Source organism: Rattus norvegicus, chromosome Y (assembly GCF_021556685.1).
Source record: "Rattus norvegicus strain SHRSP/BbbUtx chromosome Y, alternate assembly SHRSP_T2T, whole genome shotgun sequence".
In the NCBI taxonomy this organism is placed as follows: Eukaryota; Metazoa; Chordata; class Mammalia; order Rodentia; family Muridae; genus Rattus; species Rattus norvegicus.
Window position 1 is genome coordinate 8,826,866 of NC_141555.1, and position 72,089 is coordinate 8,898,954.

The following is a 72,089-nucleotide window of genomic DNA, read 5'->3' on the forward strand; positions in this document are numbered from 1 at the left end:
TGATAGATGGCTAAAATCAATCTATACAAAGACTCAAGGAGTTAGACTCCAGAGAATCAAATAGTCCTAACAAAAATGGTGAATAGTGCTAAACAAAGAATTCTCTACTGAGGAATATCAACATCTTTAGTCATCAGGTAAATGCAAATCAAACAATTCTGAGGTTACACAACCCACCACTCAGAATGGCTAAGAAAATAATTTCACAACAGGTTCTGGCAAGGAGGTGGAGAAAGAGGAACTCTCCTCCATTGTTGGTCAGATGGCAAGCTGGTCATAATGCACTCTGGAAATCAGTCTGGAATTTTCTCACAAAATTGGATATAGTACTACCTGAGGATACCACAATCCCACTTCTTGAATATATACCAAAAAGATGGCCCTACATATAAGAAGGACACATGATGCTACAGTTTGAGAGCAACCTTTCTTTTTTATAATATCCAGAATCTGAAAAGAAACCAGATGTCCCTCAACATAGTAATGGATAAATGAAATGTGGTACATTTACACACCTGTGTTCTAATCTATCATAAACAATGTTTGCATAAAATTCTTCAGATGGACTAGAAATTATCCTTCTCTGTGAGGTAACCCAGAACACAAATGGTATACACTTATTGGAAGTGTATATCAGCCCAAAAGATAAGAATACAGAAGAAAGAATTCACAGGTCATATGAAGCCCAAGCTGAAAGACCAAAATGCAGATGTTACATTCCTTCTTAGAAGGGAGAACAAAATATTAATGGGAGGAACTACAAGGATAAAGAGTTAAGCAGGGACTAAAGAAAGGGTCAAGCAGAGACTGCCCCACATGGGGTTCTCTCCCTTATGTAGTCACACAAACCAGTCACTATTGCTGATGTCAACATGCCCTTGCTGAGAGGATTCAGATATGAATGTCTCCTGAGAGACTCTGACAAATCCCTACAGACACTTGTGAGGATAATTACGGCTAAACATTGGATTAAACAAGGGGTTTTCAATGGAGGGTTTAGAGCAAATACTTAATGAGCTGAAGGGATTTGCAAAACTGCAGGAAGAACAATAATATCCACCAACCGGACCCCACCAGAAATTCCAGGGATTAAACCACCCACGAGTGAGTACAGATTGACGGACCTATGATAACAGCCACATGTGTGGCAGAGGTTTGCTCTGTCTAACATCATTAAAAGGAAAAGCCCTTAATCCCGTGAAGGCTTGTGTCTCCGATGTAGGGTAATGCCAGGGCATTGAGGTTGAAGTGGGTTGGTGGAAGTGGGAACATCTTCAGAGAAGACGGGCAGGGATGTTATGGGAGATGGAGGAAAATAAATAACATTTGAAATGTAAATACATAAAATATTCAGGAAAAATAATTAAATAACAATGACATCTTGTCTCATTAAATTAATAATACAGTAATAATTATTTGCCGTTTCTGATATTGACACAGATATTAGAGTTTTGTATTAATTTCCTTTGTTCTCTTTTGCGGTCCATATACTATTTCCCTTTCTGTTATGACTTATTTAAATAAAAATGTATTTTACAATTTAAAGGAATATAGAATGAAAATATTATTGACATAATGTGTGACTTCCCTTTATTAAAAGTTGGACAACACCTTGAAGAAACTTTAATGGATAATATCAAAATAAGTTTATAGGAATTTTACATCAAATACTTTTTGTTAATAGCCACAGTTAGGAAATGCTTCCTATATGTATGCATTATGGTATTTGATTGCGGAAGAAACTCAATGATCTTAGATTTTATAACAATGTACATAAATCACTTATTCTTAAAATTGGTTGACAGAAGGAAGATATCAACGAATACATATGTACAATGTAGCACACATTTCTAATACAAATAGAGAAAATTAAAAAAAAAATATATATATATATATATGACCAAAGATGAGCAATCATGTTTAAAAGTAAGATGTATCATTGAGTGTACCTACATTTGAAGTTAAGAGATAATTCATGCTTCCATGTATTTCTGTCTAGACACCGAATAAGATAAAATTAGTGTTGGAAAAAGCTAAAACTCAAGAAAAAGGCTTAATATAGTATTCATACTTAAACAGTGCTTTAAAAAAATATACAGAACATATTTTCAAGTTTATATATAAAGTATATACAAAAATTCCCAGTGTCCATAAATTATCATTATCACTCAAACAATTTTTCTGGTCACATTAGAGTTTATGTATCAAACACACACACACACACACACACACACACACACACACACACACACACACACACATACAGAGTCGCCTAAAAATTTAAAACACATTAGCAAATAATATTCATTCAGATAAAACTAATGAAAATGGATGAATTAAATATCCAAAATAATGTTCTACCAAAAGAATACTTTTTAGCATATAAAATATTGCCTTATAATATGTGGTAAATATACACAAAGGAATATTACTCAGCTATTAAAAACAATGACTTTCTGCAATTCATAGGCAAACGGAGGGAGCTGGAAATATCATCCGAGGGAGGTAAAACAACCACAGAAAAACACACTTGGTATTCTCTCATTGATAAGTGGCTATTAGCCCAAATGCTTAAATTACCCTAGATCCCTAGAACAAACGAAACTCAAGACGGATGATCAAAATGTGAATGCTTCACTCCTTCTTTAAAAGGGGAACCAGAATACCCTTGGCAGGGAAGGGAGAGGCAAAGATTAAAACAGAGACTGAAAGAACACCCATTCAGAGCCTGCCCCACATGTGGCCCATACATATACAGCCACCCAATTAGACAAGATGGATGAAGCAAAGAAGTGCAGGTCGACAGGAACCGGATGTAGATATCGCCTGAGAGACACAGCCAGAATATAGCAAAAACAGAGGCGAATGCCAACAGCAAGCCACTGAAGTGAGAAGAGACCCCCGTTGAAGGAATCAGAGAGAGGAACAGAAGAGCTGAAGGGCCTTGAGACCCCATATGAACAACAATGCCAAACAACCAGAGCTTCCAGGGACTAAGCCAGTACCCAAAGACTTCATGGACGGACCCTGGGCTCCAACCTCATAGGTAGCAATGAATAGCATAGTAAGAGCACCAGTGGAAATGAAAGTCCTTGGAACTGCCAAGACTGAACCCCCAGTGAACGTAATTGTTGCAGGGAGGGCAGTAATGGGGCGAGGATGGGGAGGGGAACTCCCTTAGAGACGAGGAGTGGGGAAGGGTTAGGGGGATATTGTCTCGGTAACCAAGAAAGGGGATAAAAATGAAAATGTAAACAAGAAGTACTCTAGTTAGTAAAGATGAAAAAAAATACACAATTCAATTAAGATGGAGGGAAAAAGTGTAAGTAAATAAAATAACCAATAAAAAATGGAAAAATCATTAAAGAGAGAAAAAAAGTTTTTTATGGAACAACTTGGAAAAATTATCAGCAAAATTCTGCCTATGTAGTTTTAGTATTACATAAGTAGTATGTCATGTCAGTTATGATGCATTGTGTTAAAAAACCTACTTTAATCGAGTAATAACCAGTTAGATTTTGTTTCAATAAACTAAATGGGATGTTTCTTTCCTACATAAATCAGGGTCATTATAATTGACTGAGATGCTCTTCCATTTTAATGAAGATAGTCAAGTTATATTTATTGATGCATGGATATACAAGGGACATCACAGTGCCTTGCAAATATTTGTGCTTAATCAATGAGATCTCATATTTTTGTCATGGAAGAAGTAGCCTTTCCATCCCTGGAGAGAATTCAGTTCAGATACTCATAATTTTTTAAATTTTTTACTACCTCTTATATCAGTAATGTATCAAACTAAGTTTTAAGTGATGAAGAAACAAAAATCAGCATATGATTAATTGGCAACAAGCAGCAAAAGAATGTCTTTCTAATGAATTACATCAAACATGTAATGAAAGCACATCACCAATACTTGTAATATTATTCTATGAAATGAAATTTTGTAGAAGCTATCACATGTTCCACGAAGCATAAGAAGGAATCAGATATATAATTCCACAAGAAATAAAGGGACAACAAACTAGAGGGAGACAATGGAACATTCTCTCTTAAACATGAAAGAAAATTTTTATTTTATATACCAATCAAATATTATAGTGCAACTATTAAGATGGCCATCCAACAGAATAACTTAAAGGAAACAAATGAACCAAAGATTTCATTAATAATCAAGAGGGACACTGTAGTTTGTGAGTGCATTCTTTTCATCATATCAAGCCTATAACGTTTGATTTAGGCAAAAATAGAATGAGAGTTCTGAAGTACTATTTGTGTTCCAAATAATATAAAGATTGTCTCTTGTGAAAACAATGTGGAGCCTCACCTCTCAAACTTGACACAAGCAAATACGATATTACTAAAGAATTTGGATGTTTCACATCTATGCTTGATATAATGACTACAGTATGGATCTCAGTCCAATGCATATGAGCACCAAATAACTTCCAAAAGACTCACAAAGCTCAGGATGGCATTGTAATTGCATTCACAACAGAGTGAAAGAGTCACCCTCCATGCCTCTTCCCAAATAATTTGACATGGCATTACCATAGAATATAGAAAAGGATGGAAATTCGCATTAGGACACTGTATTTACACATTTTTAGGTGTGCAAAAGTACTGAAAAAAAAACTGTCCAAGACATAATTTAACCAAAATATGGTACAAATTCTAATCCATAGTAAGTAGAAAAGTTAATAAACCCCACAGCAATATTTTATTATAAGCCAGGGAATTACCAATAATCCTGAAAATAGAGTAAAATTTCCACTTCATTTCTATTGGAATAGAATTCAGTGTGGCTCTTATGGACATAAGAATAAGGTAGTTCAAAAATTATAAATCACATTCAATGCTCCAGCCGTGTCACTCATTGAAATGTAAACAAGTTACGTATATGAGCATAGCAGACATACGTCTGTGTTGTTGAAATATCAAATATGACAGTACTATATCAAAACAAATTCCAAATAGACAAAAATAAAAATATTTTAATGTATATATTAGCATGAGCAATAAAATTCTGTCTCATAAATGATACATAAATTGTTTCATTCCTTCAAATAAAACATATGCAATTGTTCTCATTCATCTTAATGAGGTATGAACAAACTCAACCAAAAAAATATTTTAACAAATGGCATTGACTGCCAAGGACTGATTATCAGGCAATTGATCAGGATTATAACTCATTAAATGTCTGCACTGGAACATATATCAGACAGCATGGGTACTGAATCTGTATAATTCCAGGCATTATTGGATTTAACATAATTACACCTTCTCCAGATTTAAGGAATCATAGGAAGATTGAGGAGATGTTGTAAACATGAATTTCATACAATAGGATATGAACAGAGAAAATCCTCTATTAATGACTCAATGTTGCCTGTGAGACTGTGCTTCCCTTCAATAGAAAATGGAAGAAAAATGTTCCATGATTCAATTCAAAGCCTTAATGATATGGAACATGTATAACTTCTCATTTCTAGTCTTACTATAGAAGTTCTGATGAAATCGATTGGGTTCACACATAGCGCTGTTTAAACGTGATCTGGTTCAAGTTGTCCAAAAGAAGATTTTCCCTTGGAAGATTTGTGTCACAGATATGAATGAAATCATGGCAGTTTTGATGGATCTTCAAAACATGTTTTTGGAAATGTTTTGATCAAAAGTTTTCAGACCTCAGATGTAGAGCTTGAGGCCAGAATTTTCCCATTGTATCCATGGAACAGAACATAGGGTGAATGGGAAGGAACTATTGAATACAATTAAGTGAATCTTCAGACAGCAGAAGTCTTAAAATATACACATAGGTGTTAATGTGTGTGTTATGCATGTATGCATAAAAAACAGGTTTCACAGCTGCTCCAGGCTAGATTCTTGCAGACATGAAGAAGCTGTGTGCGTTCACTGTTGACTTTTGGTTCCTGAAGTTTTCTCTCATCTTGTGCAGTGTGAGTGAACCCAATTGCTTTTGGAGGATAAAGAATAGTGAAAATAATGATGGAGATATGCAAAATGACTGTGGTTTTATCCTTTTTACATTCGAGGGACCTATTGAAAATTTTTATAATAAACTTCTTAATTACATTAACTTTAGGTAACTCATTAATATTATTCTCTTACAATGTTATGAATAGAAATATATAGCTCTGACAAAAATTGTCAGGTTCCATGTATTCATTATAATTAGATATATCAATATGCTCTCTCATGCACCTGAGAAGCTCACATATATTTTAGAGATTATTCTATTAGACTAAAGATCTCAACACTGCAAAACTCTCAAATGAATATTTTACATGTATATATATATATATATATATATATATATATATATATATATCTTGCAGAGGGATAACTTTTAATAGGAGACAATATATTTTTATGAATATCAGTTATTTTGTAAAAATGTGTTTGAACATTTTTCCACATGACGTCAAATTTAAAATAGGAGCTGAGTGAAAAATCTTAAGTATTGACTAGGACAGAAAATTTACTCGAATAGTTTCTCAAGAATCAGTACACGAGCTTTGATTAATAGTTATTTATTTAAAGTAATAATTATTTATGAAATCGCAAATGATTAAGAGTACACATTTATTAAGTTTATGTTTATTTCATATATGTGTACAGTATGCATATAAAATACCTACTACCATTGTTTATTTCCACATCTTCCAGAATTTTAGACTTCTACTTAATTCTTACATAGGTGGCTTCAGTTCTTAAATAATATTTTGACAAACATGCACACACACATAAACATACACACACACACACACAAAAAAAAAAACATGTTACTTGTTTTCTGGTAATTAATTTTTCTAGCATGTTTTAAAATCAAACATTAATAAGAAGGATATTAATTTTTAGTGATTCAGGAAGTATTATGTATTTTACTACATGTGATTAATTTCATACACATGGCTTGTTGGAAAGACATTAAAAATATGGTACATCCTCAATATAGCATTGCCTATCTTGATATGCATATGTAATCATCTAATGACGCATTTAATTTAGGTTACTTCCATGGTGAAGACCAGGGTATTTACTGACGCTGTTGGAGAACTGGTAAACATGAATCACAGGGAAAATCAGTGTGTAGAATATGACATTTTCGTCATTTGGAATTTTCCACAAGGTCTTGGATTAAAAGTCAAAATTAGATGTTATTTTCCTTATTTCACACAGAGTCAACAACTTCATATATCTGAAGACTTGGAATGGGCCACAGGAGGAACATTGGTAGGTATGCCACAGTGGTTATTTTTTCAATATATATAAATGTAAAACATGAGGCACTTAAATAATAACTATGAAATGAAGAACAAATGCTACTTTTAATTTATATATTTTTATATTTTATTATATTTTATTACATTTTAAATGTTACCCCCATTCCCAGTTTCCCCTCTTTTGCCCAAGGTTGCTGTTTCTGTAATCAGTGGGAGGGATCTTGTGGAATTTGGATGCCCTAGCATAGGGGAATATTAGAGTAGTAATGCCAAAGTGAGAAGGTTGGTGTGGAAGCTACCTCATAAAAACTGTGGAAGGGGAATTTGAAGGAGATTCAAGATTTTCTTTTAATCTTAGGAAATGTCCATTAATTGTATGAAAGTCATACATAACGTACTTTGTTCTTATTCATTTGAAAAACTCTTTCTTGATGTAGCCTAACTTCTCTCCATAGAACTCACTGTTCTAATTTTTTTTTACTTATAAATCTTGATAGAGAAACTGATGCCAAATAAACCTTCCATTTCTATTAATCAGTTTAAGAAGAAAAAAATGTAATTGCTATAACTGACATGCTACATATATAATATTACATGATATAGTAAATATTGTGTAAATTGCAGTGTACTGGAAAGTAATATATGATAATAAATTATCAGGGGAATATTTATAGCCAAGCCAGAAAATGTCATATCTATCAATCTATGGGTCATTGTATATATTATATATACATGAACTACACTGACACACACGTTTGTGTGTGTGTGTGTGTGTGTGTGTGTGTGTGTGTGTGTGTGTGTGTATGTGCATTGCCTCAGGTTCCCTGCTCCATGTGTAGTGTGACATGTACTGCTGGATTCAGGAAAATCCGTCAGAAAGAAACAGCACACTGCTGCTTTGATTGTGTCCAGTGCCCAGAAATCGACATTTCCAACGATACAGGTACATGCTTGCATGAAGGAGAAAATTGTTCAATAAAAGAATCTTCTTTTTCAAAATACACCCAAAACTTCAGGAAAGTAATTTTGACTAACCCAAAAGAAGATAGCCACAAAAACATAACTCCAGCTTTAACAACAAAAGTAATGAGAAACATAAATCATTGCTCCCTAACATCTCTCAACATTAATGGACTCAATTCCCCAATGAAAAGACATAGACTAACAGCAGAAAAGATACGGAAGGAGGACCCAACATTTTGCCAAATACAGGATATTCTTCTCGGTGGGAAAGACAGATACTACTTCAGAGTGTAAGGATGGAAAACAGCTTCCGTTGAAATGGTTCAAAGAAAGAGGCTGCAGTAGTTATTCTAATATCAAATAATATTATCTATCAACTAAAAGATATCAATAAAAATTAGGAAGGACACTTCATATTCATCAAAGGAAAAATCCACCACCATGAACTCTCAATCCTCAATATCTATGCTCTAGATGCAAGGGTTCCTATATTCATAAAAGAAGCCTTACTAAAGATGAAAGAACACATTGCATCGCAAACGATAATAGTAAGAGATTTCCACACCACACTCTCATTAAAGGACAAATCATGGAAACAAAAAACAAAAACAAAGACACATAGAGAAACTAACAGAAGGCATGCACCAAATGGATTTAATAAATAATTATAGAAAATTTCATCCTAAAACAAACATACACACACACACATACACACACACACACACACACACACACACACACACACACACACACACATTCTTCTTAGGACCTCATGGTAGCTTCTCCAAAATTCACCATATAGTCAGTCACAAAACAGGCCTCAACAGATAAAAGAAGACTGAAAAAATCCAATGCATCTTATCAGATCACCACAGACAAAGTTTGGTCCTCAATAAGAAAAATAATTACAGAAAACCCACACATAAATGGAAGTTGAACAAAATTTTGCACAATGATAACTTGGTCAGGGAAGAAATAATGAAACAAATTAAAGATTTTTTTAGAATTAAATAAAAATGAAGGCACAAAATTATGGTCCACAATCAAAGCAGTGCTAAGATGAAATCTCAAAGCTCAGAGTGCCTCCAAAAAAATCTGGAGAGAGCATATATTAGCAATTGGACAGTACACCTAAAATCTGTAGAACAGAACAAAAGCAAATACAATAGAAGACAGGAAATAATCAGAATCAGGGCTGAAATCAAACAAGTAGAAACAAAAAGGACCATACAAAGATTCATCAAAACCAAGATCTGGTTCTTTGAAAAAATCAACAAGATAGATAAACCCTTGGCCAGAATAAACAGAGGGCACAGAGAGTTTATCCAAAGTAACAAAATCAGAAATAAAAAGGAGACATAACCACTGATACTGAGGAAATTCAAAGAATTATCAGATCCTACTTCAAAACCCTATATTCAACAAAACTAGAAAATCTGGAGGAAATGGATAACTTTCTACACAAATACAAGATACCAAAGTTAAATCAGGATAATTTAACCTGTGTAAACAATCCCATAACTCCTAAAGAAATAGAGGCAGTTACTAAAAGTCTCCAAATGAAAAAAATCCCTGGACCAGATGGGTTTAGTGCAGAATAGTAAGAAACCTTCACAGAACCCTAACAGCATTACTGTATAAACTATTCCACAAAACAGACACAGAAACAGAAGGAACACTACCCAAATCCTTCTATGTAGCCACAATTATGATTATACATAAACCATACAAAAATTTCAACAAAGAAAGACAACTTCGAAAAAAAAATCCTTTATGAATATTGAGGAGAAAATACTCTACAAAGTTCTCACAAACTGAATCCAAGAACACATCAAAATAACCCTCATGGCATGATCCAGTATCTTCATCTCAGGAGAGCAAGGATGGCTAAATATATGCAAACCTAACAAAGAAATCCATTATATGAAACAAAACTCAAAAAATAAAACCATGTGATCATCTCATCAAATGCTGAGAACATTTGACAGTATTCTTCACCACATCATGCTAAAAGTCTAGGAAAAAACTGCAATTCAAGGCCTATATCCAGACAGGTTCTTCTCTGGCTTGCACTTGTTTCCTTAAATTTATATCTATGATAACTTTAAAAATAACCTTCCCCCAGGAAATAATAGGGGACAAGCAACTATCCCACATTTACACAGAGAATGACCCATGGCTCTTGCCACCTATGTAGCAAATGATGGACTTTTCAGGCATCAATGGGACGAGGGGGCCTTAGTCCTGTCAAGGCTTTATATCTCATAGTAGGAGAATGTCAGGGAATGGAGTGGGAGGGAGTGAGTGATAGGTGTATAAGGAGCTCCCTCATAGAAGCAGGGGAAGAGGGATAATATAGTTGTTTCCGGAAGGTGAAACAGGGAAAGAGATTAACAAAGAAAATGTAAATATAAATAAAGAAATTTTATCAATCTTGCAGTAACCATGCCTCAAGTGAAAAAACATTAAAAATTCTACACATCTATTATGATGAGGAAGAACTAACCTATCCTCCTTCTCTTTAGGATTGGTGACTTCATGCTGTGTGTCAGCCATACACAAGTACCCTTTCCTATTCTTCTCCTGAAGTGTCTCCTTACAAACCTACAGTTGATCCAACTATGCTCCTTGTGGCCTGAACACACGAATATGGCTTAAATCTGTGCAGTTTCTGTAATTATTTGCCTCCAGTTATTCTCTGATCTTTCTCATTTGGGAACAAAATATCTGAGTAAGGAGGCCCCATCCTTAGTTGTGATATGTATTTCCTTCAGGATAAGTGACCAATACTACTAGAGCACACAGAAAACCTCTTTCTCTGAGAAAACTCAGACACTCATCTCTATCTTAAAAAAATGTTTTTTATGTTCATGAGCACAATGACAATGAATGTCAACAGTAACTGGCTGCCCTTTTCATATCAGAAGAGAGGCACTGAAAAATGTTGGAAAGTAAAATGTGGTACTGCATCCATATATGGATCTCTGAATGATAACAATAATTTTATTGAGAGTCTGTTTCCAATCCACACATCTCCATTAGGATTCTGACCTTGACCAAGGTACTCTCGTGCTGGTCATCTATTTCCAGACTTTCTGGCTGGGCTTCACGCACCGGCTCAGAGGCCAGAAAACCTGTAAAAAGTAAGTGAGTTCACACAGGGTACCTCAGAACAACATTCTTTACTAATATAGTTTCTATGGTCCTATCACATAGCTACACCAATAGTCCCAGAGGTCCTGGACATAGACAGATGTTCAAAAGTGCTGTTGTCACTCAGTTGGCACCAGATATTTGATGTAAAAAGATTAGAGGGATGTGCAGGATGAATGAGTCCCAGTAGTTAGTGATAGCTTAAAATGAGTAGTAAAATAGAGACTTGATTGAGAGCCAGGAGGACAAGAGACTTACCAAGGCCAATAGTGGCAATCCTAACAGTATATCTGAAAGATAAACACGTTTTGTGAAACAAACAAGAAAAGTGCCAGGAGACTACCAAGCATTTATTGGAGAAAGACAAACATGCCTCCTGCAAATAAAGTGTACATGGAAAATATAAGTCCTGTAACTGGAAATAAAAGGTAAATTGAGTACTACAGTTAGAAGAGTAATGGGGCCCAGGCTCCTATACTCCAGTAGCCTGCGGTAAAACTTAAAATTGTCGAAAAGCAATTAAGTTCTTACTGGTCACTGGATTGACATATTCAGTCCTCAATAATGTACTATGACAATTACCAGATCAGAAGATAACATTCAAAGTAGCAAAAGGAAAACTTCCTTAATGTCTCTGAAGAAGCAAACATTCCATTAACATTGGAAAGGGTATAATAACTCACCTATTATTGATGATGTCAGATTGTCTCCACTTCTTCCTGTTCCCTTCTGGCATGAGACCTCTTGCATAAACTGAAAGCAACCATCATCTTTTCTAAGAATGAGACACAGTTAGACTTCCAGACACTAACAAAGAAAACAGTGTTTCTGTTTACCAAAAGAATATCTCCTTTGTGAAAATCCTGCTCCCTATACAAAAGATAGTTGGACTATCTTTCAGATTTGTAGGAAGGATCATAGGTGTACTGACAGAAACTATCCTCCCAGGTCAGGTCCTAAAACAAAATCCCATAACTGTTAAACTGACCCGTTCGTTTGTGCTTATGCAGATTTAATAATCTTCAGTCTGGAAGCAAAGCGAGAGTTACAGAGGTGGGTATCCTGATATCCTGCCAGTCTCACTGGAGGATGTTCTCATTACATGAGGAGAAACTGGGGCCATTAATTATAAAAAACATCTGAGATCTGAGGGGCTTGCATTAGAGGGAGAGGTTACTTAACCTATAGTTCCTATCTCCTATACACTCAGAAAACTGAATCCTCCAGGGAAAATATGTAGACTGTCTTGTACTTGAAAGATGTATTCTTCAGGTTCCATTTGGCAGAAGAGGTAAAATTCAATTCTGAATGACAGCTACAGAGGGATGTAAAAGTGGGCAAATAATTTAGACCCTATTCATTCAAGGATTTCAAAAAACTCCAATCGGGTCTGTGGCTGGCCTCAGAAATTTCCCAGGATGAAACTCTTACAAGATACAGATGATGTCCTCCTCTCTCCTGAAACTCAAAATAATTGAACAAGGGACATTGAGGCACTGGTCCAAGAATTATAATCACTGAGCTAGCAAGGGTGAGCTAGTAAAGTTCACCTTTTTATATTAAGAGGACACCAATCTTGTCAAAAATCTGGGAGAGGTAAAAGAAACCTGTATCAGAAATGGTTGCTGTAATCCTACTGGTCCCATCTCCAAAGTTTACGAGACAGGTTTGAGATTCTTGGTGTGGGTTGGTATTGCTCTGCCTGGATACAGGGTTTTGGAGAAATATCAAAGCCTCAATACCGCATAACACATGAGGGTACTAGGACGAATCTGCATGGAGACAGATGGTTTGGAGTTTGACACTTGATAGTTTGTTTTGGATACTGCCCAACATTTCAAGGTTCCTCAGAATGTTTTTATCTGTTTGTCCACAAAACAGATGAAAAGATACTGCATGAAGGATTTACAAAAACACTTTAGGGCTGTGAAAACACCTTGTAGTGCACCTGTCTACACAACTCAACCCTGTAGCCTCAGGATGGATCACTTGTCTAAAGGCTACATTAATTGCCTCTATTCTGTGAAAGAAGCAGAGAAGTTAATTCTTGGTCAGCATTTTATACTCCTATCATCCCAGAGAGTTGAAGCCTGTCTACAAGGAACACCACAACCTGGCTTCTATTTTTTTTCATCTTTATTTACTTGAGTATTTCTTATTTACATTTCAATTGTTATTCCTCTTCCTGGTTTCTGGGTGAACATCCTCCCAACCCTTCCCCCTCCCTTTCTATATTTGTGTTCCCTTCCCCATCCTACCCCAATTACCACCCTCCCCCCCAACAATCACCTTCACTGGGGGTGCAGTGTTGGCAGGACCAACTGCTTCCCCTTCCACTGGTGCACTTACTAGGCTATTCTTTGCTACCTATGAGGTTAGAGCCCACGGTCAGTCCATGTATAGACTTTGGGTAGTGACTTAGTTCCTGGAAGCTCTGGTTGGTTGTCATCGTTACTCATATGGGGTCTCGAGCCCCTTCAAGCTCTTTCAGTCCTTTCTCTGATTCCTTCATTGGGGGTCCTGTTCTCAGTACAGTGGTTTGCTGCTGGCATTCGCCTATGTATTTGAGGTATTCTGGCTGTGTCTCTCAGGAGAGATCTACATTCAGTTCCTGTTGACCAGCACTTCTTTGCCGCTCCATTCATCTTATATAGTTTGGTGGCTGTATGAGTATGGGCCACATGTGGGGCAGGCTCTGTATGGGTGTTCATTTTGCCTCTGTTCTAAACTTTGCCTCTCTATTCCCTCCCAAGTGTATTCTTGAGAGCCTGGCTTCTATATGTCCCTTTTGCACACTAACAGATACTATTACTGGACCATCCTGGAGTGTAGTTGGAACAACACACTTAACATAAACCCTGTTACCCTGTTGTGTGCTGTGGGCCATCACATGCTCTTCATTGACTGTCCTGAGGTAACAACAATTGTCCAATTTATGTGGACAGAACTAATGGACTACTGCCAAACCCCATTCTATGAAAGACACTAATGCAATAGTCAACACAGTTGGGCGTATTTTCATTAAACATGGAGCAAGTTACCAAGGACCTTGAAAAGTTACGGTAATAGAAATTATTTTCACGCAAGACTTAGAGCCAAGTATGTAGACCAGAGAACACAACTGATTTATCTGTCAGACTCAGGAGGTCAAATGGGGAAAGGGAAGCCTGTCATCTTGTACATGGGCAGACATTATGCTTTGGATACTCCAAATATCTATGTTATAATACGGAGACAAAATTGTCCTTGTTGCTGAGGAAAGGACATTAAGAATATAGAGCAAGTCTTGGCTCTCCAAGAGGATATTTGGATTCCACTATGATTTTCTAGGCTTCATTGTTATGGATAACAAAGAGATGCCTGCCGTGAGACTAAAGTTAACAAAATCACTGACCTAGATGCCCAACAAGTATCCCTAAGTCCCGTGATCCTACTGACCTCCTGGTGACATACCTAACCCACTGCTACCTGAGACCTCATGGTATAAATATGATGTGAGTATGCAAAAGCATCAGATGGATACCTTGAAGCCACAGTTTGATACTGAACAATAGAAGGAAAGAACATTTGTGAGGAGCTGTCAGAGGAGCTGTCCTCACATATGTGAGGAGCTGTACTCACATAGTCCATTACAAGATGGCACCGGCATCTGGCAGAACGCACCTAGTAAAAAGGGCAATACGCAGGCGCCTGGTAACTTCCCTACTCAAAGGGACACGTACGTTTTGGTAAGTCATCTGGCATAATTGGCAGCGACCAGTCAGAGAGTGACACGTCCTAGGCGAGGATAGTTTCCTATATAAGGGACGGTTATTCCTCACTCGGCGTCTCCACATATAAGCTTATGCTCTCCCTCTCAAGACGCATTAAATCTTTTCTGCAGTAGGATCCTGTGTGTGCCGCGTCGTTCCTGCTGGCGAGACGTAGCACGGGACATCTGGTGCCGAAACCCGGGAAAGAACTCGCCATCGTCAGCACCTTCGGAGATCCCTTGGCGACAAGGAGCATTCAGAACTGCAGCAGGTAGATATGTTCGGAGAGGCAGCCCTCACTTGGAATTTGGTCTGGGGTTGTCAACGCCTTGGAAAGGATTTGTTGAGGCTATAGTATTTGTCCTGGGAGCCACCTTACTCTTTATGTTCTGTTTTCAACGTTTTCGCTGTTAAAAGGACGATCACAGCAGCTGAAGGCGCGTCTCAGTCTCTCGTATATAAGTGAGCTTCGCGCAGCTCCCTTTTACCTTCGATTTTGACTGTTGAGGAGCAAGGACGCGATAAGGCCGATGTAGATAAGAGGCACCGTCCGGGGAGGCGCGTGTAAGACTTCCGTACTTAAGAGAGCAGCATGTCCGTCTCCACCCTTTCACCTCAGGCCTTGTCAGACGGACGTAGATAAGCCGCCAGCGTTCCTGGCCCATCATGGGATCCTCACAGTCTGTGGTCACGGCCTTGGAAACAGTGTTAAAGCAGAGGGAAATCAAAATTGGGGGAGGAACACTTAAAAACTTTGTGACGGAGGTGGAGAGGGTGGCGCCTTGGTTTGCCTGTTCAGGCTCGTTTACGATTGCCTCATGGAACAAACTTGGAAAAGACCTTGACAGAAAATTGGCGGAAGAGGATCTGCGCCTAGGGACCAAAGCTATATGGAAGCTTGTTAAGAATTGTTTAAAGGATGAAACGTGTAAGGCAGCAGTAGTAGAAGGACAGGTCACCCTCGAGGTAGTCCGGGAAAGTCTGTCAGAAACCGAACGTAGTGAGAGGTTGGGCGCGTGCAAGAAAAAGGACGTCCTAAGAAAAAAAAAGGGCCCTCCCGGTAAGTCCGCAGACAGGGGAGCGTTGAAATTTTCAGATTCCAGCACTTCCTCCTCTACACATAAACCAGGAGGGGGAGCCAGCCTATACACTGTGAAAGAGCTAGAAGCACTGAACCTCGACAGTTCTGAAAGCTCTGAAAATAAAACCTTAGACTCAGAGGAGGAGGCCGAGCTAGTGCTGTTAGTATTCTTGAAACCGCCAGTATAATTAAACCACTAGTAAGGTGACAGATATTTTCCAAAAAATCCAAATTATCCTATTAAATAGAAGATTCCCTGTATACATTACTCATATACGAGCCCATTCTGGACTCCCTGGCCCAATGAGTTCAGAGAATGATTTGGCTGACAAAGCCACAAAAATGATAGCTGTGGCCCTGGCCTCTCCTTTAGAGGCCGCTAAAGTCTTTCATGGCAATTTCCATGTCACCTCAGAAAATGTACGCCGCCGCTTCTCTATTACTAGAAAAGAGGCACGTGATATAGTCACCCAATGCCAACAGTGCTGCCAGTTCCTCCCAGTTCCTCACATCGGGGTCCACCTAAGAGGAATACAGCCATTGCAAATCTGGCAAATGGATGTTACTCATATTTCTACTTTTGGAAAATTACAGTATGTGCATGTATCTATAGACACATTTCCTGACATTCTACATGCCACCCCACTTACAGGAGAAAATACAACACATGTCATTCAGCACTGCCTTTAAGCATGGAGTGCTTGGGGAAAGCCAAAATGTGTAAAAACTGACAATGGCCCTGCCTACACATCTCAAAAATTCCGTCAGTTTTGTGCTCAGATGCAGGTTACCCACCTGACGGGCCTGCCCTACAACCCTCAAGGACAGGGAATCATAGAGCGTGCTCATCGGACGCTCAAATCATATTTAATAAATCAAAGAAGGGAAATTATGATAGAACTCCCCCCAACACCCCGAGTGGCCACTGCTCTGGCCCTTTTTACCTTAAATTTTTTTAAATCTTGATGAAGCTGGACAAACAGCGGCTGAGCAACATTGCTCAGAGCCCAAGAGGACAAAAGAATTAGTCAAATGGAAGCATGTATTGACAAATGAATGGAAAGGCCCGGATCCTGTTTTAATAAGGTCTAGGGGAGCTGTCTGTGTTTTTCCACAGGACAATGAAAATCCCATATGGATCCCAGGAGGACTTACTCAGAGCATCACAGCAAGTGATCAAGAAGAGACTGGGACTCCTGCACCTCCTCACTCTTCTGCCATGGATGCCAGCAACGGTGCATGGCGAGCTCGATGGGGAATAATGTCAACCTTTTCACTCCCGATGCCAGTGATGTACCACTAACAAGGATTTAGGGTTGGCCTATTTACCTAAGGATCCACAGGTTGAACGACTAAAAGAAAATAGGACTATTCCCCTTAAGGGCAGCCTTTCTTTTGGCGTATTCAACAAAACATCTTTTGATCTCCCTTGCATTATGTTATGTAATCAATCTTCTGCTTGGTTAAGGGAGGCCACATGGGGAACTGGTGAGGAGGACATTGTGGCTAATGCCACAGTTCTCTATGTTGGTGGCCTTACATTGCGTTAATGGTAGCTGCACTGATCTTACACCCATGGCGACGGGGAACATCAAACCTGCTGCCTCTGTCTGGACAGCTACTCATATAAAATATCGCAGTAGTTACCGCATGCCTCGCTTTATCCCGATCCTTGTTGATGCCCCCGGGGCCATGACCTTATTTAGACGAAAAAGAGATTTTGGTACTTCTGCAATTATTGCTGGCATTATTGCTATGACAGCAGTCGTTGCCCCGGTTACTGCCTCGGCATTGGCCTTGTCAAATTCAGTACAGACAACCCAAACGATCAATGATTTATCGGCCACCATCTCTGTGGCTCGGGACAGACAGGCCTCGGCCAATACTCAGACATACGGAGGCCTTATGCTTGTCAACCAACGTATAGATCTGGTCCGAGAGCAATTAGACATTCTATGGCAACTGGCCCAGCTTGGCTGTGAGCAAAAACTCCCAGGTCTTCGTGTCACCTCCATATAATATGACAAATTTACCCGAGCTGCTAATCTGTCTAAGAGTCTTTCACAGCATCTGTTACAGAATTGGACCTCGGAGTTGAACAGACACTTCGAGAGCTGAGAGCGACCATCATTCAAGTAAATTCTACCCGACTGGACCTGTCTTTGATGGAGGGATTGTCGTCCTGGATCACCTCAGCAGTCTCTCATTTCAAGGAATGGGTGGGAGTGGGACTTTTTGGAGTGATCCTCTGCTGTGGATTAGTATTACTCCTCTGGTTGCTTTGCAAATTGAGATCTCAAATAAGAAAGGACAAAGTAGTAATCGCACAGGCGCTTGTAGCCCTTGAACAAGGAGCGTCAGCCAATATCTGGTTGACCATGCTCAAGCAACAGGTCGCCGGCTGGACAGCTTTTGCACTCCTAGAACCTCGGTTCATTGCACAGGATTAGAGTGTCTGGGTTGAGCAGCCCATGAGGGGTGACGAGCTTAGCATCGCACAGGGAAGTTCTACCAAATTCGTTCCCTGGAAGGCATGTCATATTACATGAGGGTTTCTGCCCCAGTTTTCCCTCCCTCGAAAAATGGCAGTGCAACGGGTCTGGAGTGCCCTGGGTCCCAACAACAGCCTAAGGGTATCTCTCTTGTTCAGGTTCGCCAACTTTATACGAGGATATGACCGCTGTCTTCGCCCTCCTATATCTGGGTGTCCTGTTTGCTTAAAGAAACAGAAAAGGGGGAGATGTGAGGAGCTGTCCGAGGAGCTGTCCTCACAGATGTGAGGAGCTGTCTGAGGAGCTGTCCTCACATATGTGAGGAGCTATCCTCACATACTCCATTACAAGATGGCACCGGCATCCGGCAGAACGCACCTAGTAAAAAGGGCAATACGCAGGCGCATGGTAACTTCCCTACTCAAGGGACACGTACGTTTTGGTACGTCATCTGGCATAATTGGCAGCGACCAGTCAGAGAGTGACACGTCCTAGGCGAGGATAGTTTCCTATATAAGGGACGGTTATTCCTCACTCAGCGTCTCCGCATTGTAAGCTTATGCTCTCCCTCTCAAGACGCATTAAAGCTTTTCTGCAGTAGAATCCAGTGTGTGCCGCGTCGTTCCTGCTGGCGAGACGTAGCGCGAGACAATCATTCTTTCAGAAACAATTTACAGTTTTCGGGTAACTCAGCTTTACCTGGGTCCACAGAACTCTATGAATTGCCAGCACCAATGTATGTTATACCTACCTACATTGGACAACATGGCAGGATATGTCTAAGGCAGATGTCAGGTTTACACTTATATAAATACAAAACAGAGATCATTTGAAAGAAGAATTCCGTATGACTGGCCAACACTATGATGAATTATGGGAACTTGATTTACTGACATACAGACTGATAGGATAAAAGTACATGCTTGTTTTTAATCATACTTTTTCTGGGTGAGTAGATGCTTCTCCAAAAGAGAGAAACTGGTGAAAGAGAAACTAAAAAGCTCTGCTAGGAACTTTTTGCCCTTATTTTCCCTCTTACTCAGAATGCTGTCATAGAATAGTCCAGCTTTTAGAGCCAAAATCTCTGAATTAATAGTCAAAGTTTTATAAATAATGTGCAATCTTTGTGGTGCATATATAACTCAGAATTCTGGTCAGGTGGACACGATGAACAAGACATTAAAAAAAAAGAAACACTATGGAAACTCCCAATAGAGTTGAGGGAAGTATCAAAAGGCTGTTATTTTTTTATTGGGCCTGCTGCATTCCTTGAGGGAGGGATTTATCCATATAATAGTATGTTTAGAATACACCCCACATTGCTTCCAAAGTGCTGAGATTAGCAGTTGGAAGAACTGTTCAACCATTTCATCCTTCAAATCCTACACCTCCATTTTTCCATAAAATCTATTCTTTGTCCTACCAGAGAATGGAACTGAACCTCTAAATCCACTAACAATAACCCATTGTTTGGCCCAAGTGGTAGTGAAGCTGCATGAGTCAGGAAATATGTGATGATTTTTTCAGTCCTACAGATATAGGGTAGGTGGAATTCTAAATGGATTCTGTTCAACTAGGTCAAGCATTTAGAATCGACAAACAATGCCAAATAAATTCCCTCCTGTTCTTATGAACCTATTGGAGTTGAGTTTTCACTGGTCCTCATGCCATTCCTATCACTGCCCATCCTCCTGAATCTTATGTTTTGCCTGAAGAAAGAATAATGGTAAAACATCAAAAACTCTGAAGTCAGACCGTGGGTACACAGGAAGGTAAATATTAGAGAATTGATATCTAATAGGACTACAGAAATTCATTCTACAGTCCATGTTGTCCTTTGCTTTACTGATGTCTTTTTATTATTTGAAGTAGGTAGACAATATACATACTGTTGCATTAACTCTATAGCTTGGCCCACTTGTTGCCACAATCATTGAAAAAAAATGGAATTGGAAATCAGAATTTTTGAGTAAACATTCAGGAATATGTATAAAGTCCCCTATCAAGAAATGTAAAATAAGAAAATGAAATATAATATTGATTCAATTAAAGGTCTGTTTGGAATATAATGGACTTTGGGAAACAGAGAAAACCTAACACATTAACTGTATGTCACAGGATTATATCTGGGAAAAGAATTATTCTCCAGAAGAATTTTCTCCACAACATATTCCTAGATGTTTTCTACACATGACAAGCCCCTGACTAACTTTCTCTATTCAGAGCATGTAACCACTAGTGAAGTTTAACAGGAGACAGACCTGGTAAGGGCACCCTCAAATCTGGTCAGTGTAAGGAAAGAAGTTCAGCAGGTAGGCCAAGGCAGTTCTCAGTGACATCATCATTAGGTCCTCCCTGAAAAATCTATTTTAACCTGGAAAGCCCTAGATTCTGTGATGTCAGAAGTGTTGTAGTGACAGCAACTACCTCTTAAATATTCCATCAGTACCTCTAGGGTTTACTAAATGTCCCAAAATTCAGAGTAAACAGCCATTTTGAGTGATAATAAGAGGATAAAGACATCACAGATGTAGAGAAGGAAGCTGGCCTTCTGTCTTGGTATAAAAAAATGAAGAAATATGTCATCCATGGGAAAACTCAGTGAGTCCTGGATAGGAGTTGAGAGGGTTCCCTGAAAGCCTTGATCTGAGCCTTCCACATATGGGAATCAGGAGCTGTGAGCCTCTCAGAAGCATCTGGACTTCCCTGCTTGTTATGGTTTCTGGAAGTCAGAGAGTTCATATCATTAATGTATTTATTTCAAAAACCAGGTGTTGGGAATGGTAAAGTTGTTTTTCTGAAAGCGCATGGTTTTTACTTTTTTTGCCCACAAGAAAAAGGTCCTAAGGAAGTAGGGAAAGACAAATATTTTGTCCTCAGCTCAGAGTAAACTCCTCCATGCTTTGGATTCCTAAGGTGCAGTTTGTGTCTGACACTGATATCTGGGAGAGAGAAGTGCTACCAAGTTGAGATTTCATCATCTCACTTACTTTTCTGACTACGATTCCCTGACAGTGACCCTTTATATCTCTGAGTCAATAGGTGAGATTATCTGACAGTTTTCTTTTCTTTAATTTCTTTATATATTTTTTTTATTTTTCAGCAAATTTTATTTCTTTTACAAATGGATATTTCTATATTTACATTCCAAAAGTTATTTCCTTTCCCAGTTTTCTGTCCATAAGAGCCCTAACTGGTACACTTACCCTTTTTCTATAACCCCTCTTACTCTACCTTGATATTCCCTTGAACTGGTAGTCAAACCTAGGTGGGACCGGGAACTTCTCCTTCGATTTGTATTCAGCGAGGCCATCCTCTGCTTCATATGCAGTTGGAGCCATAGGTCTAACCATGAACAGTCCTTGAATATTGACTTAGTAACAGAAACCTCTGGTTCATTCCCATTGCTATTCTTATGGTGATGAAAGCCCCTTCAGATCTAGCAATTCTTTCTCAAAATCTAAAAACAAGAGATCTATTTTAAGTTCCCTGGTTTGCCACTAGCAGTCACTTCTGTTTTTGACATGCTGTAGCTGTGTCTCTCAGGAAATAGCTATATCCGGATATATTGGCAGCATCCTCTTCTTAGTTTCATCAATCTTATCTAGTTTTGGTGGCATATATATATATATATATATATATATATATATATATATATATATATATATATATATATATACCACCATATACAAATACACACATAGACATAGACATAGACATAGACATAGACATAGACATAGACATAGACATATATAGGAAATATATATATTTCCATGTGTACGGAATGCTCTGAATGGGATTCATTCAGTTTCTACTCTAAATTCATAGATATTTTTGTTCCTCCTTTTAAAAAGGAGCAAAACATACACATCTTGGGTGCCCTTCTTAGTCTTCCAGTTGTCTGTGGTCTGCATCTTGCGTATTTTGATCTTTTGTGCCAATATCCACTTTTGGTGATTTCATACCATGTATGTTCTTCTGTGATTGGGTTACCTCAATCAGTATTATATTTTCTAGTTCAATCCATTTGTTTATGAATTTCTTGATATCTTTGCTTTTGATAGCTGAATAGTACAACATTGAGCAGATGTGCCACATTTTCTGTATCCATTCCTCTGATGAATGCCATAAGATTTCCTTCAAACTCCTGGTATCATTATTAAGTCTGCTATTGAAGGATTTAAAATAAAAGCTTCATAAAAACTTCAAAAGAACAGAAGATAAGGGGTCAGGACAGAAAGTGACTGAGACATGCCCGGCCAAGCCTAAACACAAGGTCAAGAGATTGTTCCAGGGACTACCAGCCACCATCTCCGCTGAGTCATCGGCCATCCGGACCAGCAACTCCCTGTTTCTCTATAGTTAATATTTACCAAACTCCCTCCTCTGCAAATAAAGATAAGACGCTCTCCTACACTGTGAACACTGCAGCCTGCACGTACTGCTTGCTGGTGAGACCTTGTACCCATTTCCCTTGCTGATATATAAATCAACCAATCAAGTATAACCTCGCTGAATCCCCTTGCCTTCCCCTATAAAAAGCCTTAAATTTCGAGTCTTGTTGTCGACTCCTCTGTCTCCTGTGTTCGATATAAGCCATCTCAGAGCTCTGATAATAAACTGCCTCTTGTGCTTTACATCAAGAGCCTGTCTCTCATGTTTCTTGGTGGAGTACCATCTTGCAACTGGAGTGGGATCCATAAGGGCTCCTACACTATGGACATAGTTGAGCATGTTTCTTTATTGCATGTTGGAGCATCTTTTGGGTATAAGCCCAGGCTAGGTAAATCATGGTCCTCAGGAAGTGAAATTTACAATTTTCTGAGGAATCTCCAGACTGATTTCCAGAGTGATTGAACCAGTTTGTAATCCCACCAAGAAAGAAGGATCATTCCTCTTCCTTAACATTTTTATCAACATCTGCTGTCTCCTGAGTTTTTATTTCAGCCATTCTTACATGTGTGAAGTGGAATCTCAGGGTTGTTTTCATTTACATTTCCTTGATGACTAAGTATGTTAAACATTTCTTTAGATGCTTCTCAGATATATAATTTTCCTCAGTTGAGAAATCTTTGTTTAGTTCTGGAACATAATTTAAATAGGATTATTTGTCTCTCTGAAGTCTAACTTCTTAAGTTCTCTGTATGTACTGGATTATAGCACTCTATCAGGTGTAGGATTGGTATAGACCTTTTCCCAATCTGTTGGTTGCTGTTTTGTCCTAATGACAGGGTTTTTCAGCTGGCAGTTTTCTACTACAGTGGAGAACTCATAGTTAGTAAACTAGAATGGGGACTGACACTTCCTGACTTCCCTAATTTTCCTGACCAGTAATTGGGGACACTAAACAACCATGTTCTACTCCTACAAGTCATGTCTACTGACAATCATGGATCTAGAGAGATCTGTCATTGATTCTGGGCATCGCCCCAGTAAATGTATGCTGATGGAGTTTGAATTTTTCATCTTGCTTCTGTAACTACAGGATTTGGTGTTCTGAAGCCAAGATACACACTGTGCAGCTGTGAATATGCCTGAGAAGGCTGTCACCTTGGATTTCTGAAGCATTGTTAATGATCCAGAGGAAATCAGCACCCCTCAACAGAGCTCTGGGAATGCTCACATTCTTGCTTCATCTCTATATGAAGCTAGGTCAAAAGATCACCTGTCAGGTATGTTCTTGAATATCCTTCAATGTGCTAGCATTGGGGTGCAATGAAATACTATGCAGGAGAGGTGTGTGAAATACCTGACCTCTTCCATTACAGATCAGAGACATGAACTATTTGCATTCAATTAACTGTGTTTGTTCCTGGTCTTTGTCTTTGATCATGCAGATCTATTGTGTCATAGTTCATTGTTCATGTGGCCAAGTTGTGGGGAAAAGCATTACTTACAAATTTTTCCCACCCTCATTCATAAGGTAATAGATTTTAGTGCAACACTTCCTTCTAGATTAACTGACCTAACTTTCTTCAATAAGGACATCTCTATTATACCAAACCGTGTGTGTGTGTGTGTGTGTGTGTGTGTGTTTCTGTTTGTGTGCTTAAAGGGTTAGTTTGCATGCAAGATTACATAAACCTTGTCACGAAAAAGAATCTTTGTAAGAAATCTGCAAACTGTGGATGGTACAAAATCCAAATGTTCTACAACAATGTGGCCTTCTAGGAAGAGTAGCATAATCTGCTATAAGAGAATACTCTTGCCAGTAAAACTTGGAGGAAATACCCTGGCATGTCCACATTATCACTGTTAACTGTGACATTGTTCTCTTGGCTTCCATGGCCAGAAATGAGGGCTCTGAAGCCAAGTTGCATTCTGTGGTGCTGTGTATTGGCTTGAGGAGGCTGTCAACTCGGTCACATGACACATGTGAAAGGAGTGAGAAGGCAGTAGATGGATATTGTTGTTGGTAGGCACCCTTACCAGCTGCTGTCTGTTAGTACAGGGCACAACTGTTGTCCACCTCAAGGATGCAGTGAACATGCGGAAGAGTCTGTTTGCGCCAAGTCTTTGCCCACCCCAGGGCATGCCAATGAGATCACATCTGTACGGCCAATCAGGAAGGAACACGTTGCTTTGGGGTATATAAAGATAACAATGTCTGGGCCGTGGGCCGCTCCTCTTCAAGATACAATAAATGCTTTGCTGCAGAAGGATCCTGGTGTCTGCATGCATTCTTGCTGGCGAGATGATAGAGCAGGACACAATGTGACATTGCCTTCCCAATGCAAACATGGAAGTGTTGACAATCACAGAGTGGGAGTCTCATGTCTGAACTTTGACTCCCAGCTAAGCAAATTCTAACCTGTCTGTTCACTTACTGAGTACCATCCACAAGGAAGGGTAGGCTCATATGAAGCACTGTCCCTTGTGTGCTGGACCTTGTGGATATGTGGAAGACCATTCAGCCTCTTGAGACATGGGAGATCAGATTAATGAGAGCAGACAGAGGGGACAATCCTGTGTTTGATTTACTGGGCCACCATAGCTATATTTTCTATGTAAGGATTTTCTCATAGAAATCTAATGTCTCACACAGGTAAAGACCAAGCTGTATGAAGCCTCAATAACACAACTGTCTCTAGACTTCTTTCTTAGTTACTAGTATTTGCAGGCAGTCCTTCATGCCTTGCTTTTAGATTCAAAAATTATTTTTTAGCTTCATATACACAAGGCATTCTTTCATGCTCTCTCTGTGTATGTGTCTTTCTCTGTCTCTCTGTCTCATCTCTCTTTCTCTGTCTGTCTGCCTCTAAGTCCTATTTTTCCTATTTCCTACAACAGTCTTTACTAATGATAACATATCCCATGCCAGTTTATGCACTTTCTTATCTCATAAACCCCAGTGGGAGCTAAACTTGGTGTCCTCTGGAGAACCACAATTAGAAATAGAGTTGACATCCAACTGTACTAGACTATAACTTTAAGAACTAAGAAGATGTAAAATGTTCAACAATTCCCAACAAGACTAGGGCCCAATAAGCATGTATGGAAAGTAAATTTTCAGCGATCCAAGAAATGCATGGTAGGCTGACCATGGCCTGGCTTCTCTTTGCTGGGACTGTCAGCATCAGGAGAAAGGTAACATGGGGATTTAATAAACCTGTATAGCTTAAGAATACTTAGTCTCTACCCTTACTTTACCATTCCCTTTCTGTATTTTCCTAATGGATGTTGTCCAGAAATGTAGTAGAGACACACTTTCATGAGTATAGAAGTTGCCACATGTGGCACCCAACAGAAGAATTTGACTTTTTATCCCTGGTTGAAGCTCCTTACCAAAGATCTGCAACATCCTTTTCACTATGACTGCTGCTTTGGTGTGTGTGTGTGTGTGTGTGTGTGTGTGTGTGTGTGTGTGTGTGTCTGCCTGTCTGTCTGCCTGTCTGTCTGTCTTTGTCTTGCTCTGTCTGTTTCCTCCACATTATTCCTCTCTATAATACAGCTTGACTTGTTAATTATTCATTCCAAGATTGGCCCATCATGCCTTCTGTGATTGTTTGGTTTTGATGGCTCAAACTGTACCTGTAGCCAGAACTATGAATGGCTGATCACATCACTAACACCCTCATGAATAAAATAAGTTATTTTTGAGGCTCTGAGGGAAGTTTTTAATCAGCATTTATGTAAGTTTTCTTTATGTTTTACTCCCCAATACAAACTGTACTATTCTGAGGATCTTACACAAGTCTTAGCCTAATTTTTTTATTCTTGTACCTGGCCTACTGGGAAGGCAGCATCCCAATCCTCCAATATTAATTATCAGGACCAATAGATGAGGAATTTGAAGAAATTGTACATTTAGCTATAGAAGATGTCCCCTGAGATGGATTAACTGTGTGGAATCATTGCTTCACTGACAATCATCCTGACCTAAGTTGTCAGCTTCCTTTCTGCCTTGTCATTTTGTGTGTGCTACATAAGGTGGGGAGGAACCATCTCTGGACTGTGTTTGAAAATTGAGTCTTCAGTATTCATGCATGAAGGTGGGAAAAATTTCAATAAATCAGTGATATCTCTGGGTTAGAAGAGTGAGTGACTGAAAGTCTTCCCTTGTGTCTCAAGCAAAGCTACTGGAAAGGGCAACTTCGCTTGTTGATTTGGAGAAGATATAGCTAACGGGTAGTTATGTGCTGTTGAAGGGCAACCTCTTCTGGATACTCTAATGTATGCTGGAATTTCCATGGTATTCTCTGTGATGTCACTAATATTATGGAAACAGAAACTGTCCTTGTGGCATTTAGTTAGTGTTTAATCGTTTAGCCACAGACAATGTTTCAGGATGATCCAGCTATTAACAGAGAAAACAGAGAGCATGGAGAGAAGAGAGAGAGAGAGGAAGAAGAAATTGGGATTTCTTTCTTGTTAAAATGTGCAAAAAAATGATCTGGTGGAAATCAGAGGGAGTAAGCCCTGGGCTGGTACTGGGGAGTTTCCTGGAGGAGGTGGTCTTGGCTCAGGCCTTCTAGGAGTAGGATTTTTGATCTGAAGCCTCTGGATTCCTAAAGAAGAAATCCAAGGACAATAACATGTGATGAGTGCTTGGCCAAGAGCAGTTGGACTACTATGAACTAATTAATTTCATTCTGAATGGGAAAGAATACCAATAAGAATATTAACTTTCATCTTCAGAGTATTCCTGGACATGTCATTGGAATTTTTTGACAAGAACTGAGAGGGCTACTCCCCTGGACATGTATCAAGGTCTCTGACTCTTTGTCTTGAAAATACATGATTAAGGCTTGTGGTCCTGAGCACTATGGACCCCAGGACTGTTTGACATCACATCATATGCGAACTGAAAATGTCCTCCATTTCTTCATGTCTTGGCCATGTCTTGCTGTTTAGGGCCAGGGGGACTACAGAAGTGAGTGAGGCATATGTCTACCAATAATGGTTAGTAGCAGGAAAGTAGCTAATAGATCCAGATTGAATAGACCTTTCTTCCTCTTTCAGTGCTTCAAAGTGTCTGTAGATTTCCCCTTTCGTCATGCTTCATTGGGGGACTCAGCATGATCTCTCCTGTGCCTGGTCCATTACTATGCATGTTCCTTTATCTTTATCTACAGGATCTGGTGTGAAGGCATCATCCTAACCTTCCACCATCAGTGAGCTAGTACAGCCGATTTAGAAGTTGTAGAAACTGACTAATGAGTTCCAGAAATGACCTGTGTTTTGGGTAAACTCTCAGGAATACTGACCCATTGTACCAACAGGATTTGAACAAAAGATAGCCATTATGCCCAGTTCTTTGTTGACTCTCTTGACCCCGCTGTGTTAACCCCAGTTTTCTCACATGACAAGAAAGAGCATCTCCAATGTCCCCATGCATAATTTAATTTTATCACGTCCCTCTCAGTGGTAGAACATGAAGACAGGATAGGAGTGTGATGGGAAGCTATTTCATTTCTCAGAATAGCAGAAGCTGTGGTTTGAATAGCAGTCTTGAGATATGGCAAGTAGTTTGTGAACACTCGTCATGGATTTAAATAGACATAGAATGCATTTCCTGTCCTCAGAGGATCAAAGAAATCTTGTCAGCAACAGTACCACAGTAACTTAGACTTAGGAAGGGAACATTTTATTTACTTATTTTTTAATTCTTAATTTATTTTAAAGATTTATTTTATTTGCTTATTATGAGAATATTGTAGCTGTCAAACACACCAGAAGTGGTCGTCAGATGCCATTATAGATGGTTGTATGCCACGACGTTTTTGCTGGGAATTAAACACATGACCTATGAAAAAGCAGTCAGTGCTCTTAAATGCTGAATCATCTTACCAGCCTAAATTACTTTTGATGATAATGGTGATTGTATTGAGAATGATGATGATGATGATGATGATGATGATTATTATTATTATTATTATTATTATTATTATTATTATTATTATACTGCAACCCTAAAGAGATCAAGACTTATCCTCCTCCAATGCTCTTCCCCTCCCCTGTCTCAAGAACTACTTTCAATAAAGATGACACCATCACAGCTGCCCTTCCCTCAGCACTAAAAGAGAGAAAAGTTTTACTTTGTCTTTGTTATGGAGATTTTTCTTTTTGACTGGGCTCATAGCTTCAGACCTGAAGCCAGGTAGACTATGGAAATGGGAACCACTTTTGGAGGAATCTGCTTACCTTGGAGGAACTGGGAAACAGTGAACAAGGGTAAGTTGTGGGTTCACCACTTTATCCCTTTTTGAGAAAAAAGTCTCCTCTTCACATTCTGGGAACCAGGTAAGCAGGGTAAGCCATAATGGCTAACAAGTCAATCCAGGTGTGTAAACGTTAGTCCATTGGGTATACAAGGAGAGCATTTCATTGACTAAGCTGAATGTATATCCTGTCTACTATGTTCTAAACCCATGCAAGGAAAGTTTTGTGGATTTTCTGTATCCTGTGGCCCAACAAGTGTGTTTCACATTCTGTGTGCAGTTTCTTCACTGATATGAACCTGGAGAGAATGGAGGGAGCCATGGAAACCCTCAGACAGCATCATTCTACATTCTAGAAGATCAAGCCCTTCTCATTAAAAAAAAAATCTTTGTAGCTGTGAATTCAGCAGTGAGGTAAATTGCAACCTCTAGTCATGCAGCTGATATCTGGTACACAGGCCTTTTGACTGGAAAGAAAGCAACAAAAATTAGCATGAAATAAAAAATAACTTAAAAATAAGTAAGAACTCTGTCACATAGGAGTAAGTGGTCCCAGTGAGGGTCACAAATAACATGAAGGGTATTTTGTTGAGCAAGTATTATTCTGCTGGAGTACTCAGATGTACATATGTACTTGATAATCTGTCTCAGGAGACTGTATTGATATCATACTCTAGTCCAGAAAGACCATAACCAAAATTATATAATTCCTTCTGCAATACAGTGGTGAAATTACTTCACATCACACATTTTCATGAGAGGCTGAAATTAACGTTCTACATAGATGAAAGCATTGCCTCAATCCTTGTCTTAATAATTTTTTTTAATTTGGAAAATGATTCTTCAGTTCCACACCTGAACTGAAGTGACTGCTCCTCAGAATTTATACATAGAGGACTTCTGAGTAGAAGTTGACATTTCAGTCAGGGTGTTCTCCCCGTGGGTCTCTTTGGGCATGAATAAGCATGCATAGTCATATTTTAGCTAAGGGAATCATGTAGTACCCAAAACATTACAGAATCCATCTGTGTAAATATTTTTCTTTTACACAGACCAAGGACAGTGTATCAAAGTCTGTGTATAAAAGGTTGTAGATATTACACCATACATAGATGATAATATATAATGAAGATTCCCTTAGGGCTACACAGATTGATCAAGGAACTCCTACACAATTCTAAGCCACGAGGGACAAGGAATCACTTTGCTTGGAAACTTACAATAATATGATGCTCTGGAGCAATGTGGAGTGTTAGTAGATAATGGGAAACCACCTAAAAAGCACATGTATTTATACAAGATGCTATTCAAAAATTACCCAGTGGCAGTTTGGCAACCTACATTAAGCACAAAGAGATTGATTCCCCTCTTCACAGATTCTGATCAGTACCATTGGGTATTAAGAAAACTACATGAGAACTCACTTGTGTATCACATACTATAACTACGGAGTCACAGCATACATGACATTCAGGAAGCATAGCCTGAACTTGTCAACAGTGGAGGGAGTGCATATAGTGGATGAGGTTTGGGTATGAAACTCAAAATTCCAAAATACCAGTTAGATTTGAGTTTAGAGGAGAATAAATACTTAAGGAGTTTTGGGGTAAAAATATGAACCTAAAGACACTAAAAATTACGTATCACTCAGCTCTGAATACCTAAGGAGAAATTAATGGTTCATATTATGAGTTTATTCTGTGACCCAGAGGTATAAGTAAATGGTGCAAATTGAAGTGATTAGATATGTTAAAGAGGCATGCAAAACAAAGGAGGTCACGGAATCTTTTCTACGTGCTTCTCCAACACGTAGCATGAGGTACTGTGGAGTGACCTAGAAACACACGCACACACACATACACACACACACACACACACACACACACACACACACACACACACACACACATCCTACAAACAATTGACTTGTTCTGTGCTGTGTGTGTCATGCTGGATTTATCCAAAATATGAAGTGTATACTCCACAAGTAAGTTAAACCAAATGTCAATGAAAGAATTCAGAATTCCTCTTCTTTCTTGAGAAAGCATTCTGTGCATGATCAATGCTTACATTTTAAATTTAAGAGGGATGACTTGAAAAGAGTAGCAACTGAATCCTACTTTTAAAACAACATTTGCAAGATGTCTAGTGACTCAATTTTTATTTTATGGACCTGTAGGTGCTCAGTTCTCATTATTGTAGGATTGAACTAGGTCATTACTAGACATAACTGTGTAGGGACAGTAAGAACTTTCACAATTCTTCAAGTTGAAAACCTAAGAAACCATACTGGCAACAGTATTAATGCAAAATGGAGAAACTTGTGCTTTGGTAAAGTCCAGTACCTAAGACTGAGCAGCTGGTTCAAAGCCAAGGGGAAACATTGTATGTAAACAAGCACTACTTGGTGCAGAACATGTTAAGAAAATGAAGAAAGCTAAGGGCTTCAGGAAATATGCATGAGGAAAACTTTGAATGGTAGAAATTATATGCTATAAATTTAGTGGTACACATGAGAGGATTAATTTTCAAAATGATAATCTCCTTAGGCGTGTGAATACTTGAGCTGAGTAAATGCTGCAGCCCAGGTAGAAAAGTGAAGTGAGTTTCCATTCAGACACTGGAATTCCCTTCATGCTTAGCATGAACATGGTAGGGTTTCAAAGAAGTGTTGAAGGACACCAAGAGCTGCTGTCCATCCAGGAGGAGTCTCAGATGATTAATTCGTTCTTGTTATGAGGGATTTCCAAGTTTCTTATTGCAAATAACTCAAGAGAATTTTAAAGCCTTGAAACCAAATTCTGTACATGTCTCATCTTAGCTTTGGAAGACTTTGTAAAGGTCCCAAAGAGGCATAGCTTGATTCATCTTTAAATCTGTATTACATTTGGTGACTGACTACCTTCCTGCTGTTGCCAAAGCCAGCCACAGGATAAGACTGTGGTGCTAAACCTTCAGCAAGAGAACGCTGAATAGCTTAATTACTGTGTTTTGTTTCTGGTTTGAGTTTTGTTTTCTTCAGGTATTAGCTTTGTTCAGTTTGGTTGCAACTTTTCTTATGCATTCTTTATTAATTTTTGTTCTTGTGGTGGATTTTCAGTATGGTAAAGGTCATGCACTTTATATTATGATTGTATCATTTAATCACTTTTTCAAACAGTTAATATATATTTTTAAGAATAGATTGTGGTTTTCAACTCTTAAGAAACTTTTTTTATGTGTGCTGTAGCCATCCTGTAATCCCAGAAACCATATGCAGAGATAGATCACTGAAACTTGCAGGGGCCTTGGGATTGATAATTTGTTCACAGCAAGCTAGAGGTAAATATGTGGATTGGAGTTTCAATGTGCCTAATGTGGCCTATTCTGGATACCACGTTCATGATTGGAAAGGTATTCATGATACATCCTTGTGGTCATATATTTAGGTTCTCCTAAAATATAGTAATCTAGGGGTGATCATATAGAACTAACTAGTGAGAACCTCAATAGTTTTCCCCTAATGACTCTCAGGAAATGAAACCATTCACCAAAGGAGTAAAAATAAAAATCAGGAAAATCAGACATAATCTGTCTCTGGTTTCTTAAAATATAGTCTCAGTGGGAACCACACTGAAGAGATAACGTATTCCACATTTTAAAAAGCCTTTTTTTTAGACTCAGTTTTTATGTTTTATGTTGTTGTCCTTGAATATGTGTTTGGTGCCTATTTTGGATAGTTGTTTGGTTCAGTTTATTATCATTATCATTATTATTGCTATTATTTCTTTTATACATAAGTGTTTTGCTTGATGTAAGTGCTATGCACCACACACATATAATTCCCCCAGAATCCAGTCAAGGTCAGTGAATTAAACTTGGAACTGGGTTATCCTTTTTGTCCTATGTTAAAGAAATGCAAAAAAGTGGATGAGCTATCTCTCCAGCACCTGCCCATGACTTTTATCCTTCCTTTTATACTGTATGAGTTGAACTGGAACAAACTCAACCAAAGAAAGAAGTTTTGTGAGGACTAAGGGAAAACATATATGGGATAGGCATGCTTATTGTCTAAACTGCCAATCATCCATGAGGGCATTAGTAGATACAGCATCATACTTCAGCATCTCTTAATGCAAGGATTGGAGCAGAACTATCAAATCTCATCCTGTGTTATGATGTATATTATAATCATCAGATTAAATTAAGAATTGAAAAACTCTCCTGTGCATGAAAGTGGTAGGGAATCGTGTTGATGTATCATAAATGCACTGCTAAGAGCAGGATTCAAACTAGTCTGGGTGTATGCAGTCTGCAAAGGAGAGCACAGATCTTTGGTGGAGAATGATTCAGTTCAAAAATCATAAGGGAGAAGGATGGTTGATATTGTTCTAGTAGATCTCCCAACATTTAAAAAGTGTTTGTTTCAGATCAGTGAATGATTCTTGTAAAGAAACTTCTGGAATGAACTTCTGAAAGCAACCATCAGCTTGAGAATTAATGTGTGAATGAAGAAATTCTGTGTCTCTCCAGACTATTGATTTCAAAGCACCAGCCAAAAGTTTCCATCCTATGAATGATACATATACACATTATAACTGGATGGATTCAGAGTTTCTTCAGGTCCATGAATGAGGTATTCAGCAGTTGACCTGGCTCAGCAATTAAGGAAATTTGTGCCAACTCTTGAGACCTGAGCTCCTTCCCTATGAGCCCCATGATAGAAGTAAAGAACGAACATTAGACAACTTGTTTCCGATTTTTATGTAGTTGGGGTTTCCTGGCCTTGGGCCACAGAAGGAAGGAAATCAAGCTTTCCAATTCGTGTTTATCCTATAATACTTCTTCCTGATGCACTCATGCAAATATATTATTGTGCATTTCATTGATAGATTCCATTTGCTATTTGAATTCTGTTGCCAATAACTATAGGAAATAAGAAGCACTGTATCAAAGCATCATATGAAAATCATGCTAAGAGAATGGAGCCATTGGTAATTTGTAACTGAGCTGAAACACTTACTAGACACAAACTGCTGTAAAAGGTCTTCTCTAGATTCCTGGTGTAGAAGCCACTGTTACCTAACAGAGAGTAGAGGATGAATCTCTGTACAGAGAAAAGTGATTTATCATAATGATCACAGGCTGTGGACCACCTAATTTAACAATGGATGGATATTTGGAAAGTCCAAGAATGCAGGCTTATCAGTTCACAAGCCTAGATGTGTCATCTGGTAATTATTATATGGTTAAATCCTCAGTAAGCAGGTTCTATTGTCTGTGAGGGTTTGGTAGCAATGTGAGTGCAAGCTAGAAAAAGTAACAGCTTCTTTATTCCATGTTTTCTATGGTCTTCAAATAGAATGCATTGTTAAAAATACATCAAGATTGCCTTTTTTCAATAGACCAGTACCTGAAACTGAACGTTCTTTTCAGGGAAGCTGCAGCCTCACAGCATGGCTCAGGAGTATGAGAACTGCAAGATCCAGTCTAGGAAGATGTTCCTGTTCATCGAGCCCACCTTCCAGTATTGCAGAAATACCGAAGGTATCCTCAATCAACTCCCTTTTAAACATGGTCTTCTGGGATTTGTAGACATCACACCCACTAACAACAACAATTCAATTCAAGATTACTTACAACAGCCCACTGGAGAGAGAACAGTTCCTTGGGCCTTTATACATAATCAAAGTCTTCATAGGCAGACACAGTGCTCTATGCTCCATGCAACAGAATGGGGAGCTGAAGACATGGGTGAAGCAGACTGGAGCTCTGCTGTTATAAAAAGGGTGGCAGTAAATCCCATGCTTACAGCTGTCATCCAGGCATGACGAAGGCCAGAGCCCGTGAGAGTTGATGTGCGTCATGGAGGAGGACAGTATTTTCTTGTGACATGGATTTTCAAAAATTTGGCTTTTTTTCTATTCCTCAGTGATAAAATCTGATGCTGTTTGCCTGAAACCATGGGATTTGAAAGCTTAACAGATCACACAGAACTGATTATCCATACTTCATGTGCTGACATGTCTCTACCTCTAAGCCCATATTTAATAATCCAGTGCATCTAAATCTCCAGTGAATCAATAACTTTTTCTACCATGTTGTTCTGCTGAAATTATTTTGCAGAAGTCTACTTCCTAATGATTATTAAAACAATGGATATTGTGAAGTTGTTATGATGTACACACAGGCCTTTCCCACTTCTGCATTTACAGCTCTCAAATGGTGTTCTCAAACTTTCCCTCCCACAAGCACAGAAGTCCACAATGGTATGAGGATGCTGTTTGAAAAATCAGATGAAGTGTTTTAGCATAGTTGCTCCTCACTGTAGCAATTTTAACGTAGATGGCAAAGCATATGATGAATTCAGCTCTGTTCACAAACTGGCTAATAGCCAAGAAAATCCCAAGCAGTTGTGAGTTGATTCTAGTCAGAGTCCTAGAAAACTCTAATATGAAATGCAAAATTTCAGAGCTCTCCTACAAAGACTGTCTATGAAAGAAGTTGCTTTCACAACACTGTCCTAAATTATTTATTCCATTCACACATTTACATTTTACTTTGATGTCTTGCAATGACGTGTATTATCCATGGAACTGCAGGTCTCTTTTCTGGTCTCCAGTTGGAAGGAATCATTCCTAAAAAAGATGTATCTGCAGATGACTAAAAAAATAAAAATAAAGAATAGATATTGATTAAAGTTCCAGGTTAAAGATGCAACATCCTACAACAAAGATCAGAATAGAAATAGATTTGTCATATATGCATATATATATGCATGTGTGTGTGTGTTTGTGTGTGTGTGTGTTAAATATCAGACTTGTATGTCTGATATTTTAAGAAAGCTTACCTGGTTGAAGATTATTTCCAATGTCGTCTTGAATCTGCTCACAAGGATATTATTGTAAATATGTGTGTATAAATTAGTCTGTATTACTCAGTCTTCCTCTCTTTCTGTCAGTCATCTGTAATTCCTTCTCCCTTTCTCTGTACCATTCTGTTCATCTCATTTTCACCCTGCCTCACTCTCTCTCTTTTGTTCTGTCAATTGTTGGATAATACCAGATTCAAAATAGAATTTTAATATATTCATTCCTTTGGTCTATTTTATGGAATAGTTGAAGAAAATTTCAATGCTTTTTAAATGTATAATCAAAATTTTAAACTGAATATATATGGTCCTATGATATTTTATGAATGAGATATTAAATGCCAAACTCTGTGACATTGTTCAGCATAGTGATGTTTAAATTATGCATATTGAGGTGATTGAATATTGATTATATTCAATACATCTAGTAAATCATTACTAGATGAATTATTCTGTATTTGGGACTGTAAATATAAAAAGTGTTTTCTGGACCTCTCCTCTCTTCTCTTTAATTTTGTTAATTCTACCATTTCTTTAACTAACTTGGCCAGAGTTTTTGACAATCTTGTTAATACTTTCCTTGAATGAAATCTTCCTTTCATTCATTATATTGTTGTCCTCATTTTATTGCTTTCTGCCATGATGAGTTGGATATATATGTTACACCCTTCCACCAAGGTGCAAAGACTCAAAAACCACCATGAAACAAGGTGCAAAGAGACTGTAGGTACACAAAATGTGGGGGTGATCATAAGGAAATCCTGTCTTCTGGATATGCAGAGTGCTCACCTCATGATACATAGCAGCTATGGTTCCCTGCACAGCTTCAAGCCACTCAACAGTCCAGAATGCATTGGAAATGCCTGAAAACTGTTACTCCTAACTGACATACTTAGGACAGTTAGTGTCTTTTGTTGGAGGGTTGAATGATTTTTGTAAGGGGTTATCATGCGGTCATTAGACAGTATTTTAATGTAGAAGATATACAAAAGTAGGATTCAAAGAAATATAGTGATGTAGGTGAAATAAATTGGAAAATTATCATCAAAATATTTTGGTGAAAATTCTCAAAAAATAGAACAATTAACGTATATTCCTCAATATTATGTTCATAGAGAATGTTTCATTATATAGAGATGTTTCATAAAGTGACCTCTATGAGTTTAGTTTGTTACAACAGATCTGCCAATTCTGTGAGTTTAGTGAGAGCACATTATATGATTTGATCTTAGTAAATTTAAAGTGGCTATTTTCAAATATAATAACCGTTTTTCCATGGACACGTTCAACAATGGGCTTCTATAAATCATAATGAAAAGACAAAAAACACTATATGCAGAAAAAATAATTAATCGGTTACATATCTAAATAAAATCTTCACAATTGAAGAAACTTAAATGACTAAGAATCTAATACAAAATATATATCATCCTTATACATTACAGAAATGCAAAACAAAATTATTATGACAAATTTTCATCCCTTTCAGAAACCTTAGTTTAATAACACATGAGCCAACTTATCTTTACTGTGTTATGGAGAGAGGAGAATACTGCTATTCTCCTGGTGGTAATGCAAACTTCTATAGAAACTTTAGAAATCAGTGTGATATTTCTTCATGAATGTAGAAATTGATACACCTAAAGACATAACTCGAGGACATATATCCAAATGTTGAAATATTCTAGTAGAGAGACCCTTGATGATTTGGAAATATTCAAGTTGTTCTTTAGCAAATGAATGCATAAGGGAAATATGGTGCATTGACAGACTGGAATAGGAAAGCATGTAATTTTCAGGACAGTGAATGGATCTTGTGAAAGTCATCATAGATGACTTAACCCAGATCAAAAATTTAAAATGGGATACTTATTCACTTTAACCTGAATGTTAATTCAGAAAACTGTCCATTTTACTGATCAGTTTAGTGTGTGCTGTCCTCATTTTGGGAAGTACAAGTGTACTTATGAATTGCTGAGGGACGCAGTCAGGAACAGGAATGTCAAATGTGAAGAGACAGGGAAGAGGGCGACAATGGAGGGAAGAGAGAGATGTACAGCTAAAAGTGAGAGAAATTTGAGTCATAGAATGGAAACCTAATGGAGTAGAAACACTTTTTTTAATTTTTATCAAGGTTAATAACAATTTATTACAGGTACAAGGACAGAAGATAAAATAATAATTGGGTTTATCTATGTAAATTTTCAATAATAAGTACATCTCAAAATTATGGATTTCAGATTTCAGTAAACCTGTAGTACAGATAATGACTGTATAGTCCTTAAGGAGTGAGATGTGAATTCTCTCTTGGAAACATAAATGTATTATATTATAAATATTATATTTATACATTAATATATTTATTTGTTCACAATTCAAATGTCATTTCCCCAAATTGTCTTTTTTTCTTGAATCACCCAAGCCATTCTTATCCTCCTTGTTTCTAAGATGTTGCTCCCCCATCCACATGCCCACTTCCACTTTAGTCCTCTACCATCCCCCTTCTCTGGGATACGACGTCTCCACAGGACCAATTGACTCCCTTCCCAGAGGTGGAAGGTGAGGCAGTTGTCTTCTCCTTATGCTCTACGATCTATGTAGTAGAGGCCATGGACTGGCCCAAGTATACTCTTGTTTTTGGTAAATTTCCTGAGAAGGGTAAACTTAATTGAGAGTGTTGTTCTTCATATTGGACTCCAATCCCTTTCAGATCTTTCAGGCAATCCCCTAAACCGTCTTTTCTGGCTCTCAGTTTCTGTCAAATGGTTATCTGTATGTGAATCTGTCACCGTCAGGTGATGGAAGAGCCCCTCAGAGGACAGACGTATTAGGGTCTTATCTGCAAGCACATCTTGACATCAGGAATTGTCTGAGGATTTGGAGTCTGTGGATGAAATGGTTCTTCTGGTCTGGTGGTCTCTGGATTATCTTTCCTTCAGTCTATGCTCCATTTTTGTCTTTCTATTTTTTTAGACATTGGACATTTATAGGCTAAAGATTTTGAACTGTGTGGGCATCACCTGCTCTTCACAGGTGGGCAAATCTAGCTACAGGAGGTAAACTCTTGTGGTTCTATCTCTTTGCTGCTCAGTATTTCAACTACCATCATTACAGTAAATTTATGGGACCTCTTGCATCCTGGCATCTACGACTTTTCTGGGTATATCTAAGTTCACCATGCACCACTGATGCTTATTTTTATTTATTCCAATTTTCCTCTAGATTTCTCTCTTTTCCCTTTATCTTATTTCTACTCCCCTCATTTTGTCCATCCTTCCTTACTTCTAACAAGGTTCTTCCATCCCTCTCTCTTCCATTATAATTTTGTTCTCACTACTAAGTGGGTTGCAGGAATTTGCAGTTTTGACTTCTAACATTTTACCCTCCATGTGATAAATGATTTGTGTATAAGGTATACTGATATTTAGGGGCTAACATCCCCTTCTCACTAAGTACATTCCATGTTATGTCCTTTTCTATCTCTGTTACTTCACTAATTTCCAGGTCCATCCCTTTGCCTACAAAATTCTTGGCTTCCTCATTTTTAATACCTGAGTATTATTTCTTTGTTTAAATATAGCACACTTTCTGTATTTATTCCTCAGTTGAGTTGACATATATCACGATTGTTTCCAGCATTTGACTAATATAAGTAAGGCTGCCATAAACATGTTCAACCACATGACACTGTTATATGTAGATCAGTTTGAGTATTTTTGTTGAAGTGAGTGGTAAAGCCAGGTCTGCAGGCAATGCTATTTCAAAATTCTCTGAACCTCCACATTGGCTATACTGCTACTAATCCCACCAGCAGTGGAGGAGTGTTCCACTTTTTCTACATCCTAGCCTACTTTTCTACTGCATTAGTTTTTTGTCTTAGTCACACTGATTGGTGTAATGTAGACTCTCAAGTTTATTTCAATTTGCGTTTTTCTGATGACTAAGGATGTTGAACACTTCTTGATGTGTTTCTCAGCTACTGAGATACCTCAGTTGAGAATTTGTGGCTTAGCTCTCCAACCTAGTTTATAAGTTGGGTTAATTGGTTGTGTGGGAGTTTACCTTTCTGAATTATTTCTATATTTTTTATTGTGGCAATCTACCAGATATAGGGTTGGTTAAAATCTTCCTAATGTGTAGATTTCTCTTTTGTCCTATTGGCAGTGTACTTTGCTTTAAAGACAAATTTGAGATTGATGAGATTTCATATATTGACCGGTGATCTTATAGCCTGAACCTTTGGTATTTTGTTCTGAAAATTTTCTCCTGTGCAAATGTGATTTAGGCACTTTCTGACACTTTCCCTTCTGTTGGTTTCTCCATATATGTTTTTTATAGATTTCCTTGATGCACTTGGACTTGAACTTTTAAGAAAGAGATAGAAATGGATCAATTGGCACTCAGCTATATCCAGACCAACAGTTAAGTTCGCTAGTTTTCTTAAAATGCTTTCTGTAATGTAAACATACTTAGTCATCAGGTACATGCAAATCAAAACAACCCTGAGATTCCACTTCACATCAGTCAGAATGGCTAAGATCAAAAACTCCGGTGATAGCAGATGCAGGAGAGAATGTGGAGAAAGAGGACCATTCCTCCATTGTTGGTGGGATTGCAAACTGGTACAACCTCTCTGAAAATCTGTCCTGAGTTTCCTCAAAAATTGTACATGGCACTGGCTGAGAACCCAGCTATAACTCCCCTGAGTATATACCCAAAAGATGCTCCAAAATACAACAAACACACATGTTACACTATGTTCCTATCAGCCTTATTCATAATATTCAAAAGCTGGAATGAACACAGATGCCCTTCTCTAGAGGAATGGATACAGAAGAGGACATATATTTACATACAGTACTACTACTCAGCTATCAAAAACAATGAGTGCATGAAATTCATATTCAAATGGATGGACCTAGAAAATATCATCCTGATTGATGTTTCCCAATCACAGAAAAATACACAAAGTATGCAAACATTGATAGGTCTATATTACCCCAAATGCTCAAATTACGTAAAATACAATGCACAGACCATATGAAACTCAAGATGGAGGGCGAAAATGTAGATGATGCACTCCTTCCTTAAAATGGTAAATAAAATATCCATAATAGGTGTAGGGAGTTTTTAGGAACCAGAAGGAATGGCCATTCAGAGTCTGCTGGACATGTACACCCATATATATATATATATATATATATATATATATATATATATATATATATATATATATCCCATATGTATATATATCAAAACTTGATAAGATTGATGAAGCTAAGAAGTGCATGCTGGCAGGAACTGTATAAAGATAGCTCCTGAGAGACACAGCCTGAGCATGTGAACACAGAGACGAATGACAGCAGCAAATCACTGAACTAAGGATAGGACCCCCTTTGGAGGAATGAAAGGAAGGACTGAAGGAGCTGAAGGAACTTTAAAACTCAAAAAACAAAAACAAAAAAAAAAAAACTGCCAGCAAACCAGATCTTCTAGGTACTAAACCACAACCCAACGACTATACTTGATGTGACCCTGGGCTTCAACTCTATATGTAGCAATGAATAGCCTTCTTGGGGCACCATTGTGAAGCCCTTCGTCCTACTAAGGTTGAACGCTTCATATAGGGGAATGTACGGAGCGGTGCTTTAAGGAAGGGAATGAATGTGGAGGGGACAACCACATTATAGAAGGGGAGGGGGAGATGTTTGAGCTGATGAACTGGAAACCCAGAAAAGGAATAAAATTTGAAATGAAAATAGTAAATACACAATTTAGGAAAAATGGAAAAAAAGTGTAATCTTACACGTCAAAAATCTTACTCTTAAATAATATAGGTTTTTAGATTTTATGCATACACATAGAATACAAGTGCTCAGGACTATATTAGCTAGTTATATGGAGCCAGAGAATTGAACTCAGATGTTCTAGAAATATCTTTCAGAATAATTTTAAAAAGTTTTTGAATTATTTCTATATTAATCTGACACTTCTTTATTGACCATGTGCAATTGCTGTTAAAAATATACAGAAAAGTACTTATTCCTTTTACAAACATTGTTACACATATTCCAGCACTGACTCAATATGAATTAGGGTGGATAATATAAGGTATTATTAACCTATTTTCTTCCTATAAAAGTAAATTCAGTACCTATTTATTTATTGGATCTTTGATTTTTTTACTGTATAAAATATCAAAATCTACAATTATATTCCATTATCATTTACTTAAAATATTAACTTAATTGATTGTAATATGGCCCATTTGTAGTGAACCATGGGAGAAATGTAAGGATTGCTGAAAAGCGTACAGTCTCTTTTTTGTTAAGCTTGGTATGTATCAAAATCAGAAAGGTTTAGTGGCTGGTATATATATATATATATAGTTTGGTGCCTCCACAGCTATTTGGTTAGGTGGTTAGGTGGAATGTTAACATGGATTCTGTGCGTCTAGGTAAAGAATGTACAATTTACAAATGACAATTTCAAAGAGACTCCCTCCTGTACTTATGAAGGTATTGAAGTTGAGGGTTCACTGTTCCTCAAGTCTTTCTTCTCTCTGCCGATCCTCCTGTTCCTTATTCTTGGACATACAAAAGAATCATGGTAACACATTTGAAACCTTCAAGTTTGACCATGGGAACACAGAAAGGTAGATAGTATAGTACTGATATCAAATGTGACTAGCGATCCAAAATATAAAGCTTTATTGATGTCTGGTAATCTTTGGAAAAAAATAAGCTTTTGGGAGTTTATCATTTGAAGTAGATACACAGTATTTACACTGTTACACTCATTCTATAGCTGGGCCCTGCCTATTGCCAAAATCATAGCACAAAATGGAATTGGAAAACAGAATTTTTGAGTAAACATTCAGTAATATTTATAAAGTTTACAAATTGACCTCTGATCAGAAAAATCAGACATTTGGGAGGGAGAAGAAAGAAGGTAAAGAGTACAGAGATGGGGAGAAGGAAGCTGTCCTTCTGTATTTGTATAAAAAAATTAAGAAATACTTGGTAAATTGAAAAGCTCAGTGAATCCTGGTTAGGGGTTGAGTGGGTTTGCTGAAGAGATAACCTTTATCTGAGCCTTCAACGTATGGGAATCAGGAGCTGAGAGCCTCCCAGAAGCATCTGGACATCCCTGCTCATTACAGTTCTTGGAAGCCAGAGAGTTTATGTCATTAATTTCGTTATTCTAAAAGCCAACTCTTGGAAAGGACCCAGTTGTTTTCCTGAGAGATCATGACTTTGATTCTTTATCCCAGAAGTAAAAGGTCCTAAGGAACAAGTGAAAGAGAAATATTCTGTCCTCAGCTCAGTGTAAACTCAGCCATGATTTTGATTCCCATAGTGCAGTTTCTCTTGAGACTGATATCTGGGAAAGAGAAATGCTTCAAATTTGGACTTCATCTTCTCAGTCTTTCCACCAGTATTATTCTGACTACAATTCCCTGACAGGGACTCTTGAGGTTTCTGAGTCAATAAGTCTGGCTAGCTGCCAATTTTCTTTTCTTTATTTTCTTTTTTTATTTTTTCACAAAGTTTATAGCTTCTTTAATTGGATATTTCTATATTCACATTCCAAATGTTATTTCCTTTCCCAGTGTCCTGTCCATAAGATTCCGAAGCATCACCTTACCATTCTTCTCTAACCCCCCCTTACTGTGCCTGGACATTCCCTTGAACTAGCAGTAAAAACAAGGGGAACCAAGGGCTTCTCCTTCCACTGATGCCCAACAACGCCATACTCTGCCACATATGCAGTTGGAGCCATAGGTCCGCACTTAAACAGTCTTTGAATATTGGTTTAGTACCAGAAAGCTCTGGTTAGTTAAAATTGTAGTTCTTATGGGGTTGAAAACCCATTCAGCTCTTGTAATCCCTTCTCAACATCTACAAACAAGAGGTCCATTTTCGGTTCTCTGGTTTGCCACTAGCATTCACTTCTGTATTTGACATGCTCTAGCTGTGTCTCTCATGAAAGATCTATATCCAGTCCCTGGCAGCATGCTCTTCTTAGCTTCAACAATCTTATTTAGTTTTGGTGCCTGATATATATATATATATATATATATATATATATATATATATATATATATTATATATATATAATTAGGTGACTCCTACAACTGTGAATTTTGATGCAATATTTACATGGATTCTATGTAACTAAGTCAAGAATATAGGATCCACAAATGACAATTCCAAATAAACTTCTTTCTGTTCTTATAACCTACTGAAGTTGAGGTTTCACCGGACCTCAAGCCATTCCTCTCTATGTGCATCACCCAGAAAGTGATGTTTTGCCTGAAGAAAGAATCATGGTAAAACATCCAAAACCATCAACTCTTTCCCTGGAAATACAGAAAGGTAAATATTAGAGAACTGATATCTAATAGGACTTCAGAACCAAATTCTATAATCCATGTTGTCCTTTGCTTTACTGAGTCTGGTAATGTATGGATAAAATAAGGATTTGGGAGTTGATCATTTGAAGTAGGTACACAATATTTCCATTCTTATATTCACTCTATAGCTGGGCCCTGAATTTTTTGCAAATTCATTGCAAAAAATGGAATTGAAAAAATGAAATTTTGAGTACACATGCAGGAACATATGTAATGTCCCTTGTCAATGAATTTACAATCGGAAAATATAAAACAATATTCACTCAAAGGTCTGTAGGGAAAATACTGGCACCTGCGAAACAGAGAAAACCTAGGGAATTGAACATTAAGTCACAGGATTGGACCTGGGAATAAAATTAATCTCCATAAGAAACTCCTTCCTTCCCTGTTCCTAGATCTTTTCTACCCATGACAAGCCCCTGACTAACTTTCTTCATTCAGAGCATGTAACCACTAATGAAACAGAGAGAAGTCTCTAGCTTTAGAGAGATGTAACATGTAAAGATTTCTACTGTGTCACAGGAGACACTCTTGGAAAGGTCACCTCCAAATCTGGTCAATGTAAGGAAAGCAGTTCAGCAGGTAGGCCATGGCAGTTCTCAGTGACATCATCATTATGGCCTGCCTGAAAAATCCCTTGTATCCTGGAGATCCCTATCTTCTTCTGTGACGTCACAAGTGTTGTCCTGACTGCAACTGCATCGCAGATATTCCTTCACTACCTCTAGGGTTTACTAATTGGCTTCTAATTCAGAGTAAACAGCCATTTGGAGTGGTGAACCAATAGGATGAAGAGATCAGAGATGGGGAGAAGAAAGCTGGCCTTCTGTCTTGGTATAAAAGAAAAGAAGAGATATGTGGTTCTTCGGGAAATACCATGGGCAAATGGCTTTAGTTCTTTTGTTCTTTGGGTTAACCAAGCTCTTGGAGAAGTTTCTGAACATCCTAAAGACCTTTTGGTAGATGGTAAAGTTTCTAGATAACAATTTTTAGATTTCGATGGTCCTGGAGACTGTATGGCTGATGGTGAATATTTCCTAGGAAGAGGGCTAGAGCCAGATTGATTTTTAGATGCTTTAGAAAACATGGAATTTTTCTGATGTACTTGGGCTAATGGCACAAGGTCTGAATGATTTTTTTTAATATGGACTTTCCCTCAGTCCTTTGGAAATATAAAAACGTTTTCTATTTTTGAAGTCTAATTTTCACAATGACAAATCACTTTGAGCATGGAGAACACTTTCTGGAGCCCTAGAAGGGGTGAAGAAATTCCCTGAAATGCTAGGGCAGAGGGTGAACATGCCTTTTTGGTAGAAGGAGGAGTTACTTGAGCATCATGGGACAATATGTAATGTCCAGAATGACCTTGTAAGTATTGGCAACTTTCTACAATTCCTTCGTCATTTTTGGAAAATTCCAAGGACCTTTGGACAGATGGAGAAGGTATGGGACAAACCTAAGGACTAGTTGGAGCTTTTGGTCTCTCTTTGATAGCAGAAGACGGGAGAAGATCCCTTTTGTCAGAAGGGAGATGGTTGAAACTGTCTTCCTTTGAGGAGACATTTCTCAAGACTCCATCAGAAGGATCAAATCTTCACCCTATGTTTCTAGAAACTTGATGCCTGGGGTCCATTTGGTAGAGGGAGATGTCGACTATTTCTCCCCAGAGTGGATATGTGAAATAAATCTACTTGTGTCAATAGGGATAGTTGCAAAGCATGCTGTTCAGATGCAGTAGATCCTAAGACTTCCTTCTCAGATGAGGAAGGTCTTAATGTATCATGTATATGTGTAGAAATCCTGACTAATGTCAGAATGGGGGGAAGGTATTAGAGCTACCTCTGAAGATGTGATCTCTCCTAGAGCATCATGGACATATGTGAGAGGTCTGAGAGTCTCATGAGCAAATAAGGATGTTTCTAGTTATTGTTGTGTAATTGAGAAGTTCCAAGAAAAATTTCTTCTGCAGGAGAAGAGGAAACAGACTTTCTTATAAAAGTGTCAGGTTCCCTAGCCTGCTTGATAGGCAAAACAGGTTCCAAGGCCCCTTCAGGAGATAAGGTATAATCCAGAGCCTTTGAGGTATTTGGCAGATGTTCTGGGTCTCCTTGTGGGTATAACAAAGGACTGAAAACACTTTCTGCATATTTGGAAGAGTGTGTAGCATCTTCTGTAGTTGGGGAAGTTGGCTGATCATGAGGAGATGAGGATGTTCCAATAGCCTCCTTTGAAGCTTGCGGAGGTCGTATGCATTCTTTTGTACAAATGGAATCCAATGAATCTGTTTCCTCACATGTCGAGGATGCTATAGAAACTCGTGTTTGCATATCATGTTCCCCCACTCCTCGTTCACATATGGTTGGATCCATAACCTTCTCTACAGATGAAATATGTCCTAAAACATCTTTTGTACATGTGTCTCATCCACAAGCCATTTCTAAAGATGAGACTGTGGTTAGATCTTCTTTTGAAGATGTTTCTTGTCCCACATTATCTTTTTGAGATAGAGTACTATTCAGAGAATCCTGGTCAGTTTTGGGAAATTCTAGCATCTCTGATGTATATGTGGAAAATTTTGGAGTTTCTCCTTTCAGGACAGAGGTAGGGGATGTTTTATCTTCTCTGTACATTGTATAATTATGGAGTCTGCATGGCCCGTTGACTGTGTGGTGTGATTAACTAGGCTCTTTTGTGTCTGATGACAACTCAGGAGGGTCCTTTTCGGTGGTAGAGGATATTTGAATAATTCTCTGTTGTATAGGAACATTAGAAGTAATGGGGGTGATGGTGAGGGTGCTAGATCACATTTTTTATGTCCAGAAGGCACAAGAGTTCCATAGGTGGACTCAGAATTTTCTACCACATCTTGTGTGGGTGTGGAACTCTCAAGAGTCCCTTCTAAAATTGGCAATGGTCCTTGATATAAAGGTGTACATGCAGAAAGTTTTATCTTTGCTTGGTCTTGTATGTGTGTTATAAGGTTCACATGGGGATTTGTGACTGTATTTTGTCGCTCTTACACCATAAGTGATGAATTAAGCCCATTTTTAATAGTGGAGGATTTTGAAGGTCCTCTTGGTTTAATAGGGAAGTTCTGAAATCACCTTTGTCAGTAGAATCAGGTTTCAAACTCATTTTACCCAAAACAGATTGCATAAGGCACTTTGGTGGAGCTGGGGGACATCTTTGACTGCCTTTGTGAGTTGACATAGCTCTCTGCCCTGCTTTGGCTGCTAGCAAAGGTATTAAAGTCTCCTGTGGAGAGGGGGCATGACTTAAACCATTTGTGGAATGTGAGAAATCACTGAGATTACCTTTAAGAGAAGAAATTTGCAGCCCTCTTTGTCTTATGGGGCCTGTTGTACCTCCCCTCGATCAGAGGGGTCTTCTCCAAAACACTTTGGAGGAGAATGGAAAAAGTGGAGACCTGTGGGGTAGGGAATGAACATTTGAAACTCCTTTGGAAAATCTGTCCTTCAGAGAGCTTATCACCCAGAAGAGTGGGCAATACTGAGACATCAGGGATGTAGAGACTGCCACTTCTGCTCCCCTGTTCCCACATGCCTAGCCCAAGAGCAAACTGCATAGTGCCTCTGGACACATGAATATAGGAGCAGTCAAGCTGCATGAGCCCTGCAGTCCAAACTGCACCTAGATCTGAACTGGTCCAAACAGTATTCTACACCCAAATCTCATGAGGTGTGGGGAAGTCTTAGACGTCAGAGGGGCAGAAACCCCTGAAAACTCTGCTCACATTCCTGACTCAAGAAAAAAACACCTAGCTCCATCTGGGGCTCATGTGCATAGGGACCTAGGAGCAGTAGGGGTAGGACATTTCTGGTTGTGCCTCTCATAGAAAGGTGAAAATTCAGCCTGATTGTTCCAGATTGGCTATAAACAAATAATTTTCTGTGCCTTGGAAAGGGTTTAAAATATTTTTATTAACTTTTTTAATGAAATTAGTTAGCACATTGAGAAAAGGGGGCAGACAGGCCCTAGAAAATATGTTTTTAAAATTATTTTCTTTAAATTAGACTTTTTCATGCAATATATTTGAATTATGATTTCCCTTTCCTCTATTCCCCCCTTCTTCTATTCCTCTCCAGTCATCTGTATCTACATTCTTCTGACTCTCACTAGAAGACAAACAACCATCTAAAAGATAAAAATAAAATGAAAGTTAATGAACTGGAGTAGAACAAAACAAGAAGATAGAAAAGAGCCAATACTAGGTACAAGAATCAGATACAGACACAGAGACCCAGTCTTCCATTCACACACTCATCTATTCCATGGAAACATAAAACCAGGAAAAATATATACAAAAAACATACAGAGTAAAAATTAATAGATAAATAAACAAATAACAAAAGGAAAAAGACATTCTGAAGAAAAAGTCATGAGCCGTTATGAGACAAGGATCCTCCAAAGATGATGTTCAGTTCCGTTAGTTCTTTATATGCAGTCTACCCTTAAAATTAGTTTGTGTACCCAGTGAGATTCCCTTGGAGAAAACTAAGTTTTCATTTTCAAATGATTACCCATTGGAGATAACTTCCAGTTTAGAGATAAGGTGATATGCAGGGCTTGGCTTCTTTCAAGGTCTAATTAATAGGTAAGGAGATCTGTGAGATGCTGTCCTCTGAGCATGATACAGTTGTGGCACTCAGGAACTCACAGTAGTTACATCTATCTGTACAGACTCTATATAATATTGATCTTGCCTATTCAAAGGAACTAAGCGAAGTGCTTGAGAATAGAAAATGATGTAGCCACGGGTGCCTTACCAGTTGTTACGTGTACAGCTTCATGCCCATGTTCACAGAAGAGGCTCAGTTTAAATCCAGGGAGTCCATGAAGCAAAAAAATGAAAGACATGCACGTGCTATGGGGATTTGTTCTAAAAAGGTATGTTGGTTGGGGGCACATAGGAGTTTGGGAGTGTAGAGGGCTTCCATACATGTGTTGTGCATGTATGGAATTTTCAAAGAATAACTTGCTTTCTTAAAACTTCCAAATGTAACCACTAAGAACGGTATGGCAGACATTCTTTCAAATCTGATCTATTTGTTTTTAAAATTGGGTCTCATTGTGTAGTTCAAATTGATCTAGAACTCCCAGTGTTCTCTCTCCTGTCTCCCCTGCTGTTGTAGCAGGTTTACTCTACATTGACAAAAATATAGAATATGTTTAAGTCTTCTGTATATGAAGTTTGATTACATAATGCAATATTCGGTCATTTGTTTCTCATTTAACAATATATCTTGAATACATGTGCATGGGGACTTTCTTCATGGAATATCATGCATTTAATAAATGGTAGTATACTCATTTGTTTAAATAATAACCTAATTGTGGCATTCAGATTATTTTAATTTTCATTAATAAAGTTCACTATAGAAAATCAGCATAGATACTGATTAAGGCACTGTCCTCAACGGTGATTATTTACATTATTTTTTGTATAAATTACAAAACACATTGTAGGAATGATAGCAAGGCTGTTAAGTAATGGAATACTTGTATAAATACTGGCAAATTTCCATCTCAGAAGACTATAATAAATATATATTGCCATCAATTTTATATAAGAACCCATAGTATACCATTCAAAATTAAATAATACATATATTTTTAAAAGGTATCAGTCTCTGACTTCTGTCAGTTCTTTAATTAGGTGAAGGATTGTCGAAGTTGAAGGAGAGGGAAACCTCTATTGGAAGACCAGAAGTCACAACTAATCTTGACCGCTGAGATCTCCCAGACACTGAGCAACCAACCAGGCAGGATACACAAGGAGATCTGAGCCCCTGACACATGTAGAGCCCAGGACTGCCTAGTCTGGCCTAATCCTTGAGAGACTTGAGCCCACAGGGATTATGGTGCCTGGCAGGATATGGGGAACATCCTCTTGGAGTCAGGGAAGGAAGAGGTGGAATGGGATGAGGAACTGTGGGAGGGGATATGACACAAGGTAGGAATGTAAATAAATAAAATAATTTTAAAAATAGTTTCAATCATAAATACAAATACTAGTTTCTTTTTTAACATCTACATTGCAATTCAAACGTGAAGTTTAGCGGTTTTGCTTACTGAACTGTGTAAGCATTAATCCTTAATTTACTCTTCATACTATCTGTGATTTTCTATATTCTTATTACTTTGCATCAATTGTGTTTGCATATGTAGAATCCTTACTATTCATAATTTGTGAAGATAATACATTCATTTTTTTATTTTAATGATCTGTTATTTGTGAACGTCTATGTATAGACTTGTGCACATGAACACAGGCACCTGAGGAGACCAGAAGGTGTGAGATCCCCTGGAGCTGCTCTTACAGCTGGTTGCAAGTAGCTTCATGCATGTTGGATACTGAACGTGTTTGCTGTAAAGAGCAGTAAGTGCTCTTAACTATTAAGCTAATACTACAATACTTATTCCATAATAAAATCAACTATTTATAATTTTCTCATGTATTTCAGGGTATCATTGAACTTGAGACATCTTGCCACATTCTAGGTGCTGTGACTACATTCAGGCATTAGTTTTTCCAGCTTTCTTTCCTTTATCATAGTAAGATGTGTTGGATTAAATATGTTAATATTATGCAGTAAATCTTCCAAATGCTTACTTATAGAACCTTGGGTTAGTGTCTGTTTCTTTCCTTTGCAATGACTGTATTAATTTTACAGTTTGCAGTTCACTTTTTCTTTACGGAATCGATCTGAGGTGTTTTTCTTTCATATAGAATGAAGTAAAAGCCTTTTAGTTTTTCTTAGAATACTTAATGTGCTAAGAAATTGTGTTGAATTTTCTATTTTATGCCCAATAAAATACATTATTTCTTTAAAATATTCCTAGAGTTTTGTGTTTTTTCTTTCTTCTTATTATTAATCTCATTAGTCTCATTATTAATATTCTGTGTAAGCTTTTATGTGTTCTGGTCATGTAGTGAATATGGAAGTCTTCCAAACATATACATGTAGGTATCAAATTTAGGTTTTTGGTTTTTCATGGCATAAAATTTTATCTGCTCAGCCACCACACTGGAATGCAATATAAAAGATTAAGGTGACATATAGCTCCAGGCTGCTTTTATATATACAATGTTTTCATCATTTTGCTTTAAATAAACATTTTTTGATTATTCTAATATATTTTGCTTTCCATGTCCAGTTGGGAAATCTAGAATGCTTATTTTAATATTTAGTAGATAATTTAATCATAATTATTATGCACTTGATAATTAGCTCATATGAAATTATCTTAAATACAATTGAATAAATATAATTAGTTAACTACAGCATGAAACTTGGTACATAATTTTGTTCATTATTACTATGCATTTGCATAAAAAAGAGAATATTTCATTGTCCCAATCCTGATGCCAATTTTATACTGTATGACACCTACCAATTACATGTGACTTTTAATCATTTAAAAGGAGTTAGGATTATATTGTGCTATAGCAGGTAAAAGTTTAATTTCCTTTTGTTACATTAAGACCAAATTTAACTTTTATATTCTCCTGGCTATCAGAAAGACACCATTCTTATACAGGAAGATGTGCCATGTATAACATGTAATTACAAACATCAGTCTTATCAGTTTCAAGTGATTGTTCGCATCTTGCCTGTAAAACACAATGATCAACGTGGCAGGATAAACATAAGGGCAGTGCAGTGGCATAAATAACTTGGTGATAGCCAACAGCTCCCTAAGTTTGCTTAAGTCCTTTTCAAGAACATGGATGGTACTGGTAATTTAGACATGTATATAAGGCTATTGAAGCCTTGGTTATGGGGGAGAATGTACAGCCTCTTACATACTTAAGCCAGTATCATACATAACAACAATCATAGCCATGTGTCCTTATAATGAATGAATTACAGTCTCTGCAACAAAGATCACAGTAAAAATCCCAGCCATTCAAACTGCAGGATAGCAATTTCAAGTCCAGTCTCAATGGCTCTATCTACAAAATGTCACTTCATTCAAGGCTGAGGAACATTGCAGAAGAGGGGGCAAGAAGATTGTAAGAGACTAAAGTTTACTATGAGATGGTATCTCAAAGTAGCACCAGAAATTACACTTATAATATCTCACTTACATGACTGCCTTAACAACAGCTGAGGAAGAGAGGGAATGGAGTAGAATGGAAGTTTAGTCTTTTTTCTTTTTCAATTCCTCCTCCTCCTCCTCCTCCTCCTCCTCCTCCTCCTCCTCCTCCTCCTCCTCCTCCTCCTCTTCTTCCTCCTCCTCCTCCTCCTCTTCTTCTTCTTTTTCTTCCTCCTCTTCCTCTTTTTCTTCCTCCTCTTCCTCTTTGTCTTTCTCCTCTTACTCTTACTCTTCCTCCTCCTTATTCTCGTCCTCCTCTTCCTCCTCCTCCTCTCTCCCTCTCTCTCTCTCTCTCTCTCTCTCTCTCTCTCTCTCTCTCTCTCTCTCTCCCTCTCTGTCTCTCATTGTTGGAAAATCCCTTGGTGATAAGAGGGAAAGTATTAGATATGAAAATCTGTGAGAATAAATCTTTTCTAAGCTTTGATTTTTGTGACTCCAGACAGACTTTGACTCTGATGTAACTGAGGCTCTAAACGTATTTAAAAATTAACATCTCTCATCTGCAAAAATCCTTCTAATGGCTTACTGCTCTGACTTCCAGGAGATGAGTATCAATTGTGTCAGTTGCTCTTTGTGGCAGGAAAAGGCCTTGTCTGTCAAAATCTTTGCAATTGCCAAGAACTTTGAGGTTCCTGGAGAATCCTTCCTTCTGTTCACCATCATTCGGCTTCATAACCTTTGTTATCTGCACCAGTCCATCTCTACACACCCCCATGTACTTCTTTCTGGCAAACTTATGTATCCTGGAAATTGGTTATAGTGGCTCTGTCATACCCAAGATATGGAGAGCCTTGTAAATGAAATCTGAGGAATCTCTCAGGAGAGAAGAGACACACAGATGTTTTTCTTCACACTTTTTGGTATAACTAATAATGCCTATTGGCAGCCATGGCCTTTGGACCCTGTATGGCCCTGCTTCACTTTTCAACCCAAATGAACCGTGAGATATGTGCCCATTTGGCAATTGTTTCATGGGGAATAGCTTGCCTTGTAGGGTTGGGACAAAACTAATTGAGGCCCAAATCTAACCACCCACAAAGAGTTGATATATTCTTGGTCATCTTCCATACAACAGTGACATCTATGCTGAACCCCATCATCTATAGCTTAATGAACCAGGAAGTCAAGGCAGCACTGAGAAGACTATGGGACTGAAGAAAGTTCTGAAAATAAATAGGTAATTAAGGATCCCAAAATGCTCTTTCGAAAAGGTGCAAAGTCTGTGAAAAAAGATAACAAAACCACTGTGCTCTTTCTTGCTGTCTTCAAACAAACTTTAAGAAACATAACTTTGTTTTAGAGTGTTCTATTTATTCACCACCATGGTTAATTGCAAACAATTGTAAAGTATGCTTGCTACTAAATTACGTTAGTAGATTAGTCCAGTACTTAAACGTTTTCATATGGGCAGAGTTTAAACCACATGCTAATGTCTCAGGGGCCTTGAAAATTCTCTCTATCCATTCTTATCTGTTCGGGAATCTTTCAGAAATTGTTTGTAAATGATCTCAGCTCATTATGTTACAATTCCATATTCATCAGTATATGTTAATTTATTGCATTGGACTGGAACTGCTAAGTAGTTCTCAGGACATTGAATTGTTATCCTCTGCTTTGTGTAACATTTGGTCAGTCCATACTTCAGTTCTGGGCACCCAGGGCCTATGATTTTGGAACAGGAGTAGTCTTTCTTCCACTTTTTGATTTCTAATAGGGCCATGGAAAAGAATTTCAGCCAGGTGATTCTCAACATTCATATCATAGTTTCAGATAAACACACACACAAACACACACAAACACACACACGGACACACAAACACACACACACACATACACTCACACACACACACATGCACACACACACACACACACACACACGCAGACATGCACACATTATACAGGAATTGAAGTGGGTTTACAAGTGACAGAATGCAAATATAAAAGTCAGCTAGTGTCAGATAATTAGATTCAGGTTGCTATTCAACAAGAAAATAAAATAACATACAATTAGAATCTTGAGTCTTTATGAATATAATTAAACAAAAATAAAATTCCATTTAAGTGTGCTGAAAATATGGAAAAGATTAAAAAAACATTACCATGACACTAAAACTACAGTATTGTTTTAGGCATGAATCACCCAAAAAGAAAGACAATAATTATATTCTTCTCGGACTCATTGTTCTGAGTCTACTTACATACAGTAAGGACCATTCAGGTCAAAATGTTGGTAAAAAAATGACCGAGATGCTGAAAACAAATCCTAAAGTTTTGAAGAGACACACAGTCTTTCCATAAGCTTTAAGTAATTCTCCTATTACTTCTATTATTTTAAAAGAAAATACAAAAGAAAATACATTAAAATATTTTAAGTACAAAAGGAAAATAATTTAAAATAATTTCATTGCTCCATAATTGGGTGTTGTTAAGATGGCTGGCATCCTCCTAATGCTTAACTGCGATAAAGCAAGAAAAAAATTTGGTATCTGTGTCAAGTATGTATAATCACAACCTAAGAGAGAAAAACTACTGGGCAAATCCAAATTCAGAGACATTCTATCAAAGTAAGTATTTATCTTCAAAGGTGTGGTCACAGAATGTAAAAATAGTAATCAATTATCACAGAATAGAATGATGTAAGATATGTAATAACTAAATATCAACTGGATTTCTGGATTGGATACAGGCATAGAAAGTGTACAGTTCTAGAATCTTAGTTGTTATGATTTGGTCAACCTACTGTGTTACTTGTAACATTTTTTTTAATTTTCTGATTTCTGAGAATTAGTCATTAGATTGATTAAAGTATGTAAAAGGCAGGAAGTAGGCTACGATACAAAACCATACTGTTTCCTATCAATTTAATTTGATTTTCCTGTATAAGTTGACTTCTGTTTATGTCTTGTATTTATTTATTTTATTAATATATTTATATCTCAAATGCTGTCCCTCCCTTTTTCCTCCACAGAGTCCCTTGATTAAACATCATCCCTTTCTGACTTCTTTAAAAAGACAAAACAACAGTAGGTATAAGGCATGTTTAGTCCCTGAAGAGCTGTTCATTTGGCCACACATTGGAAAATCTACAACATTGATATTGCAGACATCAGGAAATGGCTTCAAAAATGATCTTGAAAAATTTAATATTCTCCACTTATCATCTATCAGCTTCACAAAAGGGAAAGAACCCAAGAACAAAAATATCCTTGTAATGTACATAGAGAAAATTGATCAGAAAGAAGGAAAACTTATAGCAACCTTCCTGGGTTCAACACAAGAGAGCCTAAGTTCCTGTAGTGTATTCTGCATGAATTTATAGAGTTTTTGGGCAAATACCTGAAAATGAACTCCTACAAAAACCAACAACAAACTAACACAAACTGCAATATTTATAAAAGCCAAACAAATAGGTGGAAAGTATTATTTTCAGCTCTAAATGAGACTATTAATGTTTATTAATTTGTATGTTAATAAAATTTTGATTTCATTACCGCAAATTTTTATTACAACTTTTTTTAAATAAATAGATTTTATGTGACTTATGTGATCATTAACTCTTAGTGGCTTTGATTGCATTATAGATCAATAAAGTGTTTATTTGACTGTAATCATCACTATGAATATTCACGAAAAACAAATTATGTCAACCAGGAACTGCTCTTCCATTTTTATACTTTTTGTTGTACATATGTAATAGTTTTACGTGCATGTTCATGTGTGAATTACATGCATGCCTAGTATCCAGGAGGTTGAAGAGGGTGTGAGATTCCATGATGATGAAATTACAGCCACTTGTGAGCTGTCACTTGGGAGCTAGGGATCAGTCCAGGGTTCTCTGGAAGAAGAGATAGTGCTATTGATCACCAAATCATTTCTTCATCTTCAGCAGACGCCATTCTTTTGCAAATATAGTGCCTAAGCTGTCCTTCTTCTGCATAGACCACTCTTTTCTCAAATGTGATAATTTAATATTAAACACACACCCACCTGCTTCTTACCTTCATATATATATATATATATATATATTTATATTCACTCACACACACACACAGACACACACACATTCACACACACAGAAACACGCACAACTGCTCCTTATATCAAGTTTACTTACTTACACACACACACCTTCTTCTTACCTTCAAGTAGAATTAATTATTTTCATAGTTATTTGATTATTTATTCACTTTATATGCTGCAAACTTCCTCCCTCCAGTCTACCCACTCACAATCCTTCCCCAAGTCCTTTCTCCACTGCGCAGGAGGGGACCCCACAGGTATCTCCTCACCTTGCATATCTAGTCTCTGTGATGCTAATCACATCCTCTGTTACTGAGGCCAGAAACAGCAGCCTAGATGGATAGGGGTGGGGAGGTAGAGGTCATATCCAGAAAGAGGCAGAGAGGTGGGGTAAGAGATGCACATGAATCAATGAGTTTTTCCTTAGCTGAGACTCACAGCCTCAGTGTTATGAACCTGAAGAAGCCATCTCCTATAGCCAGAGAGCAAACCAAATGGAATGATAGAGACACCAACTTTTGACACAAAATGTATTCTGACCACAGGAAATGAAAAGGCCATGCACAGAGCAGAGAGTGAGGAATGATCGACCAATGGTTAGTGTAGATTGAGACCCACCCCATAGATCAGCACCAATCCCTGACACTATTAATGACACTCTGTTATGCTTACAGAAAGGAGTCAATCATGGCTTCCCTCTGAGAGACTCCACTAAACTGCTGACTCAGACAGAAGCAGACATCAACTAGCCAAACGATGGGTGGAGCTTGGGTACTCTGATAGAAGAAGAGAATGAAAAGGATTATGGCCTCTAAGGGCATTGCACTCTACAGGCTTTGTCTTCATGTGGTTACCGAACACCTAGAATTGGCCTTTCCCAAAACATGTTGTCTATAGAAGGGACATCTGTGTCTTTAAAATTCATTTATTTATTTACTCACTTTACATCCCAATGTTGGTGCTCCATCTTCAAGTTACGCCAACATCCATTGTCGGGGGAACCCTTAAAGGCAAAGCCACACCTTTTCTACCTATGTCCTGGGGGCTCAGGTTAAGTCCACGTTCACTCTCTGGTTGGTTTTTCAGTCTTTGGCAACCTCCAAGAGTCCCCGTGAGTTGACTCTACTGGTCTTTCTGTGGAGACCCTCTAATCATCTGGGCCTCAATTCTTCACCTGTTTTTTTTTTTTTTTCAAAAGACTCCCCAAGCTCCATCTAATGTTTGGTTTTGAATCTTTATACTTGTTTCTCTCAGCTGTTGGGTGGAGTCACTCAAAGGACAGTAATGCTAGGATTCTGTCTTCAAGCATGATAGATTATCTTTTATAGTGTCAGGGATCAGTGCTTGCCCATGGGGTAGGTCTCAGTCTGTGTTGACCATTGTTTGGAAATTCCTTCCATGTCTGCTCTATCATTGTCTCTGAAGATTTTTAGGCTGTATTCCTTTTGAATTGAAGGATTTGTGGGTGGTTTTTTTTTTCCTTGTCACATCACGTGGAGTCATGCCTGGCTACAGAAGTGGCAAATTAAGGATCTGTATCTCCACTGCTAGAGTCACCCCAATAGACACCCCGGGGATTTGCCTTTCACAGATCTCTGGCACTTCCTAGAGATGTGCACCCCACTCTTGTGATTTCCATTCCTTTTTCCCTGCATTCACTATACCTAATTCCTCCAATCCTACTTTACCTAATTCCTCCAAACCCACTATATCTAATACCTCCTACCCACTCCCTTCTCTACCTCCCCACCCCTACAATTTCCTCCTTTGCTCCATCTTTCTCAATATCTATTCTGCTAAATTCATTTTAAAGTCAATATTTAGGAAAAATCACTGAGTATGTATAGGAAGTATCCCATAAGTAATTGTGGTGTATGTTTAGGCAAGATATGAACATATTAAATTTTATAGAGGCCAAAATTACTACATATATTGTTAGAAGAGTCACTGTCTTTATTACATTCAACATGAAGGAAAACCATTTATATATTCTATTAAGTTATACAAGGGAATCTGTTAAGGAGTTACACACATCACATAACTTTATTACTTTGAAAGCTCTCTTTATTGCAAATATTTAAACAATGAAAAGTACAAAGGCTTAAACTCATGTGAGTGTACTTTGTTGTAAAGTTAAAGTTTATATATACAGGTTGATGACAACAGTCATCTCAGACTCAGAGGGGATAAATACATCAGGGAGTTCTTTATTACCTTACCTGTCTTCTTTTTTTTTATTCCTGATGAAGACTCATCTCATTTGCAGTCTGTGCTGTGAGAGATGGATCAGAAAATGCCTGATTATCTACAACCCAAATACATCAGTAGAAAAGATAAAAGGCAACATCTCCAAATAGTATACACAATCGAAACTTTCTGTAAATCTTGAAATAAATGCAAAGAACAAACCCACATCCTAGGATATTACCACATATAGGAAACGGTAGCTGTAGGAAGCATTCTCAGGAGATTTTAAACATCTGCACCTAAGAATGAAACTGCCTCCATGAACATGAAGATTTATTCCTTTTGCAAGAAATTCAGTCTGTCTCTTGACAGTTGTGTCATCTGTCCATCACTAGCGCGATGGCCATGGTTTATGAATGTGTATAGATAAACTCATACTGGTTTCCACGTTTTCAAGAATTTCAAGAAGAACCTGAAAGAGAATATATAATGTTCCAGAGACGAAATATGGGAATTTAAATTAGTGAGAATACATATGTTGTTAAAATTTTCAGCCTACTATTATTTAATAATTTTGACTATTCCTGCTATGAATGAAAAGATGGTTATTTAATGTCTACCAATCCCCAAAGCCTGAAACATTGTGAAAACCTGTCTTATTTCTCCCTAAATTGGGTCTTTGGTCACCAACCTTTTGATTGCTCATCTAAATTCTGTTTCTCAAAAAGATAAGAGGACTACGTGAGGGTGTCAGTCTCATGTAGAAGACCAAGGAACTTTCTGTACTTTCATGTATTTGCTCTTGGGAACATGTAAATAAAACTTTCAGTTTCAAGAACTAAAACATGGCCGTCCAATGGGACCCACATGAATCATAATCTTCCTGTCATCAGTGAACATTAGCAAACTAGTAACAGCGCAGACAATGATATAATGGAATAATTCTGGGATAATAATAATAATAATAATAATAATAATATAATGATGATGATTATGATAATAATAACAATAGTAATAATCATAATCATAATCATAATAATAAGCGAGTAATCCCCTCAAGGGATCACAAACTAAGCAAAGTAAATGTTGACATGTGTTTTTCAGTGGTTATTGTATACATGAAAGCAATTTTCATTAGGACAGACTCCTCATACAAGAAAATCACTCAACCTTTATGTCTTCACAGAGAGAGTTGAGAACCGGGGTGGTCTTTTCTTAGGACAAGAGAAAGATTTGCCAACATTACAAAAAGAAAAGCAATCCAGATAGTCTGTGTGTGAGGATGGTTAGCTTGTGCATGACCAACACACACACACACACACACACACACACACACACACACACACATACACATAGACACACACAAAGAGTAACAGACAGATAGACAAAATGGCAGACACACACAGAGAGACACACAGACACAGAGACAGAAACATATACACACATACAGAAACACATAAACACAGAGAGACACACAAAAAACAAACACATACAAACTCTCACACACATAAAAATATACACACAGAGACACACACACACAGACACACACATACACACACACAAACACACAGAGAGACACACAGAGAGACACACAGAGACACAAACACACACAAATACTCACACACATAAAAATACACACACACAGACACACACAGACAGACAGACAGACACACACACACACACACACACACACACACACACATCTCTGATGTATGCTTCCTATAGTGTTTAGGTGCAGAAGGATGAAGTGGCTCCAGGAACTAGTCGGTCAACAGAATATTGGTCTGCCTGCAAGTGAGTTATGTAGTTGCTCCAAGGTATTCTGTGTCACAACTCTCTTAGAAGGTATTCAGGGACGCGCTGTGTGCATATATTTTACTCAAGTTGAGCAAGGGCTACACAAATCTTGGAGAGCTGGAAGGGGGTTTCCGGTACATTTACATCGATGGAGGCTTAAGGTACCAGGAAGGCCTCATTTGCTTGAGCTTTTATAATATCTCTCCCAGCATCGGTCTGTTGTTCAGGGATCTCCATTTGACCTCCTCAGAAACCAACTCTACTGAATGTGACCCATCCTCAACCCTGAGGTCCTACTTGCTTGATTTCAAAGATTGAAGTTTCGGACTCTGCATTCTCTATCAGATTACATCCTCGGGAGGTTGCCCTCTAGATGCCATGAATTAACCAGTGAATCCATCGAGTTTCTGCATTAATTCATATGTCCCCTAACTCTGGCCGGTTCTCTCTGCACTGTGATATCACTCCTTCTTCCCCACTGACCTTCTGCTCATGTCCTCAGTCGCCCTCACTCACCCACAGAATCTGTTCCAGTTTTCCTTTCAGAGAGATCGATGCTTTCCCCTCACCGGACTTCACCTTTCCTGTGACCTCTCTCCATTTGTGGATTGTAGATAGAATAAGATTTATCTCACAGCTGATAACATCCATAGGTAAACGCGCGCCATGTTTGTGTCTCTAGGTCTCAGTTCACTCTCGGGTGTTTTTTTTTTTTTTTCTAATTTCAACTATTTTCCATGAAGCCTCACGATATCATGCCACCCCATCCCTATGATATCATGCCCTCACCTCCATGAAGTCATGTCCCACTCTCATGATGTCATGTCCCACCCACACGATGTCATGCCCAACACCCATGATGTCACGCCCCCGTCCCAGAGATGTCATGCCTGCGCCCCTTGCTAGAATGGTTGCATCTATTCAATAGGTAACATTATAAATGCTGTCCTATCACCACTCTCCTCCAGGCTCCCACCATTTAGAGTCCCTCCTTCTAACCTCTCCCCTTCTTCTCTGACAGAGTGGAGGACCCCTCTTGGTGCACCCTCTCCCCTGGCACATCAGTCTCTGCAGAACTAGATCCATTGTCTCCCACCAAGTACTGAAAATGCAGCCCGGGTACGAGAAAAGGATCCACAGATAGGCGACGGATTTAGTGAACCCACGTGAAGACCATTGTGCTCCTCTGCCTCTCTCAGTCCTTCCTTTACCTCTTCAGTGAAAATCACTGAGCTCCGTCCGATATTTGGCCGTGAGCCTCTGCTTCTGTGTCAGTCGGCTGCTTGGTGGAGCCTTGCAGAGGACAATAACGCTACCCTCCCGTCTGCAAACACAGGAAAGTACCATTAATAATGTCAGAGTTTGTCGTTTGCCCATAGGATAAGGCTCACATCCAGCCACTTATCCTTTGGCCATTCCCTCATTTCCTTTTCCATCTCTGTCCCTGTGTTTCTTATGGTGGAGGCAATTTCTGGGTCAAAATTTTGGGGGTGTGTTTGGGTCCTTATCCTTCCACCTTGGGTCCTCTCTGGCTACAGAAAGTGACCATTTCAGTATCTGTATCCCCACTGCTACGAGTCTCAGCTAAAGTCACTCTCATGGACGCAGGGGTAGGCTCACCCATCCCAGATTGCAGGAAAATCATAGAGATAGCACCTACCCTGCACTGTCGTTGATTTCAGTTTATTCTCTTGGCCCTCTGTCCCTCTTGCCCGTCTCTCCCAAGAAATGATTCTCAAACCCCATTTCCCTTCCCATTCCCTTAGGCACACAGTCTTTCCCTTCCATCTGCCTCCTCTCATTAGTTTATTCCTCCTTCTGAGTGAAATTCAAGAATTTTTCTTGATCCTTTCTACTTGTTTATCCTCTTTGGTTCCGTAGATCTTAGTGTGTGAATTCTGTACTTTATGGATAATACCCTCTTTTAAGTGAATATGTACATGTTATTTTGGGTCTCAGTAACCTCATTCAGTACAATACTTTCTCATTCTATCTACTTCACCGCACCTTCTCAATGTCCTTATTTTTCATATGTGTGTAGCATTCCATTGTGTAAATGAACCACATTATCTGTAGCCATAGTTTGGTTGAGGGGCATCTGGCTTATTTCTATTTTCTGTTCATTATGAAGAAATCCACTAGGAACATAATGAAGTACATGTCCTTGCGGTATGGCAGAGGTCTTTTCAGATATAAGACCAGTTGTAGTATAGCTGGGTCTTTGTGAAGAATATTCCCCATTTTCTCCGAATTCACTGGATAGATATGGAAGCATTATTCGGATTTACTCTTCCCCCAGCAAATGCAATTTGTATTCTGATATTTATCTGCTTCCTCAAAGCAGGTTTCCCCCCAACTGGCCCTCTATCATGGACTCAGGTGATCGCATATGAACCTTCTTCCCATTTAATCCGGTCAGTAAATGCTAGAGCCTATTACTGAGAGCTGGAGGGGAATTTTGGTACTGGAGGTTTGACTGTGGGTTTAGGTAGAGAGGCAGAAGAGGGTAAGAGATGAAGGCAGAAGACTGAAGAAAAAGAGGAGGAAGTGATGATGGAAAGAATCCATATGGCCTGGAGAAAGCACATGTAGCAAGGGGTTTTCTGGTTGGGGAATACATTATGATAGCGTTAGATCTGCCCAATACACATTCATAGATTATAATTATAATAACCAGATTGTGTGTTTTCTTTATGGACTCATTAGGTTCGGAAGTTCCAACAAGCTTTCCTCAACAGTATTTCTGGATCAAATTTTCTGTTAATAGAGATCTCCACTTGTAGGGGCTCTAACCATTGCTCCACAGTCCAGTAGACACAGCTCTTTCTTCCTCAGTCATGTCTCTTGAACTTTCTAAGGATATCTGTGTCTTCAGTGACCCAGGACCAGTGTTCCCTTTTCTCAAGGTCTTCAATGATCTCACCCAGAGGAGTTTAAGGTTTCTCAACTTATTCCATCTAGTTGACCGCAACTTCACAATGTCCTATTTTTCATAGCTGCATAGTATTCCACTTCAAATATTTCCTCATAACAGTGAACCGTCGCGAGCAGGTTAAAATTTCCCAAGAAAACATTAAACATTCAGTCTCCAAATCTGGATCTCCTCATCCCATGATGCTTGGACTGACTGAGTGGCGTGTCATGAGCAGTTTTTTCTTACAGACATCAGAGCTATTTCCTTCTCCAGTAATGGCTGCCATCCCTCTGTCAGAGATTTTTACCCTGGTTATTTTCGGTGACTTATGTGATTTAGAAATTGTGACATCATCTGCATGTAAGAAAGCCATAGGTGTTTCAGGTTGACCCTGCTTCCACAGCCAATGATGTCACATGTGCCCATTGGGCAACCATGTCACACCCAAACAGCAAGATGTCGTCTTTGACTCCACACATGACTGCAAGATTGCCTCTTGTCCTGCATGCACCCTGACAACCATGTCACACCTGACTGAGAAATAGCAACTTTGTATGTTCATCCAAAAGTAAGATGGCCTCTTTGATTCTCTTAATCCTACCCGTCCGTGAGCATGGGAGGTCTTTCTGTCTTCTGCTACCTTCCTCAGTTTCTCTCTTCAGAGACTTGGAGTTCACACCAGATATATTTCTGATGTGCTAGGTTAGAGTTATTTTATATTTCATTATATATATATGTTATATATATGTATATATATATATATATATATATATATATATATATATATATAATTATATACCATTTGTGAATGGCATTGCTTCCGTAATTTCTTCTCAGCCTCTCTTTCATTTGCATGACAGATTATTTTCATTTGATTTTTCATCCGTCCACGTGGCTGAAGGTGTTTTTCGTATGTAGGTCATTTCTGGTAAAACTTTGGGTTCACATATGTTCACTATTATATGATGTGTGAATGGCGATTCACTAAGGTATCCTTTTCTGATATCATCCCCTCGACTTCCTTTGGTTGTCTTATTGCTCTAGCTGGGAATTTAAGGACTTTACTAAAAGGATGCTGCGAGTAGAGCAGTCTGTTCTCATTCTCCAATATAGTCGTAATGCCTTTTGCTTTCCTCCCTTTATTATTTTTTGGTTCTTTTTTTTTTTTTCAGAGCTGGGGACTGAACCCAGGGCCTTGCGCTTCCTAGGCAAGCCCTCTACCAATGAGCTAAATCCCCAACCCCTACTCCCCTTATTTTGCTAATAACGGTTGGCCTGCTATATTGCATTTTGTGTAATATTTTTTTTGGATTTATTTTAGTATTTTATTGCATTAGGTATGTGCCTGACATTTCTGGTCTCCCTGAGACCATAAATAGGGAAGAACGATGGATTCTGTCAAAAGCTTTTTCAAAATCTAAAGAGATAGTCTTGCATTTTTTTCCTTGTTTCTTCAATTCAGCTCCTTCACACCATTGTGTAATAGTGGATATTAATAATTCATATTAAATATGTTAATAATTACTATATTAATTTTGAAATATTAATGTAATATATCAGTTACAATATTATATCACTATGTATTAATTTAATATAGTAACATAATATATTAATATTAATTATATTTACTCTATTAATGTAAAATTTAATGTATTAATACAATATGTTAATATTAATATAATATATTAATATTTGTTATAAATTATAATGTTATGATATAACAATTTAATATGTTACTTTACTAAAATATATATGTACATATTTATATATATACATGTCATGATAAGCAAATACCACTAAGTTAAATCCAAGGGGAGCTCCCATATTAATGTGAAATGCTGAGGGCAGAATTTTTTTTTTCAGTTCAGTTTGTTAATATGGTGGATCACTTTGATGGGTTTTCATAGATTGATCCAGTCCTGCATCCTCAGGAGAAAGCGTAGTAGATGGCGCTGGATGGCAGATTGATATGACCTTGGATTTTGTTTTGAAGCATTTTACCTAGTATTTTTTCCACCAATGTTCGTAAGGGAAATTCGTCTGAAATTCTTTCTTTGTTGAATCGTTTTGCGATTTCGGTGTCAGGGCTACAGTGGTGTCATGGAATCAGTTTGGCGATTATCCTTCGGTTTCTGTGTTTTGAAGTACGTTGAGAGTCCTTTGAAAATCTGGTAGAAGTCTGCATTCAATCAATCTGGCCCTGGGGATTTTGCAGTGAGCAAACTTTTAATTACTGTTTGTGTCTCTTTAGGAGTTTTAGAGCTATTTACATATTTTATATCACTTCAGTATAACTGTGGTCAGTGGTATCCAACTACACAATCATCCATTTAATTCAGAGATTCTAATTTTGTAGACAAGAGGTTTTTGAGACCTAAGGATTCTGTGACTTTCTTCAGTGTCTATCTATGCGACTCCCTGTTCATTTCTGATTTTGTTACTTGGATGCTGTCTTACCTACTATAACATTATCTGTTTAAAAGTTTGTCTGTCTGCTTAATTCTGCCAAGGAACCAGCTCTTGTTTTTGTTAATATTTGTATTCTCTTTGTTTCTGATGGATCACTCTCACCCAGGAGACTGATCACTTCCTTCTGTCCCCTCCTTTAATATGTATTTGCTTCTTTTTATTCTAGAGCTTTCAGGTATGCTGGGAATTGCTAGTGTGGGGTCTCTCTGGTTTCTTTATGAAAGCGCTCTGTGCTGCATGTGCACATTCCTCTTAGCACTGCTTTCCTTATGTCCCTTAAGTTTTGAGACAATATTCCATCATTTCCATTGAATTCTAGGGACACTTTTTTTTCTCAAGTTTTCTCTGAACTGGTGGTTCTTCAGTTGCAAGCTATTGAATTTCCATGAGTTTATTGACTTTTGTTATTGTTTTAATCCATGGCGTTCTGAGAAGATCCAATGCTTAGCACAGTCTTTCTGTATCTGCTGTGGCTTATTTCAAGAGGGAATGCATGATCAGTTTTCCCTTGGTGAGATGGCACACTGATGCCCCCCACTATTAATGTGTGAGGTTCCATGTGATATTTAAGCTTCAGCAATATTTGTCTCACTAATGTTGCTACTTTTGTCTTTGGGATATAGAAATCCAGAATTGAGATGCCATTTTGGTAGATTTTTCCTCTGATGAATATGAAGTGTCCTTCCCCTTCTCTTTTGATTACTTTTGGTTGAAAGTCTGATTTGCTGGATGTTAGAATGGCTACACCATCTTGTTCCTGGTTTCAATTTCTTGGAAAATCTTTTCCAACAATTTAGTCTGAGGTTGTGTCTATCTCAATTGCTGGACTGTGTTTCTTTAATACAACAGAATGACGGATCCTGTTTTTTAATCCATTGTGTTATCCTCTGTCTTTTTATTGTTTAATAGAGGCCACTAATGCTTAATGGTACTAGTGACCAGTGATATTTACTTCATGCTATTTGATTTTGTGTTTTCTTGCTTGCATGTATTTTGGTTTTTTTTTTTGTTTGTTTGTTTGTTTGTTTTTTTTTTTTTTTGGGTGGGATGTTTGAGTGTGTATGTTAGTATAAAATCTGTTCTGTAGGGTGTATGGTTTTCTGTTTTCATGCTGTTTTTGCTTTTTTTTTTTTTTTGTGGGGGTCGGGTGGTGTTAGAGTATGCAGGCGAGTATGTGATCCCTTCCGTAGGTTATGCGTTGTAATTTTTAATTTCTAGTGGGAGGTAGGGATGGTTCAATTTCTGAAAATCCATCAATATTATCCAGTATATAATGAAACTGATAGAAGAAAAATCACATGATAATCTCATTAGATGCTGAAAAATCAATTCCAATCCCGCTTCATGCTAAAAGCATGAGAGTGATAAGGGAGACCAGTCCTATGGAGAATCATAGTAGAAGCAATGAAATGCAAGCCATTAATGAATATCAAGCTATATATATAAAAACATAAAGCAATCCCATTAAAATGAATGACAAGGTAAGGCTGCCCACTCTCCCTATTGAGTATAGTATTTGAAATTCTATCCAGTGTAAAAGCATAGTTAAATTTGGTTCTGACATGGAGTATGGCCAAAGCCTGTGAAGGAGAAATGGCACAGCATTTTAGAATTCCTGGGTTATGGCCCACTCTTTAGCACCGCCTCATTGCACCTTGGTGACTCATAGCCCCAAGGACCAAGTATACTGAGAACTTCATGCTGTGTTTCACTCGGTTGTTCCCCTCATATCTCTCTAAATCTAAGAAGTACATAAAAATCCTCATGGAGCTTCCCACCACTCAGGGAGCAACATCATTGGCATTTGCAATAATAGTGGTCGAGGTCTTTTAGGAGTTTCCTCTGTGGCATACCAATGCTTCCACCATCACCCAAGGAAATGTAGAATAATGAGCGATGGCCATCACCCATAAAAAGCATTTGGAAGAATAAAACTGTTCGTTAAGCTGGCTAACATGATTTAACTACTGGCTCTGATGTAAAAAAAATAAAAATAAAAAAAACAAAAAAAAAATTAGGGAACAATTTAAAGGTGGGAAAGGCTGGGACTTTTTAAAGTCCGGCATCAAGTAAAATGGTGGAACTGGCTAATGGTGTGACTGTAACAGAGGCTGGACTGTTGAGGACTGATTTCTGTCCCGGTTTTACCCTCAGCTTCCTGATAGGATTTTATAAGGATTGACAATCACAGGTGTGCATTCTGATCATTTAAAGTAGATATGACATTTTTTATACAGATGTTTAGATTTGTGCTTTTTAAAAGATTCTTATTAGACTACATTTAAAGATAAAAAATATGATATTAAACCAGTTCTCTCTAAATTCAAAGTGCTGCCTACAGTGAAGGGAAACCAACTGAGAAAACTACTTTGCTTACTCTTTGTTACTCTATTACAAATTGCTTCCTTATGAAGTTATGTTGGCCTTGGGAGTAATTTGTTTTCTTTGTGTGTACTATGTAATATTTGTTCTTAGACAGTATTGGGTAACATTTTTTTCAGCATCAAGCACGTGAAGAAACTAGAACATGATCACATTTGCAATTTTACATGGCTTGAAAGATTTCTCTAGAATATCAAAGCTACTTGTTGTGGTTTGCCCTGAAGTTATGTGTATTTTGATGCTAATTCCATTACTCTAAGGACAGCTGCCCACTCATGTACACAGAACAGAGGTGACTTCACCAGAAGCACCTCCCATTGAATTTGTAAAGTGCACATGAGGGTCAGGTACAGGATAGAAGGAGGCCTGTCATTGGAGGAGAAAGTAGGATGGGTAAGAGAGATGTTCGAAGGAAGAGGAGGAGACTAGAGGAAAAAGGAGAGATATGAAGAGGAGAGGGTGAGAAACTATGGCAGGTGAGGTTAAGATTTTACTCCGTGTATTTACAGGTTGTTATGAATGTTCTTAAGGGATGGATGGTAAAGTGCTTTGTATATTTAAGTGGGCAATAATATTTTATCAAGCGGGTCAAAATTATTGTGTTGTGTGTTTTACTATGTGAGGGTTTGAATATAGGAAAGTGTGTGGGGGCAAGGGAAACTGGGCCAACAGGGAGTAGGGATGTGTTTTCACAAAGATATCTGCAGGATATATTGGGACACTACGGTGCTAGTGATAGCAGGGTAAAAGAGAAGTATTCTTTTTTATTTTTTCTTTTTTACAACAACAGATGGTGAAACAAGGTAATGGGCAAGAATCCACTAGTAATCATAAAAGTTGAGAGAACCTTTTTATTTTCTAAGTAAGAGGACACCGGTGCCATATTAAGGCATGTGATAACTTAAGGGCTGGAAATCAAACAAAAAAATGATAAAGCATCCTGGGCTGACTGGCTGTTGGTCCCCTGCTCTGTGATAAGTAATGGCAGCTCAGAGAGTTAAGAAACTAAATCTGTTTTTTAAAGAAAGTTGTTTAGAAAGTCTTTCAGGATACTCATATTCTTTATAACATGGCCTCCACGGGAATTTTGGGGGGAAATACTAGTTAGCCAAAATATGTCTTTTTTTCAGATATTATTAACAAGTGATTAATGTGTTTTGAGAAAGAAGAGAGTAGAGAGATTACCTGAATAATGTGGGTTTTTCATCTGCTGTTCAGAACTTAGGGAAAAATTAGTGACTACCAAGTAGAGAGTTGTGATGAAATGTCTGTAACACCATGGAGAGTGAATGCAGACATATATTGTAGAAGTTATAAGGGTAAAGTAAAATTTGGCTTTGGGTAGAGATCTTAACAGATTGAGATATTTTGGGAAAAAGTCCTCGTTTGATGCGTTGCTTATTGATATTAGAATTGATAAAAGGTATTTGGTTAGTTTTATGAATTACCCCACTATATGGCTAGTGACGTTTGGGGTTACTTTTGATATTTACCACAATAGGATGCTCAAATTCTCTTAATGTGGGTTCAACGGGAACTTTGGGTTGATTTCCTGATATCACTGAGTATAGAGTGATATCAGGCCCATTGTTTACATAAATTCATTTCTTTAAAAATTGTTTAATCTTCATGATGGGTGTGACTTTGATTTTTATCCTTTTATTATTATTCTGGGAGAGAGTGTAAGATACAAGTTTTTCTTGTTTCAGACAAGGGTACAGAGTATTTTGGGAGAAAGATTTTGTCCTTGTGTCTTTAAAAATTGTGATTAGTCTCTAGAAACCACACAGAGTCATACTGATCAGATTTGAGAGCGGTAGAATGCCTGAAAAAATATATTCAGGAGAATCAAACAAAAAGATATCTCGATTCTAAACCTTCGTTTTGAAAGTTGTATTTTGCAGACTGTTACTACTTGGAATCCTGATCTCAATGACTTTCAGCGGGGTCCAGTCAGGAAATATCGGCTATTGCATTTGTTTCATTCTCCCTACCCCCTACCCCTAAGGATATCTCAACACCCATGTATACCTTGAAGAAGTTATGGAGGAGTCGTCATCTCAATTCCCTGGAATTTGTGGGGTGGGGCTGGAAGTGGTTATTCTAAAGTTGTTTTTATAAAAATTTTAAAATTGGTTGAAATTTAGCAGGGAGGAATGAGATAGATTGAATTATACAGTCAGGATCACATTTGGTAACTAAGCTTAATCTTATCTTTCTTTGGGTATAGAATTTATTTGACAAAAAAATTTAAACGTACAAGAGCCAGTCCTAATATTGTTGTCATTACAAACTTCTGAGTTGATTACACCTGTCTGTTAAGATTCAAATAGCAAAGTTATGGCTCTGACTTTGTAAGAGTACTTTCAAGAAAATATTAAGATATAAAGACAACAGTCCAGATTGTCTTAGATAGATACATGGTTTTCAAAAACGCCAGAAATCCACAAAATTTGAGATTTAAAGTTATTATTTATCTTAATTGCTCCTAACTGTTTCCCTTTGGCAGATTTAATGAAGAATTTGAACATCTGTACCTCCAAGTGAGGCAATACATTTTGACTAGGCAGTCCCTGGAAAAAATGCCTGTTTCTTCTGCAGATTTATACTATCCAGAAAAGGAAAAATTATGCAAATGATTTGACTGATAAACCATGCCAATATAGGGTAATCAACTCTTTCAAGTCTGCGCTTCAAGAGGCTGTCAGTTGATCTTGGGCCAGAAGGCTGAAGACTTACACTCACATGTTGCTACAGGGGATTGTGCTAGTGGAGATTTGTCTCTACAACCTCTCAGTACTAGAGGTCATCTTAGGCTTTTTATGTGTATAGATATTTGGTCATTCTCAGATTTCAGGGGGGGTTGGAGACTGATTATATTCTCATTGCTTATCAGGCCATATAACTTTGGATATACATATTTTATTGGATAGTTATCACATAGTATACAAGCTAGCCAAGACATAATATAGATTTTAATCCTTTCTGAAGCTGAAATGAAGAACTAAATGTTCTTTCTAACTGATATAGTGATGGACTGAATGTAGAGTATATCAAATGCTTTATAAATTGTAGAATGGTAATAATCTTACTCAATTGATATATAAATGAAAAGTCTGTTTAACTGGACAAAGAGGGGGAAACGTTGTTTACACTGAAGTTATCTGTATTTTGATTTTAATCCACTGCTCCAAGGACAGCTGCCTAGTCCTGTACTCAGAACTCAGGTGACTTCCCCAGAACCACTTCCCCATTAAATTTGTGAAGTACAGGTGAGGGGTGTAGAGGGCCGCAATAACATTCGCCACCACTAGATGGCGCTGGCTTCCACTGTGCCCCACGTGGTAGGCCAGGATAGCCTCCGCTATTACAAGATGGCACCAGCCTTCGCCGTGCCAGCCGGCCCCCCTTTCAGGAAGTTAACTGTGCGCATGTGCAAGAGTGCCTTCGTGCCAGGTCTTTGCCCACTCCGGGGCGTGCTTTGAGATCATGGGTAACAACCAATCAGGTGTGGGTACGCCGCACTAGGGTTTTATAAGCGCGCCACGTTGGCGCGGTGGGGTTTTCCTCTTCTAAGATTA